General features: G+C 46.3%; 3 protein-coding genes across 4 annotated transcripts in view; 2 read left to right on the top strand and 1 right to left on the bottom strand.

The window, feature by feature from the left end:
• LOC121329537 (actin-related protein 10-like) overlaps positions 1–2,001 on the bottom strand; it is an 8,308-nt gene extending 6,307 nt beyond the window's left edge. Inside the window, exon 1 of the mRNA XM_041275148.1 lies at positions 1,794–2,001. Within this exon, the coding sequence (XP_041131082.1) occupies positions 1,794–1,870 (77 nt within the window). The 5' untranslated portion in view covers positions 1,871–2,001. The remainder of the gene's footprint in view (positions 1–1,793) is intronic.
• Positions 2,002–10,797: 8,796 nt separating this feature from the next.
• On the top strand, positions 10,798–25,121 carry LOC121329704 (armadillo-like helical domain-containing protein 4). The gene is made up of 7 exons (XM_041275402.1): positions 10,798–11,185; positions 11,332–11,640; positions 11,957–12,077; positions 12,119–12,171; positions 20,346–20,377; positions 21,667–21,801; positions 24,811–25,121. The coding sequence occupies exons 2-7, from the start codon at positions 11,391–11,393 to the stop codon at positions 24,877–24,879; spliced, it is 660 nt and encodes a 219-aa protein (XP_041131336.1). The 5' UTR covers positions 10,798–11,185; positions 11,332–11,390; the 3' UTR covers positions 24,880–25,121.
• Positions 25,122–43,569: 18,448 nt separating this feature from the next.
• slc35f4 (solute carrier family 35 member F4) lies at positions 43,570–68,676 on the top strand. 2 transcript variants are annotated; one of them, XM_041275432.1, is made up of 7 exons: positions 43,570–43,966; positions 65,489–65,789; positions 65,906–66,125; positions 66,594–66,719; positions 66,980–67,172; positions 67,589–67,678; positions 67,800–68,676. In XM_041275432.1, exons 1-7 carry the CDS (start codon positions 43,663–43,665, stop codon positions 68,039–68,041), a joined length of 1,476 nt encoding a protein of 491 aa, XP_041131366.1. In that variant the 5' UTR covers positions 43,570–43,662; the 3' UTR covers positions 68,042–68,676. The 2 variants fall into 2 exon arrangements, with proteins under 2 accessions (XP_041131366.1, XP_041131367.1); XM_041275433.1 differs by lacking the exon at positions 43,570–43,966 and adding an exon at positions 58,241–58,609 and having other exon boundaries at positions 67,800–68,670.
• Positions 68,677–72,089: the final 3,413 nt, after the last annotated feature.

Genomic DNA, 72,089 nt, shown 5'->3' with positions numbered 1-72,089 from the left:
GGGTCAGAGACACACGGACATGGTCAGAGAGACACAAAGACAGGGTCAGAGAGACACGGGCTGGATCAGAGACACACAGGGAAATCAACACCAGGGATTGAAATAAGACTCCCGTTGCATAGCAGTTCCTGGTTTCATGATCACTTCTTTAGTTCAGCATGACCCAAAATTGCGGTAAACAGTATCTATAAATACATAAATATATTGTGCTTGCCACATTGAAAATGCACACTTCAGATATGGGTGTGAGCACACAGTGTTTTTAACAGTTATTAGTGGGAACAGACAGAAGTCTGAGGGGGTGCGGAATGACTCGCTTCAGTTCACTCCGGACACCGGTTTGTTTTGTTTTGTTGTCCACGTTGTTGCTGTTTTCTGCATTAACAGAAACGCCAACAACGTGACAAAAACAAACACACACGGGCCGATGTTATAAGCACACCTCCTGGCACCGACTCCGCTGCTGCTTCTGTCTCCAGCACTGGTGTAAACACTCACAGCGGTATGTGTTCGGGTACTGGTCTGCGCAAACCCCAGGGTGCTCCCAGTACCAGGAGTTCTAGTGTACTGGTCTGCGCAAACCCCAGGGTGCTCCCAGTACCAGGAGTTCTAGTGTACTGGTCTGCGCAAACCCCAGGGTGCTCCCAGTACCAGGAGTTCTAGTGTACTGGTCTGCGCAAACCCCAGGGTGCTCCCAGTACCAGGAGTTCTAGTGTACTGGTCTGCGCAAACCCCAGGGTGCTCCCAGTACCAGGAGTTCTACTGTACTGGTCTGCGCAAACCCCAGGGTGCTCCCAGTTCCAGGAGTTCTACTGTACTGGTCTGCGCAAACCCCAGGGTGCTCCCAGTACCAGGAGTTCTACTGTACTGGTCTGCGCAAACCCCAGGGTGCTCCCAGTACCAGGAGTTCTACTGTACTGGTCTGCGCAAACCCCAGGGTGCTCCCAGTACCAGCAGTTCTACTGTACTGGTCTGCGCAAACCCCAGGGTGCTCCCAGTACCAGCAGTTCTACTGTACTGGTCTGCGCAAACCCCAGGGTGCTCCCAGTACCAGCAGTTCTACTGTACTGGTCTGCGCAAACCCCAGGGTGCTCCCAGTACCAGCAGTTCTACTGTACTGGTCTGCGCAAACCCCAGGGTGCTCCCAGTACCAGCAGTTCTACTGTACTGGTCTGCGCAAACCCCAGGGTGCTCCCAGTACCAGCAGTTCTACTGTACTGGTCTGCGCAAACCCCAGGGTGCTCCCAGTACCAGCAGTTCTACTGTACTGGTCTGCGCAAACCCCAGGGTGCTCCCAGTACCAGCAGTTCTACTGTACTGGTCTGCGCAAACCCCAGGGTGCTCCCAGTACCAGCAGTTCTACTGTACTGGTCTGCGCAAACCCCAGGGTGCTCCCAGTACCAGCAGTTCTACTGTACTGGTCTGCGCAAACCCCAGGGTGCTCCCAGTACCAGCAGTTCTACTGTACTGGTCTGCGCAAACCCCAGGGTGCTCCCAGTACCAGCAGTTCTACTGTACTGGTCTGCGCAAACCCCAGGGTGCTCCCAGTACCAGCAGTTCTACTGTACTGGTCTGCGCAAACCCCAGGGTGCTCCCAGTACCAGCAGTTCTACTGTACTGGTCTGCGCAAACCCCAGGGTGCTCCCAATACCAGCAGTTCTACTGTACTGGTCTGCGCAAACCCCAGGGTGCTCCCAATACCAGCAGTTCTACTGTACTGGTCTGCTCACTGCAATACCGCTGCTGAGAGATACCTTACAAACATTACTGACAACAACAACGCCCACACGCACTTTGTGTAGGCTGTTCCCAAGTCGATAACGACAGCTGTCTTCTCCCCACCGGTTCCTAGTCCCTCGAAGAAGGGCATCGTTAATTACAGGTTTTATTCCCGGCTGAAAATGTTGAGAATTAAAAAGTAATGCTGTACAAAATTCAGCATTAGGACAGAAATCTGAAGAGAGTCAGGGCGGGGGCCTTCCACATTCACTAACAGACAGATACGGGGCGACCGTTTAGACCGCCTGATTTAAAAAAAAAACAACAAAAAAAAAAAAAAAAAAAAACAGACTACTTTTTCAAAACGGAGCAAAATAAATGAATAAAATAATAGTCTAGAATTTTTTAAAAAATGCAGACAGTGATTATTTTTCATTAGTGTACAAAGATTTTTCAGCTTTCAAATTATACAGGCACTGAAATGAACAATGAATACAAGCGCAACAGAAAAATATTCAAACTGCTTGAACCAGTCCGATATCAAAGCGAGTTCATCAGTACGAGATACTCTGCTTGAACCAGTCCGATATCAAAGCGAGTTCACCAGATACTCTGCTTGGACCAGTCCGATATCAAAGTGAGTTCATCAGATACTCTGCTTGGACCAGTCCGATATCAAAGTGAGTTCATCAGATACTCTGCTTGGACCAGTCCGATATCAAAGCGAGTTCATCAGTACCAGATACTCTGCTTGGACCAGTCCGATATCAAAGCGAGTTCATCAGTACGAGATACTCTGCTTGAACCAGTCCGATATCAAAGCGAGTTCATCAGTACGAGATACTCTGCTTGGACCAGTCCGATATCAAAGCGAGTTCATCAGTACGAGATACTCTGCTTGGACCAGTCCGATATCAAAGCGAGTTCATCAGTACGAGATACTCTGCTTGGACCAGTCCGATATCAAAGCGAGTTCATCAGTACGAGATACTCTGCTTGGACCAGTCCGATATCAAAGCGAGTTCATCAGATACTCTGCTTGGACCAGTCCGATATCAAAGCGAGTTCATCAGATACTCTGCTTGGACCAGTCCGATATCAAAGCGAGTTCATCAGTACGAGATACTCTGCTTGGACCAGTCCGATATCAAAGCGAGTTCATCAGTACGAGATACTCTGCTTGGACCAGTCCGATATCAAAGCGAGTTCATCAGTACGAGATACTCTGCTTGGACCAGTCCGATATCAAAGCGAGTTCATCAGTACGAGATACTCTGCTTGGACCAGTCCGATATCAAAGCGAGTTCATCAGATGCTCTGCTTGGACCAGTCCGATATCAAAGCGAGTTCATCAGTACGAGATACTCTGCTTGGACCAGTCCGATATCAAAGCGAGTTCATCAGTACGAGATACTCTGCTTGGACCAGTCCGATATCAAAGCGAGTTCATCAGATACTCTGCTTGGACCAGTCCGATATCAAAGCGAGTTCATCAGTACGAGATACTCTGCTTGGACCAGTCCGATATCAAAGCGAGTTCATCAGTACCAGATACTCTGCTTGGACCAGTCCGATATCAAAGCGAGTTCATCAGATACTCTGCTTGGACCAGTCCGATATCAAAGCGAGTTCATCAGTACGAGATACTCTGCTTGGACCAGTCCGATATCAAAGCGAGTTCATCAGTACCAGATACTCTGCTTGGACCAGTACGATATCAAAGCGAGTTCATCAGTATGAGCTACTCTGCTTGGACCAGTCCGATATCAAAGTGAGTTCATCAGATACTCTGCTTGGACCAGTCCGATATCAAAGCGAGTTCATCAGTACCAGATACTCTGCTGGGACCAGCCCAATATCAAAGAGAGTTCATCAGTACCAGATACTCTGCTTGGACCAGTCCGATATCAAAGTGAGTTCATCAGATACTCTGCTTGGACCAGTCCAATATCAAAGCGAGTTCATCAGATACTCTGCTTGGACCAGTCCGATATCAAAGCGAGTTCATCAGATACTCTGCTTGGACCAGTCCGATATCAAAGCGAGTTCATCAGTACCAGATACTCTGCTTGGACCAGTCTGATATCAAAGTGAGTTCATCAGATACTCTGCTTGGACCAGTCCGATATCAAAGTGAGTTCATCAGATACTCTGCTTGGACCAGTCCGATATCAAAGCGAGTTCATCAGTACGAGATACTCTGCTTGGACCAGTCCGATATCAAAGTGAGTTCATCAGATACTCTGCTAGGACCAGTCCAATATCAAAGTGAGTTCATCAGATACTCTGCTTGGACCAGTCCGATATCAAAGCGAGTTCATCAGTACCAGATACTCTGCTTGGACCAGTCCGATATCAAAGCGAGTTCATCAGATACTCTGCTTGGACCAGTCCGATATCAAAGCGAGTTCATCAGTACCAGATACTCTGCTTGGACCAGTCCGATATCAAAGTGAGTTCATCAGTACCAGATACTCTGCTTGGACCAGTCCGATATCAAAGTGAGTTCATCAGATACTCTGCTTGGACCAGTTCGATATCAAAGCGAGTTCACCAGATACTCTGCTTGGACCAGTCTGATATCAAAGCGAGTTCATCAGTACCAGATACTCTGCTTGGACCAGTCCGATATCAAAGCAAGTTAACCAGATACTCTGCTTGGACCAGTCCAATATCAAAGCAAGTTCATCAGTACCAGATACTCTGCTTGGACCAGCTTGATATCAAAGCGAGTTCACCAGATACTCTGCTTGGACCAGTTTGATATTAAAGCGATATCACCAGATACTCTGCTTGGACCAGTTTGATATCAAAGCGAGTTCAGCAGATACTCTGCTTGGACCAGTTTGATATGAAAGCGAGTTCACCAGATACTCTACTTGGACCAGTTTGATATCAAAGCAAGTTCATTTGTGTGCCAACGATACTCCTCATTCGATTAGATTTTATCATTTGTTTATGATTCTGCTGAATCAATGAAATTTATTTTGTGATCCCATATCTTACACCTCCCTGTATTGTGGTTCTGGTCTGTTTGACCCGACACTGGTTTCTATTGACCTTAATGTTACCCCAATAATATTTTACGACTGTTCCTACGTTGGGGTCACGAAAAGAACAGAACAATTATGAGTTGAGTTTTTATTTTTTGTCGGTAGCTCTGTATGCATGAAGAAAATAAAATGCTATAACCTGGTCTTTTATTATTATTATTATTATTATTATTATTATTATTATTATTATTATTATTATTATTATTATTATTAGATGTTGTCTGGAAATGTCTGGAGAGATGTTTATAAACAAGGTTTCTACAAATCCCTCCAAGGCAGAGGTTACTAGAGGCTCGTTTTGTCAGCATTTCTCTGATAAAGAGGTTCAGAAATGAGCCGCTTCGAGTGACTCTCAGAAATGTTTTTGTCACAAGTATCCAAAAAATGTTCATGAAGGTGGATTTGTTTTTTACATGCTTGGAATTCTGCACTTTGCTCAAGCTGCATTCATTCCCTTCTCCAAATTTGAAGGTGCAGAGCTGGCTTCTTTGAAGTACAATTATCATATGCCATTACATGAGACTTGGAGTCTATTATAATGAGAGTTTACATTCATTTCTAATATTTAACATACAAGCGTCAAATCTATGCCCAGGGCTGTTTCAATGTGTTTGAGGTTACTAGAGGCTGTATCTGACACAGACACACTTTAATGATACATTTTCATTCTGTGATGGATAACAATAATAACAAATACAGCCAGAGTGTGTATTTGTAGGGACTAAGGGTTAACAGACATGCAGAGGGAACAGTACAGGCAGCACTGAGACATGTGCATTTCTTATGAGGGAGAGAGATAATTGGTACGACACACACACACACACGAGCGCGCACACACACGCACACACACACACACACACACACACACACACCACACATGGCACACACACACACACACACACACACACACACACACACACACACACACACACACACACTGGCACACACACACACACACACACACACACACACACACTGTCACACTACACTGCACACACACACGCAACGTAGTGTAAGTGCAATGTGAGACAGTGTAATTATCACACACACACACCACACACACCACACACACACACGCACACACACACACACACACACACACACACACACACACACTGGCACACACACACACACACCCCACTGGCACACACACACACACACACACTGGCCATACACACACACACACAACACCACACACACACACACACACACACACACACACACCACACACCACTGGCACACACACACACGACACACGTGTGTGTGCGCCACATACACACCGATGCGCGCTCGCGCAAACATGTGGTGACCGGAGCACACACACACACACGAGCGCACACACACACACACACACCACACTGGCACACACACAGACACAGCACACATACACACACACAACACACACCACACACACACACACTGGCACACACACACACACACACACACAAACACACTAACACACACACAAACACACCACACACACCACACACACACACACACACACACACACACACACACCACTGGCACACACACACACACACACTGGCACACACACACACACATACACACACATACCCACACACACACACACACGCATACACACACCACACACACAAACACACACACACCAGACCCCACACATACACACAGCTCGCTGCGGGATCGATAGCGGCTTTTGTTTCTATTATCAAATCAAGACCGAGACACGACCGCTCCTCGACGACCGAACTACAAACCGAACCTGCTCCACATCCAGACACAACACACACAACACACACACACACAACACTGAACTGATCTGAACAGAACCACGCGATCGTGTGCGGGTAAGGGGAGAGGCGGGTTGCGTATGGCGCGATGGAGGCTGGTATTGTATCCCGTGTTCTTGTCAGACGGAGAGACGCAGGCATGCTGTGAGTGTTAGTGCATGCAAGTGTGTGCGGTTAGTCATGCGTCTACATGCATGCACATGTGTACAGGTCCGTGTTGAGAACAGAAAGCAGAAACCGTGTAGGCTATGTAAAGTATACATGGTATATACTCTACAGGGAGGGGAGGGCTGGAGTCGCATATTACACAGCAAACAATAGGCAGCTGACATTATTGAAACAAAGATTATTATTCGTATATATTATTATTTTGTAATAATGATGGAATAGCAAGTTTATTATTATTATTATTATTATTATTATTATTATTATTATTATTATTATTATTATTATTATGTTTTTGACACCCAGATAGCTCGAGTGAAGCCAGAAGAGAAATCCCTTTTCTGAAGAGATCTCGTTGATCTCTGTCTCGATGTTATGCTGCACTGTTGTCTGTCTTTGTAACTGTACAGTACAATATGTGGTGCCTCGTCAACCCACCCCCATGTAAACGAGATCAATCCATGCATCCCATAAGGGTGTATTCTATATCAATCCATGCATCCCATAAGGGTGTATTCTATATCAAGCCATGCATCCCATAAGGGTGTATTCTATATCAATCCATGCACCCCGTAAGGGTGTATTCGATTCCTGTTCAGATATAGCCTGCAGTGCATTGTCGCGCTGTGGTAATGGACTTGTCTTTGTGTCTGCAGCGCCTCCTTGGTCGTCTGCTCCCCCTGCCAGTTACTATCTATCTGTCTGTCTGTCTAGCTATAGGTGTACAGATCTATCTGTCAGTCTGACTGTCTATCAGTATAATTGTCTGTAGGTCTACCTGTACATCTGTCTGTCCTCTCCGCCCTTGACAGCTCTCCACTGCCAAAATCCATCTGCTACAACTGACTGGAGCTGCAGGGGCTTGTTTATTAACATTGGCCCATCTGTCTCTCTCTCTCTCTCTCTCTCTCTGTCTCTCTCGCTCCCTCTCTCTTTCACACACTCTCTCTCAATCTGGCTTTCTCTCTCTTTTCTCATCTTTTTTCTCTCTCTTTTTCTGATGTCCCCCATGACTCTCATACAGATTAACAAAATGCAGAAAGACTAATTCTTTGTTTTTTCTTTTTCCATTTTTTCATTCCTTTCCGCGGGCTCGTCCCGATTCCTGTTATGTGTGATCGCTAGTACTCCCCGATGTCTATGGTGCCACCCCCGCTCTGAGACATGGTCTCCCCTGCAGCTCTGTGTGTCTGCCTGCTTGCCTGGGGCCTGGGGCTGGGCTCTACCACTCCAGTCCCGGAGAGGGGAGCAGCTCCAGGTTCCCTCACATCCTTCCAGAGAGAGACGACAGGACTTGAACTGGCTTCTCCTGCAGACAGAGGGAACGAAACAGGAGAAAGGAGGGAGGGGAAAAAATGCCTCAGGAGCGCTGCCGCCTCGCCCCCTGCTCCCATGCTGGGAACAGGATTTGGGGTTCTGTCATTGCACCCCCAGAAGCCAGCCCTTGTTGTCAGCGCCCCAGAGGAGTCTGAGCAGCCCGGGACAGTGCAGCTCTGCTCTGGGAACCCAAACCTAAGTGCTGTAGAACTGACAGCGTTGCGTGGAGACGTTGCTAGGATACCGTCCTCCCCTAGCCCTGTTGCCATGGGCACCATAAACCGCACCTCATTGGTGAATCAGACTCCAGAAAGACAGGGGGCGGCACTGGAGCGCCTTACTGGAAACAAAAATGCAAAGAGATGGGCGTATGGAGAGAAGGGAGAGAGGGGAAAGGGGGATGGAGTCACAGAGAAGCTGCCAGCCCCAGGAAGGGGCGCAATAATGGAGCCTGCAAGAGGGAGAGACTGGAGGATGACAGAAAGCAGACTTTTGTCTCCAGGGCAGCGTCTCAATATAGGGGCTGGAGGGGACCCTAGTGAGGCTGTTGGAGGCAACCAGGCTTGGGGGGTGAATCCTACAGGGTTAGGCACAACCTCGATACCTTCTAGTATCACCGAAGCAGCAACCACAGGGGCAGTGAAACCCAGTGTGGTGACTGCATCACAGCACCCACCAATGAGAGGGCCAGTGGAGCCCAACTGGGGCACAGCAAGACAGGCTGGAGCAGTCCAGCAGGGGGCAGAGTCCACACAGCGAGGGGATGAGATGGAAGATGGAATCCGAGCAAGTCCAGAATATCCCGGGAAGTCAGAAGAGGAGGAGGAGGAGGAGGAGGATGAGGGACCAGGAGATCGGGAATTGCTTCTGAAAACCAGGAAGACTGGGAAGAGTGAAAGGCTAAGGGGAGGAACAGCAGAACGGCAGAAGGAGAGAGCAGGGTCAGCAGATGAATTCCCAGGTGCGAGAGATACCAAAACCTATGGTGTGCAGTGGAGCTGGAAATCAGTAGAGAGCGAGGCTGGACTGAGGAACTCTACGCTGCTGAAGATACAGCCTACACCAGACGAGACCAAGTCATCTCAGACAGGCAGCGCAGTGCGACCCCCGTACCGGGGCATATCGGGTGTGAAGGACACCTTGGATTCTCAAGGGTTCCTCGGGGAGTCTGGGATCAGCCTGACACTCAGTCCTGAGGGGGGGCTCATATCCAGCTCTGCTGCCTCCCCCAACCCCACAGTGTCACATCCCGGGACAGGGGACCCCACACTGCAGGAGGCAGGTGAGCGTGGGGGGGCGGGCTATCAGCTGTTTAGTTTAGGGATCTGTTCTATGTGGTTGATGTGATACAGCAATCTGGAATGTCCTTGTGTCAGATAGCTTGTATCAGATGGAAATGACATCACAGTATTATCTATACTGTTTAATTATTCTTATTTAACATATTGTATAGGGTGGCATGTAAGATGTAAACAAATCTTCACTCACTGCCCTCCCATGGAGTGGATGCCAGCTTGTATCGTGCATCACTATATATTCTTTATATAGTAATTGAGTATATTATAACAGTTCAAACGTGTTACTTATAGAACATCCATAACTCCAGAACACTCTCTCAGAATTCTAAGCTAAACTCACTGAAAACGACAAAATAAACGTTTTTTGCTCCATCGCCAGATTCCTCTGCTCCGAACGGCGTGACAGAGGCTCACAAGATCACTGCAGCAGGACTCCTCTCCAGTTCCACACAGGCCCCCCTGACTACAGTGGAGACAGCCACCCACTTCTCAAGAGAACCGACTCTAGCAGAAAATCAGGGGACGGCTGTCTCACTACCCTCCGAAGGGGCCCCGCTGCCATCAGAACCCTTAGTCTCAGTACCCCGTGAAGGGACCCCACTTGTATCAGAGTCACCATCTGTACCCCCTGAAGAGATCTTATCTGTACCCCCTGAAGAGATCTTATCACAGTCACCTGACTCTGTACCCCCTGAAGAGATCTTATCACCGTCACCTGACTCTGTACCCCCTGAAGAGATCTCATCACCGTCACCTGACTCTGTACCCCCTGAAGAGATCTCATCACTGTCACCTGACTCTGTACCCCCTGAAGAGATCTTATCACCGTCACCTGACTCTGTACCCCCTGAAGAGATCTTATCACAGTCACCTGACTCTGTACCCCCTGAAGAGATCTCATCACAGTCACCTGACTCTGTACCCCCTGAAGAGATCTCATCACAGTCACCTGACTCTGTACCCCCTGAGGAGATCTCATCACAGTCACCTGACTCTGTACCCCCTGAAGAGATCTCATCACAGTCACCTGACTCTGTACCCCCTGAAGAGATCTCATCACAGTCACCTGACTCTGTACCCCCTGAAGAGATCTCATCACAGTCACCTGACTCTGTACCCCCTGAAGAGATCTTATCACCGTCACCTGACTCTGTACCCCCTGAAGAGATCTCATCACAGTCACCTGACTCTGTACCCCCTGAAGAGATCTCATCACAGTCACCTGACTCTGTACCCCCTGAAGAGATCTCATCACAGTCACCTGACTCTGTACCCCCTGAAGAGATCTTATCACCGTCACCTGACTCTGTACCCCCTGAAGAGATCTCATCACAGTCACCTGACTCTGTACCCCCTGAAGAGATCTCATCACAGTCACCTGACTCTGTACCCCCTGAAGAGATCTCATCACAGTCACCTGACTCTGTACCCCCTGAAGAGATCTTATCACAGTCACCTGACTCTGTACCCCCTGAAGAGATCTCATCACAGTCACCTGACTCTGTACCCCCTGAAGAGATCTTATCACAGTCACCTGACTCTGTACCCCCTGAAGAGATCTTATCACAGTCACCTGCCTCTGTACCCCCTGAAGAGATCTCATCACAGTCACCTGACTCTGTACCCCCTGAAGAGATCTCATCACCGTCACCTGACTCTGTACCCCCTGAAGAGATCTCATCACCGTCACCTGACTCTGTACCCCCTGAGGAGATCTCATCACAGTCAGCTGCCTCTGTACCCCCTGAGGAGATCTTATCACAGTCAGCTGCCTCTGTACCCCCTGAAGAGATCTCATCACAGTCAGCTGCCTCTGTACCCCCTGAGGGAGCTCCACTGGGTCCAGGCTGGCCAGACTCTGCAGGTAACTTTTACTCTTCAGGCAGCATGCCAGTAAAATGATTCAACAAGGCATACATGAAAATATACTCTAGATAATTAAAATATCGTTCAATTCAAAGTAATCTTTCTAAAATAAACTACATTTTTTATTGTCTTACAACTCTGCAGACGATCTAGACGAAGTCCCTCCCCTTCTCTCCGAAACCCCGCCTCCCGGAATCTTTAATATGTCAGAAACCCCGCCCCCCGGAACCTTTAAAAGTTCAGAAAAGGTGCCTCATGGAATGTTCAGAAATCCCAAAACCACAGAATCTGGAACATTTGGAAATCCCAAAACCCCGCCCTCCAGAATCTACACATCAGCAACCCCGCCCCTGACAACCGGACTGCCCCCGACTTCTGTCACTATGGCAACCAGCCTGATGTGGCCACCCGCCGAGGCTGGGCTGGATGATCTGGAAAAACTGGAGTCTGAAGGTAAGGCGGGGCAGTGGAGAGCCCCATGGGGATAGCTACCCTTTATACCCACACAGTTCAAAATAACACAGATGAAGTGAAGGGTGCAGTGCACCTGTGGAGAGCTCCTTGGGTAATACCTTACCCAGTAAGAGATACAGTGAATCCTGGGTTTGGACACAGTGGAGGTCATCGCATGTACATTGTTATGTATGTCTAGAGAAACTCCCATACAATTGGAATGGGCGTCACTTAGGGGTTCAAACCATGACCTAGCTTATGATTCATAGTTATCAAGGTTTTCTCCCTCCCCTCTCTCTCTGCCTGTCTCTCTCAGAGGAGCACGAAGATAATATCGATGAGGATGAAGATGAGGAGGAGGAAGAGGAGGAGAAGGAGGAGTCCCCGGACTCTGATGAAGCTGAGAGCGTCCCTCCTCTCGCTCGGGAGCCACAGAGGTGCCGGTGGGGGAACGTGCAGGCGGTGTGGGGGAAGGTAGAGACGGTCGCCAAGAGGCTCACCCGTGTTTGGCACCACGAAACCAGGGGCTGGGTGAGCAAGAGTGGAGGGGAGAGGGGAGAGGGGCTGGGTGAGAGAGTGGAGGGGAGAGGGGAGAGGGGCTGGGTGAGAGAGGTGAGAGGGGCTGGGGAGTGTGGAGAGGGGTGGGTCAATGAGGGGGAGATAAATAAATACAAAAAGGAAAGCAAAAACTGTTAGCTCAGTTTAACTATAAATCCGTGCTGTGCTCACAGCTCAACACCAGGTGGGATCAAAGATCGTAAGATTAGAATAATCCAGTGTTTTGCAGTACCTTCTCTGTAGCCTAGAGGGCACCAGTCCTCCATGATAAAATGCCAGTGGAAACAATAACTAAAAGCATAGGAGTCTGAGACTGGCCTGATTCATGAAGTGTAAACTTACTGCAGCACATAAAGCTTTGCCTGCGTGAACATTTTCAAGAGCGCTCTTAAAAGAGCCAGTTTCGAAGTGTTTTGTGAATAACAAACTTGAATGACGTTTCTGTTTTCAAAGCTGCAAATCAATACAATGCTTACATTTTTAATTGAACCGGATCACACAGTGGAATCTATCTTGCATTCATTCAAAACCAAAGACAGAATGGCAGGAGCGAATCCCGGTGCTCTGAATCACGCAGGCTTGTGAAGCATGTGCAGAGCTTGATCTAAGCAAAGCAAATTTCCAAAGTCAGCTGCTTAATTTCTTTCTTTCTGGCCCATAGCGGTTGCCCTGCAAACAGCACGGTGCTTGAGCGCTGGTGGAGTGCTGTGTTTATTGCACCCAATGGGACGCAGGCAATTGTTTCGCTGCATCAGCTTTTGAGAAGGCTGCCTGAAAGATTAATCAGCAATGAATAAAGTAACATGGAAGCTGATTTCTAATTGAATGAAACACGGATAGAAGTCTCTCTGGAATTGACTGTAAGACGGCTGCTGCTGTGGCCCATCAGGTCTAGTGTAGGGAGATTGTTAATGACAGCTTGTGGATGTTCAGGGACTGTGGCAGTGCAGCCCAGCCACTCCCAGGCTCTGCAGTCAGCACAGCTCAGGGACCGTCCGTCTCTAAACATAGCAGACGTGCTGCACTGCCCTGCTCCACGTTAAAGGAGCAATCTCTGCCTCTTTCATTGGAATTCCAGAGCCTGCTATCCTGCCATTATAACAGGTACAGCTTTGGATAAGCGAACATCACAGCAGACCCCACTAGCAACACGGCACACCCTGTCTCTGAATGACTGATTCATATAACTAGGAACTAAAGTACAGGACACTGTAAAAATGGCATCCCTCATTCATATCTGGTGAAGGACATTTGTCAATGAATTTATGATGTTTCTTTGAATTTTTCTAAATTTGGCTCTGTTGAGTGATTAATAGTTATAGATGACAGAGACAGAATCCTGGTTATTTCCAGAATATTCCTGAGCCCCGTGAAGCTGGGATCTCTGCAGAGCAGGTTTCTGATTGCTCTTCCGAGAGTATTTCCAAAGTCTCTGCAAGGAATTTATCTGTCAGCGACATTTGCCCTGCTCCAGGGAGTAGAGTCAGTGAGGCGTTAGTGATCTCTCTGAATACCCCTCTCTCTCTCCCTCGGCTGGCTGACTCACACTCACCCACTCACTCACCTAGGGCTATATGCTGGAATGAAGACTGGCTCCAGGACCTCAACCACAGGGATGTGCCACTTGTGTATTAAACATGCACACAGTGACCCACAGACATCTTCAGGGGTTATTCAATCACAGGTCTCCTGGGGAACAGTGTACTGCAAAATGTACCTGTCTAGGCTTTAGTTAATTATCTGGCTGTCAGATCCCCAGTACAGCACTGAGTTCTCTACACTAGACTGTATTGATTTAGCTGGCTCTCAGATCCCCAGTACAACACTGAGTTCTCTATACTAGACTGTATTGAATTAGCTGCTCTCAGATCCCCAGTACAGCACTGAGTTCTCTACACTAGACTGTATTGAATTAGCTGGCTCTCAGATCCCCAGTACAGCACTGAGTTCTCTATACTAGACTGTATTGATTTAGCTGCTCTCAGATCCCCAGTACAGCGCTGAGTTCTCTACACTAGACTGTATTGATTTAGCTGCTCTCAGATCCCCAGTACAGCGCTGAGTTCTCTACACTAGACTGTATTGAATTAGCTGCTCTCAGATCCCCAGTACAGCACTGAGTTCTCTATACTAGACTGTATTGAATTAGCTGCTCTCAGATCCCCAGTACAGCACTGAGTTCTCTACACTAGACTGTATTGAATTAGCTGCTCTCAGATCCCCAGTACAGCACTGAGTTCTCTACACTAGACTGTATTGATTTAGCTGCTCTCAGATCCCCAGTACAGCGCTGAGTTCTCTACACTAGACTGTATTGAATTAGCTGCTCTCAGATCCCCAGTACAGCACTGAGTTCTCTACACTAGACTGTATTGAATTAGCTGCTCTCAGATCCCCAGTACAGCACTGAGTTCTCTACACTAGACTGTATTGATTTAGCTGGCTGTCAGATCCCCAGTACAGCACTGAGTTCTCTATACTAGACTGTATTGATTTAGCTGCTCTCAGATCCCCAGTACAGCGCTGAGTTCTCTATACTAGACTGTATTGATTTAGCTGCTCTCAGATCCCCAGTACAGCACTGAGTTCTCTACACTAGACTGTATTGAATTAGCTGCTCTCAGATCCCCAGTACAGCACTGAGTTCTCTACACTAGACTGTATTGATTTAGCTGCTCTCAGATCCCCAGTACAGCGCTGAGTTCTCTACACTAGACTGTATTGATTTAGCTGCTCTCAGATCCCCAGTACAGCACTGAGTTCTCTACACTAGACTGTATTGAATTAGCTGCTCTCAGATCCCCAGTACAGCACTGAGTTCTCTACACTAGACTGTATTGAATTAGCTGCTCTCAGATCCCCAGTACAGCACTGAGTTCTCTACACTAGACTGTATTGAATTAGCTGCTCTCAGATCCCCAGTACAGCACTGAGTTCTCTACACTAGACTGTATTGAATTAGCTGCTCTCAGATCCCCAGTACAGCACTGAGTTCTCTACACTAGACTGTATTGAATTAGCTGCTCTCAGATCCCCAGTACAGCACTGAGTTCTCTATACTAGACTGTATTGAATTAGCTGCTCTCAGATCCCCAGTACAGCACTGAGTTCTCTACACTAGACTGTATTGAATTAGCTGCTCTCAGATCCCCAGTACAGCACTGAGTTCTCTACACTAGACTGTATTGAATTAGCTGCTCTCAGATCCCCAGTACAGCACTGAGTTCTCTACACTAGACTGTATTGAATTAGCTGCTCTCAGATCCCCAGTACAGCACTGAGTTCTCTACACTAGACTGTATTGAATTAGCTGCTCTCAGATCCCCAGTACAGCACTGAGTTCTCTACACTAGACTGTATTGAATTAACTGCTCTCAGCTGCTCTCAGATCCCCAGTACAGCACTGAGTTCTCTACACTAGACTGTATTGAATTAGCTGCTCTCAGATCCCCAGTACAGCACTGAGTTCTCTACACTAGACTGTATTGAATTAGCTGCTCTCAGATCCCCAGTACAGCACTGAGTTCTCTATACTAGACTGTATTGAATTAGCTGCTCTCAGATCCCCAGTACAGCACTGAGTTCTCTATACTAGACTGTATTGAATTAGCTGCTCTCAGATCCCCAGTACAGCACTGAGTTCTCTACACTAGACTGTATTGAATTAGCTGCTCTCAGATCCCCAGCACAGCACTGAGTTCTCTATACTAGACTGTATTGAATTAGCTGCTCTCAGATCCCCAGTACAGCACTGAGTTCTCTACACTAGACTGTATTGAATTAGCTGGCTGTCAGATCCCCAGCACAGCACTGAGTTCTCTATACTAGACTGTATTGAATTAGCTGCTCTCAGATCCCCAGCACAGCACTGAGTTCTCTACACTAGACTGTATTGATTTAGCTGCTCTCAGATCCCCAGTACAGCGCTGAGTTCTCTACACTAGACTGTATTGATTTAGCTGGCTCTCAGATCCCCAGTACAGCGCTGAGTTCTCTATACTAGACTGTATTGAATTAGCTGCTCTCAGATCCCCAGTACAGCGCTGAGTTCTCTATACTAGACTGTATTGAATTAGCTGGCTCTCAGATCCCCAGCACAGCACTGAGTTCTCTACACTAGACTGTATTGAATTGAATTGGGATGAGCTGTTTTGTAGAGCGGTTAAGATTCTCCCTGGCGGTGAGATGAGATGAGCTGTGTGTCGTTTTTGCATGCACTAAACGAAACAGTAAAAAAAGAAAATGCTGACAAATGTTTGAGTGACAAATCGAGAAAGAGATTTTTGGTTTTATTGGAATTACTGCACATTCTTAATAAAGACGGAATTCAATCAAAATACACAGAGGCTGCTGTATGACCCGCTGTGTGCTCTGACACTGTGCTCTGACACTGTGTGCTGTGACACTGTGTGCTCTGACACTGTGTGCTCTGACACTGTGTGCTCTGACACTGTGTGCTGTGACACTGTGTGCTCTGACACTGTGTGCTCTGACACTGTGTGCTCTGATACTGTGTGCTCTGACACTGTGTGCTCTGACACTGTGTGCTCTGACACTGTGTGCTCTGACACTGTGTGCTCTGACACTGTCTGCTCTGACACTGTGTGCTCTGATACTGTGTGCTCTGACACTGTGTGCTCTGACACTGTGTGCTCTGACACTGTGTGCTCTGACACTGTGTGCTCTGACACTGTGTGCTCTGACACTGTCTGCTCTGACACTGTCTGCTCTGACACTGTCTGCTCTGACACTGTCTGCTCTGACACTGTCTGCTCTGACACTGTGTGCTCTGACACTGTCTGCTCTGACACTGTCTGCTCTGACACTGTGTGCTCTGACACTGTCTGCTCTGACACTGTGTGCTCTGACACTGTGTGCTCTGACACTGTGTGCTCTGACACTGTGTGCTCTGACACTGTGTGCTCTGACACTGTCTGCTCTGACACTGTGTGCTCTGACACTGTGTGCTCTGACACTGTGTGCTCTGACACTGTCTGCTCTGACACTGTGTGCTCTGACACTGTCTGCTCTGACACTGTCTGCTCTGACACTGTGTGCTCTGACACTGTGTGCTCTGACACTGTGTGCTCTGACACTGTGTGCTCTGACACTGTCTGCTCTGACACTGTCTGCTCTGACACTGTGTGCTCTGACACTGTCTGCTCTGATACTGTGTGCTCTGATGTCTGCTGACACTGTGTGCTGACACTGTGTGCTCTGACACTGTGTGCTCTGAGACTGTGTGCTCTGATACTGTGTGCTCTGATACTGTGTGCTCTGACACTGTGTGCTCTGATACTGTGTGCTCTGACACTGTGTGCTCTGACACTGTGTGCTCTGACACTGTGTGCTCTGATACTGTGTGCTCTGACACTGTGTGCTCTGATACTGTGTGCTCTGATACTGTGTGCTCTGACACTGTGTGCTCTGACACTGTGTGCTCTGATACTGTGTGCTCTGACACTGTGTGCTCTGACACTGTGTGCTCTGACACTGTCTGCTCTGACACTGTCTGCTCTGACACTGTGTGCTCTGACACTGTGTGCTCTGATACTGTCTGCTCTGACACTGTGCTCTGACACTGTGTGCTCTGACACTGTCTGCTCTGACACTGTGTGCTCTGACACTGTGTGCTCTGACACTGTGTGCTCTGATACTGTGTGCTCTGACACTGTGTGCTCTGATACTGAATGCACTAGAATACTGTGTGCTGTGATACTGTGTGCTCTGACACTGTGTGCTCTGACACTGTGTGCTCTGATACTGTGTGCAGTAGAATACTGTGTGCTCTGACACTGTGTGCTCTGATACTGAATGCACTAGAATACTGTGTGCTCTGATACTGTGTGCTCTGACATTGTGTGCTCTGATACTGTGTGCTCTGACATTGTGTGCTCTGACACTGTATGCTATGACATTGTGTGCTCTGATATTGTGTGCTCTGAGATACTGTATGCTCTGATACTGTGTGCTCTGAGATACTGTGTGCTCTGATACTGTGTGCTCTGACACTGTGTGCTCTGAGATACTGTGTGCTCTGACACTGTGTGCTCTGGTACTGTGTGCTCTGAGATACTGTGTGCTCTGACACTGTGTGCTCTGGTACTGTGTGCTCTGTGATGCTGTGTGTTTATTACAGTGCTTTGCCTGTGAGTCTCAGTGGCCCATGATAATTGCTGCAATCTCTCATCGTGGAGCTCCCTGCTGCAATCTCTCATCACGGAGCTCCCTGCTGCAATCTCTCATCACAGCGCTCCCTGCTGCAATCTGTCATCACAGCGCTCCCTGCTGCAATCTCTCATCACGGAGCTCCCTGCTGCAATCTCTCATCACGGAGCTCCCTGCTGCAATCTCTCATCACGGAGCTCCCTGCTGCAATCTCTCATCACGGAGCTCCCTGCTGCAATCTCTCATCACGGAGCTCCCTGCTGCAATCTCTCATCACGGAGCTCCCTGCTGCAATCTCTCATCACGGAGCTCCCTGCTGCAATCTCTCATCACGGAGCTCCCTGCTGCAATCTCTCATCACAGCGCTCCCTGCTGCAATCTCTCATCACAGCGCTCCCTGCTGCAATCTCTCATCACGGAGCTCCCTGCTGCAATCTCTCATCACAGCGCTCCCTGCTGCAATCTCTCATCACGGAGCTCCCTGCTGCAATCTGTCATTACAGAGCTCCCTGCTGCAATCTCTCATCACGGAGCTCCCTGCTGCAATCTCTCATCACAGAGCTCCCTGCTGCAATCTCTCATCACGGAGCTCCCTGCTGCAATCTCTCATCACAGAGCTCCCTGCTGCAATCTCTCATCACGGAGCTCCCTGCTGCAATCTCTCATCACGGAGCTCCCTGCTGCAATCTCTCATCACGGAGCTCCCTGCTGCAATCTCTCATCACAGAGCTCCCTGCTGCAATCTCTCATCACGGAGCTCCCTGCTGCAATCTCTCATCACAGAGCTCCCTGCTGCAATCTCTCATCACGGAGCTCCCTGCTGCAATCTGTCATCACGGAGCTCCCTGCTGCAATCTGTCATCACAGAGCTCCCTGCTGCAATCTCTCATCACGGAGCTCCCTGCTGCAATCTCTCATCACGGAGCTCCCTGCTGCAATCTCTCATCACAGCGCTCCCTGCTGCAATCTCTCATCACAGCGCTCCCTGCTGCAATCTCTCATCACAGAGCTCCCTGCTGCAATCTCTCATCACAGAGCTCCCTGCTGCAATCTCTCATCACAGAGCTCCCTGCTGCAATCTCTCATCACGGAGCTCCCTGCTGCAATCTCTCATCACAGAGCTCCCAGCTGCAATCTGTCATCACGGAGCTCCCTGCTGCAGTCTGTCATCACGGAGCTCCCTGCTGCAATCTGTCATCACAGAGCTCCCTGGCTGCTGCAAGCTGGGCTCTGTGCCGGGGAGGTGCTTTAGGGGGGGCTGATGGACGACCGGGCTGTTTATAAAAAACTGCAGAAGTGCAAAAATCATCTGTAGATTTTTTTTTTATTATTATTATGTGTAATGTAATTTTAAAAGGGGGAAGCTTGTCTTTTAAAATTTTAAAACTGGTGCTTCTACGGGACGTTTCCCTTTTAAGTGTGGAAGTGCTTGGTCATCAGCCGCTGAATTGAAGGCCCATCCATTACCGTGCTGAGTGGCAGAGGGGAGGCTGCTCGGCCGGCTGGACGGGGAGTTGGGCATCCTTGACGGGGAGGAGGGCGATAGTAACTGTTTTATAACTCTTTGTTGTTTTTGCTGTGAATATTTCAAATGTTCTGAAATGTCATATTTATGTTAGTGCAACCGCACCTGCACTTCTGCCCCGTAGAACCCACACACGTCACAATCACGTCACAATCACGTCACAATCACGTGACATGTGATTTGTCGATGACCAGTTTCTGTGGTCGAATGTCACTTGCCTGTTTGACGAGTTGTTATAGATTTGTAGATGTAGATTGTAGATTTGTAGATGTAGTTGTAGATTTGTAGATGTAGATTGTAGATTTGTAGATGTAGATTGTAGATTTGTAGATGTAGATTGTAGATTTTCTTTCTATTTCGATTGCTAGCCCAGCTCATCCCAGCTCTGCTCCACTCTCCCAAGTTCTGTAATTCTTTCCTGTTTTGAAATCTGTCCTTTTTGTCTTTCTTTCAGTGAGAAGCTGGGTGGAGACAGTTCGAGATAAGGTAGGCATCATTTTTATTATTAATCTAAATACTTTTTTTTAAGCAAGAAAGAAAGCTGGTGCATATATTACACCCCCCCCCCCCCCCCCCCCCCCCCCCCCCCCCCCGGAAGCTGCGATGCATTCCCAGCTCTCCCCCTCTGAAACTACCCCCTCACCTCTCTCTCCATTCCGAGCTCTCTCCCTCTGAAACTACCCCCTCACCTCTCTCTCCATTCCCAGCTCTCTCTCCCTCTGAAACTACCCCCTCACCTCTCTCTCCATTCCCCGCTCTCTCCCTCTGAAACTACCCCCTCACCTCTCTCTCCATTCCCAGCTCTCTCCCTCTGAAACTACCCCCTCATCTCTCTCTCCATTCCCAGCTCTCTCCCTCTGAAACTACTCCCTCACCTCTCTCTCCATTCCCAGCTCTCTCCCTCTGAAACTACCCCCTCACCTCTCTCTCCATTCCCCGCTCTCTCCCTCTGAAACTACCCCCTCACCTCTCTCTCCATTCCCCGCTCTCTCCCTCTGAAACTACCCCCTCACCTCTCTCTCCATTCCCCGCTCTCTCCCTCTGAAACTACCCCCTCACCTCTCTCTCCATTCCCAGCTCTCTCCCTCTGAAACTACCCCCTCACACCTCTCTCCATTCCCAGCTCTCTCCCTCTGAAACTACCCCCTCACCTCTCTCTCCATTCCCAGCTCTCTCCCTCTGAAACTACCCCCTCACCTCTCTCTCCATTCCCAGCTCTCTCCCTCTGAAACTACCCCCTCACCTCTCTCTCCATTCCCAGCTCTCTCCCTCTGAAACTACCCCCTCACCTCTCTCTCCATTCCCCGCTCTCTCCCTCTGAAACTACCCCCTCACCTCTCTCTCCATTCCCCGCTCTCTCCCTCTGAAACTACCCCCTCACACCTCTCTCCATTCCCAGCTCTCTCCCTCTGAAACTACCCCCTCACCTCTCTCTCCATTCCCCGCTCTCTCTCTCTGAAACTACCCCCTCACCTCTCTCTCCATTCCCAGCTCTCTCCCTCTGAAACTACCCCCTCACCTCTCTCTCCATTCCCTGTTCTCTCCCTCTGAAACTACCCCCTCACCTCTCTCCAGCCCAGGGAAGGCTCTGACTGGGATACTAGCTCTAGTTCTGTCTCTCCCCCTCTCCAGGCTGGCTCCAGTCCCAGCTCTCTCCCCCCCCCCCCCTCTCCAGGCTGGCTCCAGTCCCAGCTCTTCCCCTCTCGCATCCCTCTAACCCCCTCTCCAGGCTGGCTCCAGTCTCAGCTGTCTCACCCCTCTCCCCCTCTGCCCAGGCTGGCTATGTCTTGGGGATGCTGGCTCCAGTGGGGATCGGTATCGTTGGAGCTCTGTTCATCCTCGGCGCTCTCTACAGCATCAAGATTATGCACCGCAAGAGGAGGAGTGGCTTCAAGAGGCAGCGACGGAAGGTGAGGGGGTGGATAGGAGTCTCTGTGTATATTGAGTGGAAGGTGAGGGGGTGGATAGGAGTCTCTGTGTATATTGAGTGGAAGGTGAGCGGGGTGGATAGGAGTCTCTGTGTATATTGAGTGGAAGGTGAGGGGGTGGATAGGAGTCTCTGTGTATATTGAGTGGAAGGTGAGGGGGTGGATAGGAGTCTCTGTGTATATTGAGTGGAAGGTGAGGGGGTGGATAGGAGTCTCTGTGTATATTGAGTGGAAGGTGAGGGGGTGGATAGGAGTCTCTGTGTATATTGAGTGGAAGGTGAGGGGGTGGATAGGAGTCTCTGTGTATATTGAGTGGAAGGTGAGGGGGGTGGATAGGAGTCTCTGTGTATATTGAGTGGAAGGTGAGCAGGGTGGATAGGGGTCTCTGTGTATATTGAGTGGAAGGTGAGCGGGGTGGATAGGAGTCTCTGTGTATATTGAGTGGAAGGTGAGGGGGTGGATAGGAGTCTCTGTGTATATTGAGTGGAAGGTGAGGGGGTGGATAGGAGTCTCTGTGTATATTGAGTGGAAGGTGAGGGGGTGGATAGGAGTCTCTGTGTATATTGAGTGGAAGGTGAGGGGGTGGATAGGAGTCTCTGTGTATATTGAGTGGAAGGTGAGCGGGGTGGATAGGAGTCTCTGTGTATATTGAGTGGAAGGTGAGGGGGTGGATAGGAGTCTCTGTGTATATTGAGTGGAAGGTGAGCGGGGTGGATAGGAGTCTCTGTGTATATTAAGTGGAAGGTGAGGGGGTGGATAGGAGTCTCTGTGTATATTGAGTGGAGGGTGAGCGGGGTGGATAGGAGTCTCTGTGTATATTGAGTGGAAGGTGAGGGGGTGGATAGGAGTCTCTGTGTATATTGAGTGGAAGGTGAGGGGGTGGATAGGAGTCTCTGTGTATATTGAGTGGAAGGTGAGGGGGTGGATAGGAGTCTCTCTGTCTATTGAGTAGAAGGTGAGCGGGGTGGATAGGAGTCTCTGTGTATATTAAGTGGAAGGTGAGCGGGGTGGATAGGAGTCTCTGTGTCTATTGAGTGGAAGGTGAGCAGGGTGGATAGAAGTCTCTGTGTCTATTGAGTGGAACGTGAGCAGGGTGGATAGGAGTCTGTGTAAGAACATAAGAACATAAGAAAGTTTACAAACGAGAGGAGGCCATTCGGCCCATCTTGCTCGTTTGGTTGTTAGTAGCTTATTGATCCCAGAATCTCATCAAGCAGCTTCTTGAAGGATCCCAGGGTGTCAGCTTCAACAACATTACTGGGGAGTTGATTCCAGACCCTCACAATTCTCTGTGTAAAAAATTGCGTCGTATTTCCTGTTCTGAATGCCCCTTTGTCTAATCTCCATTTGTGACCACTTGTCTTGGTTTCTTTTTTCACGCTGAAAAAGTCCCTTGGGTCGACACTGTCAATATCTTTTAGAATTTTGAAAGCTTGAAATAGGTCTCCACGTAGTCTTCTTTGGTCAATACTGAACAGATTCAATTCGTTTAGCCTTTCTGCATATGACATGCCTTTTAAGCCCGGGATAATTCTGATCGCTCTTCTTTGCACTCTTTCTAGAGCAGTAGAATATTGAGCGGAAGGTGAGGGGGTGGATAGGAGTCTCTGTGTATATTGAGTGGAAGGTGAGGGGGTGGATAGGAGTCTCTGTGTATATTGAGTGGAAGGTGAGCGGGGTGGATAGGAGTCTCTGTGTATATTAAGTGGAAGGTGAGCGGGGTGGATAGGAGTCTCTGTGTATATTGAGTGGAAGGTGAGGGGGTGGATAGGAGTCTCTGTGTATATTGAGTGGAAGGTGAGCGGGGTGGATAGGAGTCTCTGTGTATATTGAGTGGAAGGTGAGGGGGTGGATAGGAGTCTCTGTGTATATTGAGTGGAAGGTGAGGGGGTGGATAGGAGTCTCTGTGTATATTGAGTGGTGGGTGAGCGGGGTGGATAGGAGTCTCTGTGTATATTGAGTGGAAGGTGAGCGGGGTGGATAGGAGTCTCTGTGTCTATTGAGTGGAAGGTGAGCGGGGTGGATAGGAGTCTCTGTGTATATTGAGTGGAAGGTGAGGGGGTGGGTAGGAGTCTCTGTGTATATTGAGTGGTGGGTGAGCGGGGTGGATAGGAGTCTCTGTGTATATTAAGTGGAAGGTGAGCAGGGTGGATAGGAGTCTCTGTGTATATTGAGTGGAAGGTGAGGGGGTGGATAGGAGTCTCTGTGTATATTGAGTGGAAGGTGAGCAGGGTGGATAGGGGTCTGTGTATATTGAGTGGAAGGTGAGCAGGTGGGGTGGATAGGAGTCTCTGTGTATATTGAGTGGAAGGTGAGCAGGGTGGATAGGAGTCTCTGTGTATATTGAGTGGAAGGTGAGCAGGGTGGATAGGGGTCTCTGTGTATATTGAGTGGAAGGTGAGCAGGGTGGATAGGAGTCTCTGTGTATATTGAGTGGAAGGTGAGCGGGGTGGATAGGAGTCTCTGTGTATATTGAGTGGAAGGTGAGCGGGGTGGATAGGAGTCTCTGTGTATATTGAGTGGAAGGTGAGCGGGGTGGATAGGAGTCTCTGTGTATATTGAGTGGAAGGTGAGCAGGGTGGATAGGAGTCTCTGTGTATATTGAGTGGAAGGTGAGGGGGTGGATAGGAGTCTCTGTGTATATTGAGTTAATAGAGTGAACAAACGCTCGCCCTTGACACACAAAATTAAAATCTAAAGATAGTCTTCTAAAAAATGACAATACAGATGCCAGACGTTCTCATTACTAGCTGTGTCTCAGATTCAGTAGAGGGAATTAGTAATTTTTCTTATTATATATATATATATATTATATATATATATATATATAAAATATATTGTATCACAATTTAGGCTTTTACATGGATGTGGATTATGTTCCTTGCCCGCCTGTGTATTGATTCATGTTGAGTTCTGATCTAATGATTTGAATCCAGTTCAATATCGTTCGTTTCTAACAGTGTAACTCCTTCTTGTCGTTTGTGTCATCAGCACGGGGAGATGAGCAACAGGCAGGACCGCGTGATGCTATTGGCCGACAGCTCAGAGGACGAGTTCTAATCCCTCCCACAACCCCGCCCCCTCCAGCAATAAGCACCTCCCCATGTCTTGTCAGTGCCCCACCCCCTCGGAGGCAGCTCTCGTCTTCATGACATCATCGAGAGAGCGCTGTGTTCATCTTCACAAGATACTGCAATCCCTCCTTCCTCTCAAACTGGGGTCAGAGAGAGGGAGGAAGGAGACAAAGAGAGGAGTGAGACTGAACTAGGGATGAGAGGTGGGAGTGAGACAGAGAATGAGGGGTAGAGAGGGAGAGAATGAAAGAAGGTAGAGAGGGGAGAGGTGAGAAGAGGTGGAGAGGAGAGGAGAGGAGAGGGAGAAAAATAAGGGTAGGTTAAAGGACAGGAGGATGAGAGTAAAATAAGGGAGAATCAGTTGAAGGGGTGAGAGAGAGGGAAGAGGTGGTATACCTTTTCATAGAAGTGGGAAGGGTGATATAGAAAGAGGTGAGAGAGGAAGAGTGAGGAGAGGTGAGAGAGGGAAGAGGGGTGGTATACATTTTCACAGTAGAAGTGAGAACGGTGATATAGAGGGGGGAGGAGAGAAAGATGAGAGGTGAGAGGAAGAGTGAGGAGAGGTGAGAGAGGGAAGAGGGGTGGTATACATTTTCACAGTAGAAGTGAGAAGGGTGATATAGAGGGGGGAGGAGAGAAAGATGAGAGGTGAGAGAGGAAGAGTGAGGAGAGGGTGAGCTAGAGAAGGACCAATGGAAAGAGGGAGGGGCAGGGGAGGAGAAGATTTGAAGACAGACAGGTCCACAAGTAGATAGTAGATAGAGGGAAGGGTTCCTAGTTAGAAAGATGGATGAGTATTTTACCAGCCATGGCACACAAACACACAGCCACGGGCCCCATTGCTCCTACATACAAGCTGTATCACTGGAGAACAGATAGGCTGAGGCACCATGGCAAAGGAGGGTGTGCGTTTGAACTGTTACACAATCGGAGATGGATCGGCCAATCACAGTGTAAGACAGTGCAGCCAATCGCATGAAACCATCGCCTGCTGCAATTGAATTGATGATAATTGTAAGTATTACTATTGCTGGTAGTGTTAGAGGTCACGTCCCTGTTAGGACGTCCTAGCAGGCACAGCTCTTCAGCCTGGTAAGAGTGTCTGCCAAGTCTTGTGCACCAAACATGTAAATAGAATTCAGAGTATCTGATTCTTACCCATAATGTAGACAAATGGCAACGGGCATGGAGACAGGCAGTTTGGAACTGGAAAGCAAGTGAGAGATCTATACTGTGCAAGCTGCTGACAACAGCCTTCGAAACAGACCACGAGGCAAGCCGCTGGAGAAGGAAGAGAATAGCCAGCAAATCCAGTGCCATGCCTTTGCTTGGGCTGTTTACGGTTTAGCTGCAGCATGACCCCTGATGTCTTGAAAAGGTGTGTCAGGGGCTGGCTCTTACTGTTCTAGGAGTTCTGTCTGTCTGTCTCACAAAGAAGCCCCCCCACGCCTGCCTGTACTGTAGAGAGACGCATCACCGCATATCGTGTTGTATATGCCTCTGATATCATTTGAAATGTACAGCAGGAACGGAAGGAAAGGAAAGCACTTTGTAAACTAGTCCCATTCCTCCTCTGCTTAGTTATTATGACTGTTCTGTTCTTCTTCTTCTTCTTATTGCTGTGACTCTTGCTATCATTGTGACTGAGCTGCTCGTCTGATTCGTTGTGTTTAAGGTGACCTTGCAAAGGCAGTCCCGTTTTTTCAACGATGCCGTCTTCCCTTTGCTCTCTCAGAGCAGATCCAGGTTTGGTCGGGTCTCTTTTTAATCATAAAAACACAGATGGTACTGCTGAACTGCTGTTAAACATGTAGATGTCTTTAGCATTGTGATCTGTGCATGAGAGGATATCGATACACTGGATGTACACGCCCAGGTCCTGTCTGCTCTGTTACTGCACCTATTCAAACAGATGCAATTAGCCCATATTACATTTATTTTACTTTTCCTTAAATAAACGATGACATGTGGAATCCAGCAGTGTGACTCGTTCTTCATAATCAAGGTACAGACCGTCAGGACAGATCCCTGTCTCCGAGGATGTGCTATGACAGAGCAGTCCGGCCCGCCACGCCACTGCAACTGCAGTGCAATGCCATGAGGCTGCCATTGCTGTGCTGTCGCAGTCATGATGTCTTCTATAAATAACACTGGTATGACAGCTCTTTATGACTGTGTGAGAGTAATAGAGCAGAGCGAGGCTTCACTGCGAGCCTGAGGGGGACGGGCTGAGGAGAGAGGGGGTGAGGAAAAACAAGGAGCTAGACAAACGAGAAGGGGAGGGGGTAGGAGGAGAGGGAATAGAGAGGGGGAGGAGGAATAGAGAGGGAGGAGAGAATAGAGATGGAGGAAGGGAATAGAGGGAGGGGAATAGAGAGGGGGAGGAGGAATAGAGGGAGGAGAGAATAGAGATGGAGGAAGGGAATAGAGGGAGGGGAATAGAGAGGGGGAGGAGGAATAGAGAGGAGGAGGGAATAGAGATGGAGGAGGGGGAATAGAGGGAGGAGGGAATAGAGGTGAATAGAGGGAAAAGAGAGGGGGAATAGAGGGGGAATAGAGAAGGAATAGAGAGGGAATAGTGCAGCCTGGGGGGGGGGGGGGGGGGTAGCAGCAATCTCTATACAGTGTATTGCAGCTTGGAGGGGTTGCAGCAATCTCTATACAGTGTATTGCAGCTTGGAGGGGTTGCAGCAATCTCTATACAGTGTATTGCAGCTTGGAGGGGTTGCAGCAATCTCTATACAGTGTATTGCAGCTTGGAGGGGTTGCAGCAATCTCTATACAGTGTATTGCAGCCTGAAGCTGCATTAGATGTGCAGAGTAGACATTTTCGTACATCTGCTCCCTCCTTATTGATATTCATGTTATGTTTGCCGCTGCACTAACTTTCAATTTTTTTCACACCAATAAAGACTGAGAGAGAGAGAGAGAGAGAGAGAAGGGTAGGAGAGGGGGAAAGGGAGAGGGAGAGACATTAATGAAGACTAGTTGATAAATTAAACCATTTAACATATATCCATAAATCCAGCTTCGCTAATGCACACATTTATATCCAGCCAATCTAATTAAGACACAATGTTTCAAAGCCTGTGCTCGTATCTCCAGGAGCCCTAGCTTCCCATCATTAACAACAGAGACAATTCAGCTGGGTGCCTGTAACTTAATGACTGTGACATCATTAGGTGCTGGTAATGACCGCGCTGCAGAGCTGAGAGTGCAGTGTGGACACTAGTGCTCATTATTATTAATGTGCTGGTAATGACAGCGCTGCAGAGCTGAGAGTGCAGTGTGTACACTAGTGCTCATTATTATTAATGTGCTGGTAATGACAGCGCTGCAGAGCTGAGAGTGCAGTGTGTACACTAGTGCTCATTATTATTAATGTGCTGGTAATGACAGCGCTGCAGAGCTGAGAGTGCAGTGTGTACACTAGTGCTCATTATTATTAATGTGCTGGTAATGACAGCGCTGCAGAGCTGAGAGTGCAGTGTGTACACTAGTGCTCATTATTATTAATGTGCTGGTAATGACAGCGCTGCAGAGCTGAGAGTGCAGTGTGGACACTAGTGCTCATTATTATTAATGTGCTGGTAATGACAGCGCTGCAGAGCTGAGAGTGCAGTGTGTACACTAGTGCTCATTATTATTAATGTGCTGGTAATGACAGCGCTGCAGAGCTGAGAGTGCAGTGTGTACACTAGTGCTCATTATTATTAATGTGCTGGTAATGACAGCGCTGCAGAGCTGAGAGTGCAGTGTGTACACTAGTGCTCATTATTATTAATGTGCTGGTAATGACAGCGCTGCAGAGCTGAGAGTGCAGTGTGTACACTAGTGCTCATTATTATTAATGTGCTGGTAATGACAGCGCTGCAGAGCTGAGAGTGCAGTGTGTACACTAGTGCTCATTATTATTAATGTGCTGGTAATGACAGCGCTGCAGAGCTGAGAGTGCAGTGTGTACACTAGTGCTCATTATTATTAATGTGCTGGTAATGACAGCGCTGCAGAGCTGAGAGTGCAGTGTGTACACTAGTGCTCATTATTATTAATGTGCTGGTAATGACAGCGCTGCAGAGCTGAGAGTGCAGTGTGGACACTAGTGCTCATTATTATTAATGTGCTGGTAATGACAGCGCTGCAGAGCTGAGAGTGCAGTGTGTACACTAGTGCTCATTATTATTAATGTGCTGGTAATGACAGCGCTGCAGAGCTGAGAGTGCAGTGTGTACACTAGTGCTCATTATTATTAATGTGCTGGTAATGACAGCGCTGCAGAGCTGAGAGTGCAGTGTGTACACTAGTGCTCATTATTATTAATGTGCTGGTAATGACAGCGCTGCAGAGCTGAGAGTGCAGTGTGTACACTAGTGCTCATTATTATTAATGTGCTGGTAATGACAGCGCTGCAGAGCTGAGAGTGCAGTGTGTACACTAGTGCTCATTATTATTAATGTGCTGGTAATGACAGCGCTGCAGAGCTGAGAGTGCAGTGTGTACACTAGTGCTCATTATTATTAATGTGCTGGTAATGACAGCGCTGCAGAGCTGAGAGTGCAGTGTGTACACTAGTGCTCATTATTATTAATGTGCTGGTAATGACAGCGCTGCAGAGCTGAGAGTGCAGTGTGTACACTAGTGCTCATTATTATTAATGTGCTGGTAATGACAGCGCTGCAGAGCTGAGAGTGCAGTGTGTACACTAGTGCTCATTATTATTAATGTGCTGGTAATGACAGCGCTGCAGAGCTGAGAGTGCAGTGTGTACACTAGTGCTCATTATTATTAATGTGCTGGTAATGACAGCGCTGCAGAGCTGAGAGTGCAGTGTGTACACTAGTGCTCATTATTATTAATGTGCTGGTAATGACAGCGCTGCAGAGCTGAGAGTGCAGTGTGTACACTAGTGCTCATTATTATTAATGTGCTGGTAATGACAGCGCTGCAGAGCTGAGAGTGCAGTGTGTACACTAGTGCTCATTATTATTAATGTGCTGGTAATGACAGCGCTGCAGAGCTGAGAGTGCAGTGTGTACACTAGTGCTCATTATTATTAATGTGCTGGTAATGACAGCGCTGCAGAGCTGAGAGTGCAGTGTGTACACTAGTGCTCATTATTATTAATGTGCTGGTAATGACAGCGCTGCAGAGCTGAGAGTGCAGTGTGTACACTAGTGCTCATTATTATTAATGTGCTGGTAATGACAGCGCTGCAGAGCTGAGAGTGCAGTGTGTACACTAGTGCTCATTATTATTAATGTGCTGGTAATGACAGCGCTGCAGAGCTGAGAGTGCAGTGTGTACACTAGTGCTCATTATTATTAATGTGCTGGTAATGACAGCGCTGCAGAGCTGAGAGTGCAGTGTGTACACTAGTGCTCATTATTATTAATGTGCTGGTAATGACAGCGCTGCAGAGCTGAGAGTGCAGTGTGTACACTAGTGCTCATTATTATTAATGTGCTGGTAATGACAGCGCTGCAGAGCTGAGAGTGCAGTGTGTACACTAGTGCTCATTATTATTAATGTGCTGGTAATGACAGCGCTGCAGAGCTGAGAGTGCAGTGTGTACACTAGTGCTCATTATTATTAATGTGCTGGTAATGACAGCGCTGCAGAGCTGAGAGTGCAGTGTGTACACTAGTGCTCATTATTATTAATGTGCTGGTAATGACAGCGCTGCAGAGCTGAGAGTGCAGTGTGTACACTAGTGCTCATTATTATTAATGTGCTGGTAATGACAGCGCTGCAGAGCTGAGAGTGCAGTGTGTACACTAGTGCTCATTATTATTAATGTGCTGGTAATGACAGCGCTGCAGAGCTGAGAGTGCAGTGTGTACACTAGTGCTCATTATTATTAATGTGCTGGTAATGACAGCGCTGCAGAGCTGAGAGTGCAGTGTGTACACTAGTGCTCATTATTATTAATGTGCTGGTAATGACAGCGCTGCAGAGCTGAGAGTGCAGTGTGTACACTAGTGCTCATTATTATTAATGTGCTGGTAATGACAGCGCTGCAGAGCTGAGAGTGCAGTGTGTACACTAGTGCTCATTATTATTAATGTGCTGGTAATGACAGCGCTGCAGAGCTGAGAGTGCAGTGTGTACACTAGTGCTCATTATTATTAATGTGCTGGTAATGACAGCGCTGCAGAGCTGAGAGTGCAGTGTGTACACTAGTGCTCATTATTATTAATGTGCTGGTAATGACAGCGCTGCAGAGCTGAGAGTGCAGTGTGTACACTAGTGCTCATTATTATTAATGTGCTGGTAATGACAGCGCTGCAGAGCTGAGAGTGCAGTGTGTACACTAGTGCTCATTATTATTAATGTGCTGGTAATGACAGCGCTGCAGAGCTGAGAGTGCAGTGTGTACACTAGTGCTCATTATTATTAATGTGCTGGTAATGACAGCGCTGCAGAGCTGAGAGTGCAGTGTGTACACTAGTGCTCATTATTATTAATGTGCTGGTAATGACAGCGCTGCAGAGCTGAGAGTGCAGTGTGTACACTAGTGCTCATTATTATTAATGTGCTGGTAATGACAGCGCTGCAGAGCTGAGAGTGCAGTGTGTACACTAGTGCTCATTATTATTAATGTGCTGGTAATGACAGCGCTGCAGAGCTGAGAGTGCAGTGTGTACACTAGTGCTCATTATTATTAATGTGCTGGTAATGACAGCGCTGCGGCGAGTAATAATAATTACCGACCATTACCGTGCGCCGAACCGTCAGAGCTGAGAGTGCAGTGTGTACACTAGTGCTCATTATTATTAATGTGCTGGTAATGACAGCGCTGCAGAGCTGAGAGTGCAGTGTGTACACTAGTGCTCATTATTATTAATGTGCTGGTAATGACAGCGCTGCAGAGCTGAGAGTGCAGTGTGTACACTAGTGCTCATTATTATTAATGTGCTGGTAATGACAGCGCTGCAGAGCTGAGAGTGCAGTGTGTACACTAGTGCTCATTATTATTAATGTGCTGGTAATGACAGCGCTGCAGAGCTGAGAGTGCAGTGTGTACACTAGTGCTCATTATTATTAATGTGCTGGTAATGACAGCGCTGCAGAGCTGAGAGTGCAGTGTGTACACTAGTGCTCATTATTATTAATGTGCTGGTAATGACAGCGCTGCAGAGCTGAGAGTGCAGTGTGTACACTAGTGCTCATTATTATTAATGTGCTGGTAATGACAGCGCTGCAGAGCTGAGAGTGCAGTGTGTACACTAGTGCTCATTATTATTAATGTGCTGGTAATGACAGCGCTGCAGAGCTGAGAGTGCAGTGTGTACACTAGTGCTCATTATTATTAATGTGCTGGTAATGACAGCGCTGCAGAGCTGAGAGTGCAGTGTGTACACTAGTGCTCATTATTATTAATGTGCTGGTAATGACAGCGCTGCAGAGCTGAGAGTGCAGTGTGTACACTAGTGCTCATTATTATTAATGTGCTGGTAATGACAGCGCTGCAGAGCTGAGAGTGCAGTGTGTACACTAGTGCTCATTATTATTAATGTGCTGGTAATGACAGCGCTGCAGAGCTGAGAGTGCAGTGTGTACACTAGTGCTCATTATTATTAATGTGCTGGTAATGACAGCGCTGCAGAGCTGAGAGTGCAGTGTGTACACTAGTGCTCATTATTATTAATGTGCTGGTAATGACAGCGCTGCAGAGCTGAGAGTGCAGTGTGTACACTAGTGCTCATTATTATTAATGTGCTGGTAATGACAGCGCTGCAGAGCTGAGAGTGCAGTGTGTACACTAGTGCTCATTATTATTAATGTGCTGGTAATGACAGCGCTGCAGAGCTGAGAGTGCAGTGTGTACACTAGTGCTCATTATTATTAATGTGCTGGTAATGACAGCGCTGCAGAGCTGAGAGTGCAGTGTGTACACTAGTGCTCATTATTATTAATGTGCTGGTAATGACAGCGCTGCAGAGCTGAGAGTGCAGTGTGTACACTAGTGCTCATTATTATTAATGTGCTGGTAATGACAGCGCTGCAGAGCTGAGAGTGCAGTGTGTACACTAGTGCTCATTATTATTAATGTGCTGGTAATGACAGCGCTGCAGAGCTGAGAGTGCAGTGTGTACACTAGTGCTCATTATTATTAATGTGCTGGTAATGACAGCGCTGCAGAGCTGAGAGTGCAGTGTGTACACTAGTGCTCATTATTATTAATGTGCTGGTAATGACAGCGCTGCAGAGCTGAGAGTGCAGTGTGTACACTAGTGCTCATTATTATTAATGTGCTGGTAATGACAGCGCTGCAGAGCTGAGAGTGCAGTGTGTACACTAGTGCTCATTATTATTAATGTGCTGGTAATGACAGCGCTGCAGAGCTGAGAGTGCAGTGTGTACACTAGTGCTCATTATTATTAATGTGCTGGTAATGACAGCGCTGCAGAGCTGAGAGTGCAGTGTGTACACTAGTGCTCATTATTATTAATGTGCTGGTAATGACAGCGCTGCAGAGCTGAGAGTGCAGTGTGTACACTAGTGCTCATTATTATTAATGTGCTGGTAATGACAGCGCTGCAGAGCTGAGAGTGCAGTGTGTACACTAGTGCTCATTATTATTAATGTGCTGGTAATGACAGCGCTGCAGAGCTGAGAGTGCAGTGTGTACACTAGTGCTCATTATTATTAATGTGCTGGTAATGACAGCGCTGCAGAGCTGAGAGTGCAGTGTGGACACTAGTGCTCATTATTATTAATGTGCTGGTAATGACAGCGCTGCAGCTGAGAGTGCAGTGTTTAGTGCTCATTATTATTAATGTGCACTACAGCGCTGCAGAGCTATTATTAACTAGTGCTGGTAATGACCGCGCTGCAGAGCTGAGAGTGGAGTGTGTAGACTAGTGCTCATTATTATTAAGGTTCAGGGCAAATCTTAGGGTTAATAACTTCCAGTCTGTTGATTTATTTCTTATCTCAGAGTATATCTGGAGAGAAATTTTAACAGGATCGATCCTGTCCTTAACTGTTTGAAAGTAAAACTCCAAAAGACAAGCGAAGAAGAGAAAAAACACAGAAAATGAATCTCTGCCATTCATCCGAGTCACCTTGGATATCAGAGCTCAGGCTCTCCAGCAAACAAACCGAGAATAGAAATGGAACCAGCAGGCTGGGAGCGAGACCACGGAATAAACACTGGGAATGTGATCTCGTGAAAAGCGCTATTTTCGCGCTTGCTTTGTGTTGTGATGTTTCCAGTGGTTGGGAGTTATTCTTGACTCTGTGTTGATGTTGCTTTGAGCTCAGGAGCAGCTCTTGTGTTGTACTTGCAGGTCTCTCTTCCAGACACATGTAACACGGGCGGTATCCGTGTCTGACCAGGTAGAAGAGCCATCTCTCTAGACTACGAGGGACTCAGTCATTAACCACTCCCCCACATTAACCACTCTCCTCCAGCAGAAACAATAATAACAAGGTCGAGATGAACGCACTAAAAGTGTTCATTTAGAGGTTTTCACTGCGGCTTCCCATCGTCTCTCGAAGGAGGTACTCGGAAGACTGTTTAGTATTTGATGTTTTTAATTAGAGGGCTCCTGTAGCGATGCCTGGGTTTCTATTGGGGGGGGGGGGGGGGGGGGTCCTCAGCGGCAGGGCTCCAGTCCCCGGGGGTCAGCACAGATAGACCCTGCTAATTGGATTATTAGTCAGTGCAGTCAGGGGTCACTCACCTGTGATGCCTTGAAGTTTAAAACAGCAAGTGTTAAAAAAACATTTCCTCTTCTCCCGGAAGCACTTGGTGTCCTGTGTGGGGAAGAGCTTGTAATTGGATTTTTGTACATTAAATATGCTTTAGCTATACTGTACACCGAATCCCCCGAATTCTGATCCCTCCTGTATACTTTGCGATATTATTTAATGCACATACTGTACTTAGCACAGAGCTGACCTGCATGACTGCAGCCATTGCTTTGTTTAATGTATCCATGATTTTAAACACAACACAATATAAAACTGCGTTGCTGCTTCCTGGCACCTAATCACTTCCCGTGTCACTCCAGCGCAGCAATCAGCAAAGGAAGTGGCCGGGCAGATGATCTTTTGAAGGCTGGGAAAGGTCTTGTTTAGTTGGAGAGCGTCAGAGCAGAAAGAAGGGCTGTGTTTGAAGGTCACGGTCGTGCCTCGAGGATATCGAAAGATTTCACTTCAGTCCAAATGCTAAAACATGCGGGGGCTTTTCTTTCGCTGCTTTTTTTTTCAATCCTAAATTTGCTTTGCCAAAGGGCCCAAACAGGGCAATCTGAAGCTGCTCATTTGTGTTCACTGGCACTGCCTGTCTGAGGATGGTTTGCATAAAAAAATAAAAAGTTGTCAAAGTTTCAGTCTTCCACTGCGTTAAACACTGCTGACATTTAAAGAGGATTTAGAGATCAGTGCTCTTCTCTCTCATTAGAGATTGAAAGGCAGACAGACAGTCTTCACATAGCCCCATAGTATGGTCTGTGCTTACTCCCACTTCAGAGCAGCCTGCATGCCCAGAGAGCGGTAATGAGGACAGCGAGACACAGTAAGAAGCAATGCTCGAGTGTTAGCACTCACTTATATATTTCATATTGGATATATTATTTTGAATGTGATAGAGCATTCCATAGAGACTGACGGATGGACAGAGGGACACCACCGTGTCCTCCAGATTCGGTGCTAATGAATGTCCTTACCAAGTTAGATCACAACTGGATAAGCAGTTCTCTAGCCCTATGCGAAACTCTAAAGTGTAAAATCACAGGTGATCTTCATGACCTGGGAATAACATTACATATCTATCTTGTGTATTTGAAAATGTATCAACAGACTGTACCTGTGTTCAATATGTAAGAGAGAAAGAAGATCCCGGATCTCCTGTGTTTTCCCCTCTCTTTGTTGTCGTTCGCTCAGCCCTGCCTGTGTCTAATCTTGCATCAGCCCTCGACTGCGTTACAGATTACAATGGGTCCAAACATTTTTGTTGTTGCTGCCGTTCTTTTAAAAGCAATTATTAAATGATCAGCCTGCTTGTTCCTTAATGGCTGATTGAATTCCCCCGCTGAGCGAAGGAGGCTCATCAGGAAGCACACAGAGAACCTGGAAGCAGCCCAAGTCCTTCCCTGCCACTCTGTAGTCTCTCCGAGAGGCGCTGTGTGATGTTAATCAACACTGCGGACAGGACATGCCAAGGCGTGTATTCTAGAGCTGCCTCTGACACCTGACGCTGAATCTCTGTGGGAACATGGTTCAGACAACTCTTCTGCATTGTGGTTCAGTCGCTTGCTTGCAGTGAATGGGTCGCCACAAGAGAATCATTCACAGAAAAAGCCACTGAGGAGCAGGTCAGGATCACCCAGCCAGCTTCATTCCGATATACAGCAGAAGCACCCTTTGAGCACGGTTTAACATTCCCTGCAGAATTCATTCACTCTGAAACTATGCTGAAATAAGAGATGAGTTACAACAGAGTAAATACCTCCACCCCCAGACCGCCTGACTCAGTCATTGCTGGTATGATATATACTGGAACCCCCTGCGCCTCCAGACCGCCTGACTCAGTCATTGCTGGTATGATATATACTGGAACCCCCTGCGCCTCCAGACAGCCTGACTCAGTCATTGCTGGTATGATATATACTGGAACCCCCTGCGCCCCCAGACAGCCTGACTCAGTCATTGCTGGTATGATATATACTGGAACCCCCTGCACCCCCAGACCCCCAGACTGGTATGATATATACTGCCTGACTCAGTCATTGCTGGTATGATATATACTGGAACCCCCTGCGCCCCCAGACCGCCTGACTCAGTCATTGCTGGTATGATATATACTGGAACCCCCTGCGCCCCCAGACCGCCTGACTCAGTCATTGCTGGTATGATATATACTGGAACCCCCTGCGCCTCCAGACAGCCTGACTCAGTCATTGCTGGTATGATATATACTGGAACCCCCTGCGCCCCCAGACCACCTGACTCAGTCATTGCTGGTATGATATATACTGGAACCCCCTGCGTCCCCAGACCGCCTGGCTCGGTTTCATTAGCATGCTTGATGAATGGATGTTTCAAACAGGACTCCAGCATGCATTAGTGTGCACAGGGATCCACTAAATTAACAGAGACAGAAAATATGAATAAATTGAATAAAATATGTAAACGTCTGCATAATTAAAATATATAAATCATGGACAGTGCACATAAATGTCAGTCAATACAACGCTTACATAAAATATTAAAAAGAATAAAAGGAATTAGCTCAATATTCTTTCTTGCTTGGAACTGAAACATTACAAGCTATTCAAACCTTCTGCCTTCCACACTACAGCCTAGCGTTTTCCTTGCCTGTGGACATGCTGTGATGCTAGGGAAAGGGGCGATCCACCACACTTTGCAAACCAATTTCACACAAACTGCCGCGCTCGGCGGCAGTGTGGAAGGTAGTGGGTTTGAGGAGCTCAGTGGTTAGATAAAGAAAGCGCTGGGCTGCAGTGTGGAAGGCAGTGGGTTTGAGGAGCTCAGTGGTTAGATAAAGAAAGTGCTGGGCTGCAGTGTGGAAGGCAGTGGGTTTGAGGAGCTCAGCGGTTAGATAAAGAAAGCACCGGGCTGCAGTGTGGAAGGCAGTGGGTTTGAGGAGCTCAGTGGTTAGATAAAGAAAGTGCTGGGCTGCAGTGTGGAAGGCAGTGGGTTTGAGTAGCTCAGCGGTTAGATAAAGAAAGCGCTCGGCTGCAGTGTGGAAGGCAATGGGTTTGAGTAGCTCAGTGGTTAGATAAAGAAAGCGCTGGGCTGCAGTGTGGAAAGTTAAAATGAAACATCCAAATGAAAAACCTGAACCGACCGTAGCAGACAATAATAGGAAAAATATCATTTTTAATGGCTTCGATCCCTGTCATACACTAACTCCCTTCCCCTCTCTATCTGTCTCTCTTCATCCCTCAGTACCAGATGACACAGCAGCCCCTGAACAATGAGCAGATGGAGGCAGAGGGAAGAGTGCCCAGTGTCCTGACGAGGCTCTCAATTCAACACGGCACTGCAGGCTTCTTTGTGTACATTGTCTGGGAAACACACGCAGAGCATGCATTTATGAAGATGCATGAAGCAAAGCTATCAGGATGAGAAACAGTTGCACTGTGGACCGAACAGAAAGGCTTTCTTTATCTGCAAATGATGGCCTGTTTGGGTCGAGTGTTTTTTTAGTTCAACGCATCATTCTATGTAAATACAACAAATAAAAATATCAAATCAAAAAAGTTTCTAATGTTAAAGTTGAACTCCCCTCCCTTACAAAAGATGATTTATCCATCGCCAGATTTCACCACAAATACATCCCTGTGAAGGGTATGCTGGCGCGCGCCTGTTAGTGGCCACGACACGTGTTTAAAATCTGTATTCCTGTATATTAGGGATGCATTGAACCCAATTATAAAGGTAAGACAGGTGGGCTGATTCGGGTGGCTTTGATCGGGCAAAGCAACGCGCTTGCTGTTATACAAGTGAGTTAACCATTTCATGCATGACATACTGAACATATCTGAAATAAAGTAGTTATGGACATATAATAATGTTCTTTCTTTTTTATTCTTATTATTTTATATTGAAAAAAAATCCCTCTCCATTCACTGTGGTCCCACAACGCTGCACACTGCCTCACTGTCCACCACTTTCCTCACTTCAGCACCACGTTTGCAGCAGACAGCTCCCCGTAAACAAGACAGCCTCTGTATTGATCTCCTCGCCCAGCCTGCTAGAGCTGCGGCACGACAGGCTCCTCACGTCCCCAGACCACACCGGTGCTTTCCGCGTCTCCAGACCACACTGATACACACCGATACACACCGATACACACTGATACACACTGATACACTCTGATACACACTGATCCACACTGATCCACACTGATACACTCTGATACACACTGATACACACTGATCTCTGCGTCTCCAGACACACTGTTACATACAGATACACACAGATACACATTGATCACACTGATACACACTGATACACATACACACTGATACACACTGATACACACTGATACACTCTGATACACACTGATACACACTGATACACACTGATACACACTGATACACACTGATACACACTGATACACACTGATACACACTGATACACACTGATACACTCTGATACACACTGATCTGATACACACTGATACACACTGATACACACTGATACACACTGATACACACTGATACACTGATACACACTGATACACTGATACACTCTGATACACACTGATACACACTGATACACACTGATACACTCTGATACACACTGATACACTCTGATACACATACACTCTGATACACACTGATACACACATACACACTGATACACACTGATACACACTGATACACTCTGATACACACTGATACACACTGATACACACTGATACACTCTGATACACACTGATACACACTGATCCACACTGATACACTCTGATACACACTGATACACACTGATACACACTGATACACTGATACACACTGATACACACTGACACACACACTGATACACATACACACTGATACACACTGATACACACTGATCACATGCGTCTCCAGACACCACTGATACACACAGATACACACTGATACCACTATGAGTCTCCACGTCTCCAGTGACACGCGATACACACTGATACACACGTCCAGATCGACACACTGATACACATCGATACACATATGTACACAGCGTACTGATACACACTGATACACACTGATACACACTGATCCACACTGATACACACGATCCACACTGATACGACGTCGGTGACTATCGTGTGTCTGCGTTGTCGTGACACATGATGACTATGCGTGCTTGTAGACCGCAGAGACTGATACACACTGATACACTCTGATACACACTGATACACACTGATCTCTGCGTCTCCAGACACACACACAGATCCACACTGATGATACACACTGATGATACACACACACTGATACACACTGACACACTGACTGACACAGGTGTGGCTCAGTGTGCCTTGGGACTATGTGTGGCTATGTGTGACATAGTGGCTAGGTGTGACTATGTGAGACTTATGTGTGCTATGTGTGACTCGAGACACCGTCTGATACACACTGATACACTCTGATACACACTGATACACACTGATACACACTGATACACGTCTGATACACACTGATACACACTGATACACACTGATACACGCTGAGTGTGACACTAATCTGCGGTCTCCAGACACACTGAAGACACCACTGATACACAACTGATCTCACTGGTCTAAGGTACCACCCTGATACACACAGATACACACTGACCACACGTGATACAAACACTGATCCACACATGATACACACTGATCCACACTTGATAACACTTACTCTGCGTACCGGAGGTGCATAGGCTGATCCACCATGATCACATGGTGATACATGTGTGCACTCCATGTGTGACTATTACACACTGATAACACTACACATGATGTCTGCGACTCCAGACACATCTAAGTGTGCACCTATCACATGACTATGGAACACACTGACCCATCTGAACACACTGTACTCCACATATCCAGACACACCCTGACACACTGATACACACTGATCCACACTGATACACACACACTGATACACACTGATCCACACTGATACACACTGATACACACTGATACACACTGATACACACTGATACACACTGATACACACTGATACACACTGATCCACACTGATACACACACTGATACACACTGATACACACTGATACACACTGATCTCCACGTCTCCAGACACACAGATACACACTGATACACACTGATACACTCTGATACACACTGATACACACTGATCTCTGCGTCTCCAGACCACACTGATACACACTGATACACACTGATACACACTGATCCACACTGATACACACTGATACACACTGATACACACTGATACACACTGATACACACTGATACACACTGATACACACTGATACACACTGATACACACTGATCTCAGCGTCTCCAGACACACTGATACACACTGATCTCAGACACACTGATACACACTGATACACACTGATACACACTGATACACATACACACTGATACACACTGATACACACACACACTGATACGCGTCTCGATACACACTGATACACACTGATACACACTGATACACACTGATACACACTGATACACACTGATACACACACACTGATACACACTGATACACACTGATACACATACACACTGATACACACTGATACACACTGATACACACTGATACACACTGATACACACTGATCTCTGCGTCTCCAGACACACTGATACACACTGATACACACTGATACACACTGATACACACTGATACACACTGATACACACTGATACACACTGATACACACTGATACACACTGATCCACACACTGATACACACTGATACACATGATACACACTGATACACACTGATACACACTGATACACACTGATACACACTGATACACACTGATCACACTGATGATACACACTGATACACACTGATCTGATACACACTGATACACACTGATCTCCACGTATACTCCAGACCACACTGATACACACTGATACACACTGATACACACTGATCCACACTGATACACACTGATACACACTGATCCACACTGATACACATGATACACACTGATCTCTGCGTCTCCACACACTGATACACACTGATACACACTGATACACACTGATACACACTGATACACACTGATACACACTGATACACACTGATCTCACTGATACACAGACACACTGATACACACTGATCCACACTGATACACATTGATACACACTGATACACACTGATACACACTGATACACACACTGATACACACTGATACACACTGATCTCCACACACTGATACACACTGATCACACACTGATACACACTGATACACACTGATCATACACACTGATACACACTGATACACACTGATCTCTGCGTCTCCACACACTGATACACACGACTAGAGAGAGGTGCTGGTGAACTAGACACCACTACGCACACTGACTGATACACACTGATCACTGATCCACACTGATACACACTGATACACACTGATACACACTCACTGATACACACTGATACACACACACTGATCCACACTGATACACACTGATACACACAGATACACACTGATACACACTGATCTCCGCGTCTCCAGACACACTGATACACACTGATCCACACTGATACACACTGATACACACTGATACACACTGATACACACTGATACACACTGATACACACTGATACACACTGATCCACACTGATCCACACTGATACACTGATCTCCACGTCTCCAGACACACTGATACACACTGATCCACACTGATCCACACTGATACACACTGATCCACACTGATACGGTGATAAGGTGCAGAGACACTAGAGACTGAAACTATGGTGCTATGATAGAGACTCTGTGTGACTCTAGGGTGTGACTAGGTGTGACAGACTAGAGGATACACACTGATCCACACTGATACACACTGATCCACACTGATACACACTGATCCACACTGATACACACTGATCCACACTGATACACACTGATACACACTGATCTCACACTCCATCCACACTGATACACACTGATACACACTGATACACACTGATCCCCACGTCTCCAGACACACTGATACACACTGATACACACTGATCCACACTGATACACACTGATCTCCACATCTCCAGACACACTGATACACACTGATCTCCACGTCTCCAGACACACTGATACACACTGATCTCTGTGTCTCCAGACACACTGATACACACTGATCCACACTGATACACACTGATCTAACTGTGCAGACACACTGATACACACTGATCCACACAGATACACACTGATACACACTGATACACACTGATCTCTGCGTCTCCAGACACACTGATACACACTGATACACACTGATCCACACTGATACACACTGATACACACTGATACACACTGATCCACACTGATACAAACTGATCCACACTGATACACACATACACACTGATACACACTGATACACACTGATCCACACTGATACACATTGATACACACTGATACACACTGATACACACTGATACACATGATACACACTGATCACTCACACTGATACACACTGATACACACTGATACACACTGATACACACTGATCTCTGCGTCTCCACACACTGATACACACTGATACACTGATCCACACTCATACACACTGATCTCACACGCTCCAACCCTTTGGCGTAATTTCAAACAAAAAAAATACATTATAACAAATTAAAATATGCGTTTCTTTTATGTAAAAAATGTATGGAAAAGGCATGGAATTTATTATTATTATTATTATTATTATTACATTGTTTTGGCGTGCTGTGTAGTGAACACACCTGACACAATATAACCCTGATTAAGAATTCAACACAATCTTATGCGACAGTTTTAATGTAATGTTTGATAATAAAATTATAATTTGTGTAAGAGCAGTGGTGACACTCATAATCAACAGAACTGGCATCGTTAAAACGCTGCGCCACACTGAATTGCACAGGGGATACAAAACAGCAGCAGGCAACGCTAAACCGTATGCATTTGGATAAGAGGTGAAGCGAGGATGAGGGGCGCCCTCTGGCGGCGACATAGACACATTACCTCCCCACCGTCCCCTCTCCGGTCACTCTCTGTCTCCTGTCATTGCGGAGCGCTAGTGTGTAGGAATGGGTCTCTTCTTGCGCTCTTCTCCCGCGTTGATATCATTGACTGTGTCCGGATGGTGAGCGCGGAGCCCCCACATCCTGCCCTGTGCCTGGCCGGACCTGCGATGGTCAGCACGGCTACTACCGGCGGTAGTGGCCGGGACGGAGAGGTGGAGAGTTTCGGACTGCAGCCGCTAAAAACAGCTGCGCATCTCCCGGGCAAGGGGTCCCCTTCCCGGCCGGAGAGCGAGCCGGACGGCCGCCCTTGTCTTGCTGAAGTCGTCAGACCCCCGACCAATGGAGTGCTCACCATTGAAGACCGGATCCTGAGGATCACTGGGTACTACGGCTACTACCCGGGCTACTCCAGCCATAAGAGTAAGTGCCCTACTCGGCTTTATTAGAGTGGAGGTTAAAGCAGCAGGAGATGTCTATCTCTCTGTCTCTATTGATAGCTGTATATGTGGAACAGGGCACTCGAGTGGACGGTGTCGCTCATTCATCGTGTTGTGTGTTTGGCACCACAGTGACACGAGAAGCACGCGTGTGTTTGGCACCACAGTGACACGAGAAGCACGCGTGTGTTTGGCACCAGTGACACGAGAAGCACGCGTGTGTTTGGCACCACAGTGACACGAGAAGCACGCGTGTGTTTGGCACCACAGTGACACGAGAAGCACGCGTGTGTTTGGCACCAGTGACACGAGAAGCACGCGTGTGTTTGGCACCACAGTGACACGAGAAGCACGCGTGTGTTTGGCACCAGTGACACGAGAAGCACGCGTGTGTTTGGCACCAGTGACACGAGAAGCACGCGTGTGTTTGGCACCACAGTGACACGAGAAGCACGCGTGTGTTTGAGGAGGGCTCGCTTTCTCGATCTGCTGAATGTAGATCATATAAAAGCGCGATTAGGTAAGAGAGAGAGAGAGAGAGAGAGAGAGAGAGAGAGAGAGAGAGAGAGAGAGAGAGAGAGAGAGAGAGTTTGTAACGAGATCGATTGTCGGTACTTATTCAATCTCAGGTTACACGACTGAGTCTGTATATACACCCAAACAATAAGTGAACAGGTCAGCTAATCTTAGTGGGATGATCTTCAAAAACAATTAGAGTATCTAATCAATACGGCTATACAATATATAGCACACTGTCACGTTATTATCACAATTGTGCTGGAGACAGCATTTGGCAGTATGGTAGTGTCTAGAGCTGAGAGTAATCTCTTTCCCTCTCCCCTCTGAATAGTATCGAAGCTGGCAATGCAATATGGCCTGAAGACTGTGGAAGGTCTGTGCTGACGTTAGCTTCATGTGTTGTTGGCTCTTACTAGCAAGATGAAAAAATCCTCTACCTGATGTCAGAGGAGAGTGGAGTGAGTCAGAGGTCTGTCACTGTGTCCACGCACGCCCAGCTGATCTATAACTTTCTTACCTCATAATAACAATCCCAACATCTACCTCATAATAACAATCCCAACATCTACCTCATAATAACAATCCCAACATCTACCTCATAATAACAATCCCAACATCTACCTCATAATAACAATCCCAACATCTACCTCATAATAACAATCCCAACATCTACCTCATAATAACAATCCCAACATCTACCTCATAATAACAATCCCAACATCTACCTCATAATAACAATCCCCCCCCAATCAAGTCCCAAACTCCGGACATCACCTCATAATAAGCCCCCACTAACATCCTACCGTTACTAACGTTACACTCAGTAGTATACAATAACAATTCCCAACATCTACCTCATAATAACCATCCCAACATCTACCTCATAATAACAATCCCAACATCTACCTCATAATAACAATCCCAACATCTACCTCATAATAACAATCCCAACATCTACCTCATAATAACAATCCCAACATCTACCTCATAATAACAATCCCAACATCCACCTCATAATAACAATCCCAGCATCTACCTCATAATAACAATCCCAGCATCTACCTCATAATAACAATCCCAGCATCTACCTCATAATAACAATCCCAACATCTACCTCATAATAACAATCCCAACATCTACCTCATAATAACAATCCCAACATCTACCTCATAATAACAATCCCAGCATCTACCTCATAATAACAATCCCAGCATCTACCTCATAATAACAATCCCAGCATCTACCTCATAATAACAATCCCAACATCTACCTCATAATAACAATCCCAACATCTACCTCATAATAACAATCCCAACATCTACCTCATAATAACAATCCCAACATCTACCTCATAATAACAATCCCAGCATCTACCTCATAATAACAATCCCAACATCTACCTCATAATAACAATCCCAACATCTACCTCATAATAACAATCCCAACATCTACCTCATAATAACAATCCCAACATCTACCTCATAATAACAATCCCAACATCTACCTCATAATAACAATCCCAACATCCACCTCATAATAACAATCCCAATCTACATAATAACATCCCAACATCTACCTCATAATAACAATCCCAACATCTACCTCATAATAACAATCCCAACATCTACCTCATAATAACAATCCCAACATCTACCTCATAATAACAATCCCAACATCCCACCATACCTCATAATAACAATCCCAACATCTACCTCATAATAACAATCCCAACATCTACCTCATAATAACAATCCCAACATCTACCTCATAATAACAATCCCAACATCCACCTCATAATAACAATCCCAACATCCACCTCATAATAACAATCCCAACATCCTACCTCATAATAACAATCCCAACATCTACCTCATAATAACAATCCCAACATCCACCTCATAATAACAATCCCAACATCTACCTCATAATAACAATCCCAACATCTACCTCATAATAACAATCCCAACATCTACCTCATAATAACAATCCCAACATCTACCTCATAATAACAATCCCAACATCTACCTCATAATAACAATCCCAACATCTACCTCATAATAACAATCCCAACATCTACCTCATAATAACAATCCCAACATCTACCTCATAATAACAATCCCAACATCTACCTCATAATAACAATCCCAACATCTACCTCATAATAACAATCCCAACATCCACCTCATAATAACAATCCCAACATCCCAGCACCTCATAATAACAATCCCAACATCCCAGCACCTCATAATAACAATCCCAACATCTACCTCATAATAACAATCCCAACATCTACCTCATAATAACAATCCCAACATCTACCTCATAATAACAATCCCAACATCTACCTCATAATAACAATCCCAACATCTACCTCATAATAACAATCCCAACATCTACCTCATAATAACAATCCCAACATCATACCTCATAATAACAATCCCAACATCTACCTCATAATAACAATCCCAACATCTACCTCATAATAACAATCCCAACATCTACCTCATAATAACAATCCCAACATCTACCTCATAATAACAATCCATCCTGCCGCATCTTACCTCCTGAGTAAACAATGTTCAACATCGTAGCATAAAGTATCGACTATGTTTAACATTGTACCGTCATTAATAGTATTATAGTTAGGGTTGTAGGTGGAGTATACAATCCCAACATTCCGTACGATGGAATAGCATCCCAACCTCGTGATAGGAGGAGTGTTGTAGGTGTGTTCCAGGGTGAAGGCCTGCTATTGTGAGGGCTCCCAACATCCACCTCATAATAACAATCCCAACATCTACCTCATAATAACAATCCCAACATCTACCTCATAATAACAATCCCAACATCCACCTCATAATAACAATCCCAACATCCACCTCATAATAACAATCCCAACATCCACCTCATAATAACAATCCCAACATCCACCTCATAATAACAATCCCAACATCCACCTCATAATAACAATCCCAACATCCACCTCATAATAACAATCCCAACATCCACCTCATAATAACAATCCCAACATCTACCTCATAATAACAATCCCAACATCTAACCTCATAATAACAATCCCAACATCTACCTCATAATAACACTCCCAGCATCTACCTCATAATAACAATCCCACCATCTACCTCATAATAACAATCCCAGCATCTACCTCATAATAACAATCCCAGCATCTACCTCATAATAACAATCCCAACATCTACCTCATAATAACAATCCCAACATCTACCTCTTAATAACAATCCCAACATCTACCTCATAATAACAATCCCAACATCTACCTCATAATAACAATCCCAGCATCTACCTCATAATAACAATCCCAACATCTACCTCATAATAACAATCCCAACATCTACCTCATAATAACAATCCCAACATCTACCTCATAATAACAATCCCAACATCTACCTCATAATAACAATCCCAACATCTACCTCATAATAACAATCCCAACATCTACCTCATAATAACAATCCCAACATCTACCTCATAATAACAATCCCAACATCTACCTCATAATAACAATCCCAACATCTACCTCATAATAACAATCCCAACATCTACCTCATAATAACAATCCCAACATCTACCTCATAATAACAATCCCAACATCTACCTCATAATAACAATCCCAACATCTACCTCATAATAACAATCCCAACATCTACCTCATAATAACAATCCCAACATCTACCTCATAATAACAATCCCAACATCTACCTCATAATAACAATCCCAGCATCTACCTCATAATAACAATCCCAGCATCTACCTCATAATAACAATCCCAGCATCTACCTCATAATAACAATCCCAACATCTACCTCATAATAACAATCCCAACATCTACCTCATAATAACAATCCCAACATCTACCTCATAATAACAATCCCAACATCTACCTCATAATAACAATCCCAACATCTACCTCATAATAACAATCCCAGCATCTACCTCATAATAACAATCCCAGCATCTACCTCATAATAACAATCCCAACATCTACCTCATAATAACAATCCCAACATCTACCTCATAATAACAATCCCAGCATCTACCTCATAATAACAATCCCAACATCTACCTCATAATAACAATCCCAACATCTACCTCATAATAACAATCCCAACATCTACCTCTTAATAGCAATCCCAACATCTACCTTTTAATAACAATCCCAACATCTACCTCATAATAACAATCCCAACATCCACCTCATAATAACAATCCCAACATCCACCTCTTCCCAGAATCTACTGGCATCTACCTCATAATAACAATCCCAACATCTACCTCTTAATAACAATCCCAACATCTACCTCATAATAACAATCCCAGGTAACAATCCCAACATCTACCTCATAATAACAATCCCAACATCTACCTCATAATAACAATCCCAACGACATTCATAATAACAATAACGTTCACGGTGAACTTTACAAAACGTAAGATGATTGTGAAGACCCCTGAGTTTCTAAGAGGCACAACACCAGCTATGATGAAAAGCTGTCTGTGTTGCACAATGGCGAGGCTCATTCTGTCCTGCCCACTGCTTACGAGGCAAAATACTTCATAAAAGGAGTGGCACAGAGTCATCGCTGTGTATTTCTGCAAACGTGAGCCAACCAGCCAGGCCTTTCACGGTTCATCCAGACACCGCACAGCCGTGAGTGACAGCCCATGCAAGGATACAAAAAACAGCACAACAAAATCTCTATGAAAAGACCTCAGCACACAATATGCAGTGTGGGGCTCTAAAATAAAAATAAAAACTGATCTGCACTGAACTGATCAGCCAAATTATAGCAGAGTGTGAAGACAGAATGTGAGGAAGAGAGAATTCCCCCTTCTCTCTCTCTCTCTCTCTCTCTCTCTCTCTCACTCTCTCTGTCTCTCTCTCTCTCTCTATCTCTCTCTCAACCTATTCACAACAATATGCTCTATTCCTAACAAACAGATTTACTCATGAATTAAAACAATAATAAAACATTTTAATACGTGGCTCCTCTGTTGCATGAATATCCGATAGTAATGCAATCCAGTGGTTTATAAGAATATTAAATGGCTTTGTAATTTAGCAACTTAGCAAATCATCAGACTTGAGGTTTCAGGGGGAAAAGGAGAGGGGAGGTTGTATTCCTTTTTACAGAGGGTCCCTGTTGTGTAAACAGAATAAATACATTTCCTCTTGCAGATTAGCAGTCTTATAGTGCCCTCGTGTGGGAGAATCGTAGAACTGCACCGTGAGGACAGGCCTGCAGCACAATGCCTTGGGCAACGTTCAGTGCTGCTGTTTGCATGTGATTTTGCGGTCATGTATTTAAATGAACAGAGTGAGAAAGAGAAATTCAATAAAAGCGATGATGAAGCCGCGTTTTTCAAAATGAGGGTACCTGAATTCATCTCAGGTGTGACGGTTGTTTTCAAACTAGGGGTTCTTGAATTCATCTCAGGGGTGACAGGTGTTTGGCAACGTGTAACGAACCTCACAGTGAATTGCTGTCACTCCTCTAAGTGTTAATGTATGCCTCTTGTTTGCTGTCACTCCTGTAAGTGTTAATGTATGCCTCTTGTTTGCTGTCACTCCTGTAAGTGTTAATGTATGCCTCTTGTTTGCTGTCACCCCTCTAAGTGTTAATGTATGCCTCTTGTTTGCTGTCACTCCTGTAAGTGTTAATGTATGCCTCTTGTTTGCTGTCACTCCTGTAAGTGTTAATGTATGCCTCTTGTTTGCTGTCACCTCTCTAAGTGTTAAAGTATGCCTCTTGTTTGCTGTCACCCGTTTAGGTGACCAGTAACCCTAGAGGTTAATGGGAGCTCCATAGCTGTCAGATAATGGGCCCAAGCCAGGAGAGTTCTGTACCTTTGTGTCTTGCAATAAAGCAATCAATTCCAGAACACTGGGGTAAAACGATCAATTACAGAACACTGGGGTAAAGTGATCAATTCCAGAACACTGGGGTAAAGCGATCAATTCCAGAACACTGGGGTAAAGCGATCAATTCCAGAACACTGGGGTAAAGCGATCAATTCCAGAACACTGGGGTAAAGAGACAGATAGACAAGTGCAGGTTCACCCCACTATACCCTTACAACAGATTCCACGCTGGAGCTTGAAAACATTATTATTATTATTATTATTATTATTTTATTATTATTATTATTATTATTATTATTATTATTATTATTATTATTATTATTTATTTTTTATTTATTTTTTATTTATTTATTATTTATTTATTATCAGACACCCTTATCCAGGGCAACTTACAGCTGTTACAAAATATCACAATACAAAGTATCACATTACACAATATCACTCACCCATACCTATTGCACAATATCACTAAATGTATCACAATGAACAACCTATCACATTTGCACACAATACCACTAAATATCAATAACAATATCCACATTGCAAAAGACTCACTAAAATCACCATTGAAACAATATCACATTGCACAATATCACTAAATATCAATTTTGCACACAATATCAAAATCACATTGCACAATATCACATGTCGCAATTGTCACATAGCACATATGGGTCAATTCACATGGCACAATACCACTAAAAATAAACATTAGCCACATTGCACAATATCACATACAATATCACATTGCACAATATCACTAAATATCACATTGCACAATATCACTAAATATCACATTGCACAATATCACTAAATATCACATTGCACAATATCACTAAATATCACATTGCACAATATCACTAAATATCACATTCACATCGCACAATATCACATTGCACAATATCACTAAATATCACATTGCACAATATCACTAAATATCACATTGCACAATATCACTAAATATCACATTGCACAATATCACTAAATATCACATTGCACAATATCACTAAATATCACATTGCACAATATCACTAAATATCACATTGCAAAATATCACTTAATATCACATTGCACAATATCACATTGCACAATATCACTAAATATCACATTGCACAATATCACTAAATATCACATTGCACAATATCACTAAATATCACATTGCAAAATATCACATAAATATCACACATTAAATATCACATTGTACAATATCACATTACAATATCACATCACATTACAGAACACGAGCGGTTATAAAGTACAGTACAAATATCACATTTGTCAAGTAAATCAATTACATCACAAAGTGAATTCAATTATCACTAAATATCACATTGCACAATACATTACTAAATATCACATTGCACAATACAACTAAATATCACATTGTCAGTTTCTGTTGTATCACTGGGGGGCAATATCACATTGCACAATATCACTAAATATCACATTGGCCCATATCAGGAGAGTTCACATACCTTTGTGTATCACAATAAAGCAATCAATTCCAGAACACTGGGGTAAAACGATCAATTACAGAACACTGGGGTAAATTGATCAATTCCAGAACACTGGGGTAAAGCGATCAATTCCAGAACACTGGGAATTCAGCAAAATCAGTAGAAAATAAGATCTGTATTCAAATAAGAGCAAAATAAAGAATCAAGTTTAAATAATTACATTTAAAGTGAATTCAATTAAACTGATAGTAAAGATATTAATATCAGTATAATTACATTATTAGAAGTAATCACAGGATCATTTTTCACAGCAACCACACAAGCTTGAAATTCAGTGTCAGTTTCTGTTGTAGTCACTGGGGGGCAGACTATGCATACTGAAGAATTAATGATCTTGTGAAAGGCGTTGTTCTTGTTACCTCTAGCTAATCAAAATTAATGACGAGAGGTGATTCAGAGTGGATCGTGTTTCACTGCTTATTGAACACTAGCTTTCGAGACCTGGCAGGTCCCTTGCTGTGTCCAGCCCGGTGTGTAAGGACCTGGCAATAAGGTGACCATATGGCACTTTGTTCAGCTGGACAGTTTGGTACAGTTCAGGCTTTTCAACTCACAACCCCAATGCATTTTGGTCTGTTAAACCTGTCTCAGGTACCATTCATTCCTTTGAGAGAAGCAGGACTACACTTACCAGAATGCACTGGGGTGTGAGTTGAAAAGCCTGAACTGCTCGCTGGACATGGAGCCACGTGATCACCTTCCTTATAAAAGCACAGCAAAGTGGAATTAGTATGGCTGCCATGTTTACATCAGAATTATTTTTGTAAATGTGTAAACCACTTCCAGTAAACAAAATGGGCGTGGCCATTACTACATTACTATACTAAAACTATATATTGGTATATTACATTAATATAAAAAGTACCTTTCAACTCTAATCTACAGTACATAATATACCTTTCTGCAAACCTTGCCCCTTGACGTTAGTTTTCGGGTACCGTCATGCGCGTTTTCAACCCGAGGCGAGCGTGACCCTGTAGCATTCATATTTCATTTTTCAACCCGAGGTGAGCGCTTCGTCCTGGGTTGAAAATTGTCAACCTACTTTCTGTCAAGGCTGAGTTCACCCCGGTAAAACAATTTCGTCTCGGATTGAACCTGTCAATGTGAAAGCGCTTGCTGTCTCTCCATCGGTTCCTGGTGGGGTCGGAGGTGTTTCTTAGCTAATCCACCCCTCCATTTCCCTTCATTTGTGCAGCGAGAGGAAGTGTGCGAGTTGTGATGGGGTCCTAATGGAGACAGGCAGGTGGCATTATTGAGGAGCGAGACTGGCATGCCAACACAGGGGGAGAGGAAGAGAGATGAGAGGGAGAAGGAAAAGAGAGAGAGGGAGGAAGGGAGAGAGGAGAGGGAGAGAGAGAGGGGAAGATTTTTGAGAGGGGTAGAGAGAGAGGGGAGAGGGGGAGAGAGAGGGGAGGGAGAGGGGAGGGAGGAGGGGGAGAGAGGGAGGAGAGAGAGAGAGAGAGAGGAGGGAGAGGGGAGAGAGAGAGAGGGAGAGAGAGAGAGAGAGGGGAGAGAGAGAGGAGAGAGAGGGGGAGGAGAGAGGGAGAGGGGAGAGAGAGAGGGGAGAGAGAATCCCCTCGGGGCTGGGGATCCCTCCCCCCTCTCCTCTTCATTTGGCAGCCGCTCCCGATCTCTCCCCCTTGCCCTATCCCTCTCTCCTCGATGAGGGGGGAGGGGAGGGAGAGGGAGAGGGAGGGAGAGAGGGAGAGAGAGAGAGAGGAGAGAGAGGAGAGGGGAGAGAGGGGGGGGGAGAGAGAGGGAGAGGGGAGGGAGAGGGGAGAGGGAGAGGGAGAGGGAGAGAGAGGGAGAGGGAGAGAGGGGAGAGGAGAGGAGAGAGGGGAGAGAGGGGAGAGAGAGAGAGAGAGAGAGAGAGAGAGGAGAGAGAGGGGAGGGGGGAGAGGGAGAGAGGGGGGAGGGGAGAGAGAGAGAGGAGGAGGGAGAGGAGAAGCTGAGGGGAGAGAGGGTGGAGAGACAAGGAGAGAGGGAAAGGGGGGTGGGAGGGGAGGAGGAGGGGGGACGGAGGATGGGAAAGGGAGAGGGGGGAGGGAGAGGGGGGGAGAGAGGGAGAGGGAGAGGAGAGAGGGGAGAGGGAGAGAGGGGTTTCTCTTCCCTCTCTCTCCCCTGTATCTGTTTAGGGGGGGAGAGGGGGAGGGGGGAGGGATAGAGGGAGGGAGAGGCAGAAGCGTACTAGAGCTCCTCCTCTTCTCCCTCCTCTCTCTCTCCCTCCTCTCAATCTGATCATGTTCCCTCCTCCTTGTTCTTCTCTTCCCTCTCTCTCCCCACGTGTATCTGTTTAAAATAACCATGATTCTCAGTGATAAGCAACAGCCAGGGAACTTGTAAACGAAGCGTACGAGCTCTAGAGCTCCTCTCTCTCTCTCTCCTCTCTCTCTCTCTCCCTCCTCTCCCCTCCTCCCTCCTCTCTTCCTCCCTCTCTCCTCCCCTCCTCCCTCCCTCTCTTCCCCTTGTCTGTGCAAACACCGTCAGTGATAAGCAGTCATGTCTGCAGCCTGGCAAAGGCAAAACCATGCAGCCCCCTCCCAATATAAACAGTGATTCTGACCACCACCTTATGAATATCAGTACAAATTCAATCTGCCCACTAGAACTTCAAAAGCGACTGATTAAGGGCAGTTTTGAGTAAATGTGCTGCTGAGCTGAGAGTGGAGTGTGGACACTAGTGCTCATTATTATTAATGTGCTGGTAATGACAGTGCTGCAGAGCTGAGAGTGCTGCGTGTACACTAGTGCTCATTATTATTAATGTGCTGGTAATGACAGCGCTGCAGAGCTGAGAGTGCAGTGTGGACACTAGTGCTCATTATTATTAATGTGCTGGTAATGACAGCGCTGCAGAGCTGAGAGTGCAGTGTGTACACTAGTGCTCATTATTATTAATGTGCTGGTAATGACAGCGCTGCAGAGCTGAGAGTGCAGTGTGTACACTAGTGCTCATTATTATTAATGTGCTGGTAATGACAGCGCTGCAGAGCTGAGAGTGCAGTGTGTACACTAGTGCTCATTATTATTAATGTGCTGGTAATGACAGCGCTGCAGAGCTGAGAGTGCAGTGTGTACACTAGTGCTCATTATTATTAATGTGCTGGTAATGACAGCGCTGCAGAGCTGAGAGTGCAGTGTGTACACTAGTGCTCATTATTATTAATGTGCTGGTAATGACAGCGCTGCAGAGCTGAGAGTGCAGTGTGTACACTAGTGCTCATTATTATTAATGTAGTGCTCATTATTATTAAGGTGCTGGTAATGACAGCGCTGCAGAGCTGAGAGTGCAGTGTGTACACTAGTGCTCATTATTATTAATGTGCTGGTAATGACAGCGCTGCAGAGCTGAGAGTGCAGTGTGGACACTAGTGCTCATTATTATTAATGTGCTGGTAATGACAGCTGCAGTGTGTACACTAGTGCTCATTATTATTAATGTGCTGGTAATGACAGCGCTGCAGAGCTGAGAGTGCAGTGTGTACACTAGTGCTCATTATTATTAATGTGCTGGTAATGACAGCGCTGCAGAGCTGAGAGTGCAGTGTGTACACTAGTGCTCATTATTATTAATGTGCTGGTAATGACAGCGCTGCAGAGCTGAGAAAACCCAAAACAAACTGCTAAGGTTCATAGGCAGCGTGCAGAGTGCAGTGTGGACACTAGTGCTCATTATTATTAATGTGCTGGTAATGCAGCGCTGCAGAGCTGAGAGTGCAGTGTGTACACTAGTGCTCATTATTATTAATGTGCTGGTAATGACAGCGCTGCAGAGCTGAGAGTGCAGTGTGTACACTAGTGCTCATTATTATTAATGTGCTGGTAATGACAGCGCTGCAGAGCTGAGAGTGCAGTGTGGACACTAGTGCTCATTATTATTAATGTGCTGGTAATGACCGCGCTGCAGAGCTGAGAGTGCAGTGTGTACACTAGTGCTCATTATTATTAATGTGCTGGTAATGACAGCGCTGCAGAGCTGAGAGTGCAGTGTGTACACTAGTGCTCATTATTATTAATGTGCTGGTAATGGCAGCGCTGCAGAGCTGAGAGTGCAGTGTGGACACTAGTGCTCATTATTATTAATGTGCTGGTAATGCAGCGCTGCAGAGCTGAGAGTGCAGCGTGGACACTAGTGCTCATTATTACGCTGACGAACGCACAGTCACAGCAAACAACTCTTAATCCCTGGTTAGCCCTCATGTCACCATGCTTTCCTGTATCTCCCTATGAATCCTGCGCCTCACTGTGCTGCAGTCTCCACTCTTTCACAGTGAACTCTTTCTGGACTGAAGTCATCGAGGCTTCCCTGAACAGCTCTTTACTGGAGAGATGCTGCCGACTGCAGAATCGAGCGTGGACCCCAGCCAGGGTCTACAGTACGGCCCGTACAATATTACACAGGAGGCCGCCGCTAATTGCTTGCTGGTACAGTTTAGTCTTGCTTTTTTGCTTTCTTTGAAGCCTGGTAGTACTCATGTGACATTTTACATCCGGCAGCCTTAGTGCTAATGTTCCCAGGCAGCGCTTTCTTGTTGCAGAGCCAGCTTTGCTATTACTTCTTCCACTGTAGGGTTACACCGGGACTGACAGGCAGGAATTCAGGGTGTACCTCAGCAGTGCTACAGTGCGCCCCTCCTCGCTCGCTGGGACACCGTCCCAGAATCAGAAGGGAGGTTTAGGTTTGATTGTTAAACTTTGTCACTGGAATGTGTGTTCAGGTTTGTGGGGGTGGTCCAGGCCAGACAGGCAGCACTCAGGCTAGTGGCTGATATTGCAGAGTTCTGACCTGCTCCACACTCAGGGGCTGGATATAGAGGCTGCTGATTGACAGGCTACTCTCTGACCTGCAGCTCCATTGTCAGGTTACTCTCTGACCTGCAGCTCCGCAGCCTCGCTGCTCCACGCTCAGGGGCTGGATATAGAGGCTGCTGATTGACAGGTTACTCTCTGACCTGCAGCTCCGCAGCCTCGCTGCTCCACGCTCAGGGGCTGGATATAGAGGCTGCTGATTGACAGGTTACTCTCTGACCTGCAGCTCCGCAGCCTCGCTGCTCCACGCTCAGGGGCTGGATATAGAGGCTGCTGATTGACAGGTTACTCTCTGACCTGCAGCTCTGCAGCCTCGCTGCTCCACGCTCAGGGACTGGATATAGAGGCTGCTGATTGACAGGTTACTCTCTGACCTGCAGCTCCGCAGCCTCGCTGCTCCACGCTCAGGGGCTGGATATAGAGGCTGCTGATTGACAGGTTACTCTCTGACCTGCAGCTCCGTTGCTGCAGGACCTGTTCTGTCCATTACTGACTTCAGCAGGTATAATAACAATCACTGGCCCAGCGCATAGCGACTCCACTGCAGGGTTTGCACCATCTCTAAAGAGAGAACTTTGCAGATCTAGCAAGGTGCACATCCTGTACATACTGTAGACTCTCGAATGACCGTGCTTCACTGGTTTTTTTTTTAGGTTTTTACAATGTGGTACTTGTCTGTTATCCTGTTCAATAAACAAACAGAACGACTGTTTTCTGACTGTTACATAAAACACTCCCGCAGCAGCAGAGACAGTTTCTGCTGGATTCGTGTGTCTCATCGTACAGACCTCTGCGTTGTTAGCTTTTGCTTGTTCCAACAGCCCTGGATTTTGTAGCCTTGTCTCTAGTTGCAGAAACAACAATACTGCTATAAATATATTGCACTTTGTGTGCTGAAGCATAATTAGCAGGCTACCAGCTCTGAATTTCATTTGAAACAAAAACAGTAGAATGCTGAGTTGCTGGGAGCAGGAGAAGGAGAGGGAACCAGGGGAGGGGGGGCTAGGGAGAAAGAGAGGGAGTGAGAGAGTGAGAGACAGAGGAAGGGAGGCTATAGAGAGAGAGAGGGGGCGGGGCTGGATGTGTGACTATAGCAGCTAGCAAATGCCTCGGTAGCAGCAGAACTCCAATGCAGACTCAGCCTGCAATATCAGTCTCCCCGGGAGAGAGAACAGAGCTAGCGGGAGCATGCGAAACTGAGCACTGAGCACTGAACCTGGACGCAGAGCACAACGCAAGAGGGACCACCAAACAGCACAGCCCTCAGAAACAGAGAGGGAGCGAGGGCAAGGTGGAGATAAAAAAAAAAACAGAAGAGGAGAGAGATAAAAAACTTGAGCACGGGGAACAAAGACAGAAATATACAGCAAGGAGGAAAGAAAGGAGAGATACAGAGAGAAAGAGGGAGATACTGAGCAGGAGAGAGGCAGAGAGAGAGAGAGAGAGAGAGAGAGAGAGAGAGAGAGAGAGAGAGAGAGAGAGAGAGAGAGAGAGAGATAGAGAGGACAGTGAGAAGGCTTGTCAGAGAGTCCGAGTGCCAGGGATGTGTGAAGAGAGAGCTCAGGGCCACAGTGTGGTGGGTGTGTGAGGAGAGAGACCAGGGCCACAGTGTGGTGTGTGTGTGTGAGAAGAGCGATCAGGGCCACAGTGTGGTGGGTGTGTGAGAAGAGCGATCAGGGCCACAGTGTGGTGGGTGTGTGAGGAGAGAGCTCAGGGCCACAGTGTGGTGTGTGTGGATAGTCTCGACAGCCTGTTCGTATCGGAGAGATCGAGTCTGTGGAGAGCACGGAGTCCCAGGGGAGAATGAAGAAGCACTCTGCCCGCGTGGCACCCCTCAGATCCTACAGCGCCTCTGTGCTTTCCTGCACCGTCTCTGAAGGTAAACATCGAACGTTCAGTACACTGGACAGTCAGATAAGTCTCCCAGACATACCAGACAGTTTTTTTATGTTTTATGCATTTTGTTTTTTAGTTTTTAAACCTTGATACTAAGATGTGCTCAAATACTTTTCACGTAAAACATCTGATTGATTCTTTGAATTTAAAAAATACATAAATAAAGAAAAAAAAATAATGACCTGCAGAAGATGTTTTGGGGGCTGGATCAATGGTGATTAGGTTTGCTGTTTCAGTTTTGAAGCAGCCAGTGATGGCACAGGGTAAAATCATTCAACTAGGAGCCTCTCTGAGTCTGATAATAAACTAGAGGCCAGGGACAGGTGACAGTGTGCTTGACTTTGAGTTGTTTAACCCTGTAGGTACACTGGAGTGACAGTGTGTTTAATCCAGCCCTGTAGTCACGCTGGGGTGACAGTGTGTTTAATCCAGCCCTGTAGTCACGCTGGAGTGACAGTGTGTTTAATCCAGCCCTGTAGTCACGCTGGGGTGACAGTGTGTTTAATCCGGCCCTGTAGTCACGCTGGGGTGACAGTGTGTTTAATCCAGCCCTGTAGTCACGCTGGGGTGACAGTGTGTTTAATCCAGCCCTGTAGTCACGCTGGGGTGACAGTGTGTTTAATCCAGCCCTGTAGTCACGCTGGGGTGACAGTGTGTTTAATCCAGCCCTGTAGTCACGCTGGGGTGACAGTGTGTTTAATCCAGCCCTGTAGTCACGCTGGGGTGACAGTGTGTTTAATCCAGCCCTGTAGTCACGCTGGGGTGACAGTGTGTTTAATCCAGCCCTGTAGTCACGCTGGGGTGACAGTGTGTTTAATCCAGCCCTGTAGTCACGCTGGGGTGACAGTGTGTTTAATCCAGCCCTGTAGTCACGCTGGGGTGACAGTGTGTTTAATCCAGCCCTGTAGTCACGCTGGGGTGACAGTGTGTTTAATCCAGCCCTGTAGTCACGCTGGGGTGACAGTGTGTTTAATCCAGCCCTGTAGTCACGCTGGGGTGACAGTGTGTTTAATCCAGCCCTGTAGTCACGCTGGGGTGACAGTGTGTTTAATCCAACCCTGTAGTCACGCTGGGGTGACAGTGTGTTTAATCCAGCCCTGTAGTCACGCTGGGGTGACAGTGTGTTTAATCCAGCCCTGTAGTCACGCTGGGGTGACAGTGTGTTTAATCCAGCCCTGTAGACAGTGTGTTTCATTTTCAAAATGAACTATCCCATTGAAGGATGCTGGTGGGGTTGAAAAGTCTGGTGGGACTGGCAAAATATTTACTCCATTTTGTTTTGGTTTTGAAAACCTGTTCAGAAATGCTTTTGTTTTTTATTGTCTTTTAGTCGTCAGTGCGGTTATTTTAAACACAAGCGTGGGACAGCTGCATTAAAACAGCTGCATTAACACAGATACATTAAAACAGATACATTAAAACAGCTACATTAAAACAGCTGCATTAACACAGATACATTAAAACAGATACATTAAAACAGCTGCATTAACACAGATACATTAAAACAGATACATTAAAACAGCTACATTAAAACAGCTGCATTAACACAGATACATTAAAACAGATACATTAAAACAGCTGCATTAACACAGATACATTAAAACAGATACATTAAAACAGCTGCATTAACACAGATACATTAAAACAGATACATTAAAACAGCTACATTAAAACAGCTGCATTAACACAGATACATTAAAACAGATACATTAAAACAGCTGCATTAACACAGATACATTAAAACAGATACATTAAAACAGCTGCATTAAAACAGCTGCATTAAAACAGATACATTAACACAGATACATTAAAACAAATTCATTAAAACAGATTCATTAAAACAGCTGCATTAAAACAGATTCATTAAAACAGATATATTAAAACAGCTGCATTAAAACAGATACATTAACACAGATTAATTAAAACAGCTGCATTAAAACAGATGCATTAACACAGATACATTAAAGCAGCTGCATTAAGACAGATACATTAAAACAGATACGTTAAAACAGCTGCATTAACACAGATACATTAAAACAGATACATTAAAACAGCTGCATTAAAACAGCTGCATTAAAACAGATACATTAACACAGATACATTAAAACAAATTTATTAAAACAGATTCATTAAAACAGCTGCATTAAAACAGATTCATTAAAACAGATATATTAAAACAGCTGCATTAAAACAAATACATTAACACAGATTAATTAAAACAGCTGCATTAAAACAGATGCATTAACACAGATACATTAAAACAGCTACATTAAGACAGATACATTAAAACAGATACGTTAAAACAGCTGCATTAACACAGATACATTAAAACAGATACATTAAAACAGCTGCATTAAAACAGATACATTAACACAGATACATTAAAACAAATTCATTAAAACAGATTCATTAAAACAGCTGCATTAAAACAGATTTATTAAAACAGATATATTAAAACAGCTGCATTAAAACAGATACATTAACACAGATTAATTAAAACAGCTGCATTAAAACAGATGCATTAAAACAGCTGCATTAAAACAGATGCATTAACACAGATACATTAAAACAGCTGCATTAAGACAGATACATTAAAACAGATATGTTAAAACAGTTGCATTAAAACAGCTGCATTAAGACAGATTCATTAAAACAGATTCATTAAAAAAGCAGCTGTTTTCTTACGAAGGAGTCACTTTTAACTCTTAACTGGGACAGTCCAGTGTTGATTTCCGTGTGACCTGCTGTAAGTTGTCGAACCCGGAGCCGCGCTGACGATGCAGTTCATTGACCCCGGGGAGCCCAAGCAGTGACAGAAGTATCGGCGAGTTCTGAAACGGCACTATTTCATTTTTGAAGTCATGAATTTGTGTCGTTGTAACAACTTAATGAAAACGTGCACCAGGTAAAGTCAAGGACAGCTGCTGCAGCGCGGGTAGTAAAGGATGACTGTATCTCTGTGAGACAGCGCAGCAGAGAGAATCACAAGACCAGGCTGTAGTTTTAATAAACGGGATGCGCAAAGGGATCGTTCTGCCCGTGGCACTAATTACCCAACATGCCTGGTGTCACAGAGCGTTTATCTAGCATGTTGACACTAATGCTGCCGAGTCCATCTGAGTCTGTCACCTAATACTCCCCAGGATTTATTCCTAGTGAAGATATTTACACTGAACAAAAAAATAAACGCAACATGCAACAGTTTCAAAGATTTTACAGTTACAGTTCATACAAGGAAATCAGTCAATTGAAATAAATTCATTAGGCCCTAATCTATGGATTTCACATGACTGGGAATACAGATAAGCATCTTTTTGTCACAGATACCTTAAAAAAAAAGGTAGGAGCGTGGATCAGAAAACCAGTCAGTATCTGGTGTGACCACCATTTGCCTCATGCAGCGCGACACATCTCCTTCGCATAGAGTTGATCAGGCTGTTGATTGTGGCCTGTGGAATGTTGTCCCACTCCTCTTCAATGGCTGTGTGAAGTTGCTGGATATTGGTGGGAACTGGAACACACTGTCGTTCGTACACGTCGATCCAGAGCATCCCAAACATGTCTAGTGACATCTCTAGTGAGTATGCAGGCCATGGAAGAATTGGGATGTTTTCAGCTTCCAGGAATTGTGTGCAGATCCTTGCGACATGGGGCCGTGCATTATCATGCTGAAACATGAGGTGCTGGCGGTGGATGAATGGCACGACAATGAGCCTCAGGATCTCATCACGGTATCTCTGTGCATTCAAATTGCCATCGATAAAATGCAATTGTGTTCGTTGTCCGTAGCTTATGCCTGCCCATACCATAACCCTACTGCCACCATGGGGCTCTCTGTTCACAACGTTGACATCAGCAAACCGCTCGCCCACACGATGCCACACACGCTGTCTGCCATCTGCCCGGTGCAGTTGAAACCGGGATTCGTCCGTGAAGAGCACACTTCCTCCAGCGTGCCAGTGGCCATCGAAGGTGAGCATTTGCCCACTGAAGTCAGGTCAAGACCCTGGTGGGGATGATGAGCACGCAGATGAGCTTCCCTGAGACGGTTTCTGACAGTTTGTGCAGAAATTCTTCAGTTGTGCAAACCCACAGTTTCATCAGCTGTCCGGGTGGCTGGTCTCAGACGATCCCGCAGGTGAAGAAGCCGGATGTGGAGGTCCTGGGCTGGCGTGGTTACACGTGGTCTGCGGTTGTGAGGCCAGTTGGACGTACTGCCAAATTCTCTAAAACGACGTTGGAGGCGGCTTATGGTAGAGAAATGAACATACCAATCACACTGCCCCTCTCTCACTGCCACTATATCAATCACATTGCCCCTCTCTCACTGCCACTATACCAATCACACTGCCCCTCTCTCCCTGTCACTATACCAATCACACTGCCCCTCTCTCACTGCCACTATACCAATCACACTGCCCCTCTCTCCCTGTCACTATACCAATCACACTGCCCCTCTCTCACTGCCACTATATCAATCACACTGCCCCTCTCTCCCTGTCACTATACCAATCACACTGCCCCTCTCTCACTGCCACTATATCAATCACATTGCCCCTCTCTCACTGTCACTATACCACTGCCCCTCTCTCCCTGTCACTATACCAATCACACTGCCCCTCTCTCACTGCCACTATACCAATCACACTGCCCCTCTCTCCCTGTCACTATACCAATCACACTGCCCCTCTCTCACTGCCACTATACCAATCACACTGCCCCTCTCTCACTGTCACTATACCAATCACACTGCCCCTCTCTCACTGCCACTATACCAATCACACTGCCCCTCTCTCACTGCCACTATACGAATCACACTGCCCCTCTCTCCCTGTCACTATACCAATCACACTGCCCCTCTCTCACTGTCACTATACCAATCACACTGCCCCTCTCTCACTGCCACTATACCAATCACACTGCCCCTCTCTCACTGCCACTATACCAATCACACTGCCCCTCTCTCCCTGTCACTATATCAATCACACTGCCCCTCTCCCCTTACCCTTACCCTAATCACACTCTCCCTATCCCATCCTCCTGCCCTCTCCCAGTCGCACTGCTACTCTCCCCTTACTCCTACCCCAATCACACTGCCCCTTTCCCCTCTCCCTCTCTCCCCTCTCCGCTCTCCGTCTCCCCCTTACTGGCACAAAGTGCAGGCGACAGGAAACACCGTGGGGAGTGAATGAAAGTGCTGAGGTGGGTAAAAGAACCACACTTGATTCATCCTCCCAGCTCCTGTGTAAAGTGATCAGTGCTGGGAGCGCAGTGTAATGCATCACGCTCGCTGAGGGACCCGGGATCGCACTGCACTGGGACCCCAGCCAACCCCCTCTGCGCAGAGGGAAGGAGCCTCAGGATGTGGGACTTGTGCTTCATAAGCTGAAACAGAAAAAGATAAAGGATAGAAAAATCTTGATCCTTTGGGGGTAGTTGGGGTGTGCTTGTAGTGGCGTTACAATTTCAGAATTGAAGACATATTGGGACATATTTACAATCATATTTTCAAAGAGCTGACACAAGTCTTTATTTAACAAAAATGAAAACTAAGTAACACACAGCACTGCTTGTAGCATTTTTGTAGGATTTATTTTCTTTGTTAAAATAAATAAATAAAAGAATCTTGTGTCCATTTAACAGGAACGGCATATATAAACAAAGTGGGACATCAACAAGGATGCAGCTTTATCAGTAACAAAAGTATAAGAATATAAATATAAGAAACTTTCTTTCTTTCTTTCTTTCTTTCTTATAAAGCTAGGCTAAACTATTGATTGTAGAACACTGCAGATTTAACTAGGTACTGTTTCCCCCCCGCCCCCCTCCTGCCCCCCCACCTTGTGGTTTTCACATATAGCTTACTCAGCCTCTGTTTCAGTGCCTTGTAATAGAAAACGCCTGAACATACACAAAACAAAGTGCTTAACCCCCTCTGGACGGCAGCCTTGCGCAGCATGCGTGTGTTTTTGGCAGGGAGTGAAGTATCCGATTGAAAGAAAGGAAAGACGAGATCTTCAGAGAGGAACCGTCTTCATTGCAAAGCTGCTGACGCCAACAGCAGCACCATCACAACGTCATTTTGTGCAACCCTTAACATTTCCCTTTGGAAGTGAGCACTTAGAGGAAATGAACGATGTAGACAGCATCAAGGGTCTTACTAGAGTACTACACATAACAAGCCAGGGGAGCACAGTGACGCCACATGTTACATGCACCCCTATGTCATGCAATGCTGTGATCAATCGTGCCGTGATGCTGTGATGCTGGTAAAGATCATGTATGATAAGGTGAACCCGGTTGGATTGATCGGTTTAATTGAGCAAGTTGCCACGAAATATCCAAAAGCTTCTGCAAAAAAAAAAAAACAGGTTGAAAAAAAGCCACCCAGGCGAGGCCCTTCTGCTGAACTGAGGGAAGCGTTTGGCAGCCGGAGGCTGAAAGCTGGGCTTGTTTCGGGAAACGCTCGTGACAGACTCACTGCTTCAGCTCTTGATTGATTTCTTCAAGGCTACACTGCTGAAAGTCTGTCAGTCGCGTTCCATTGCCCAGATCAATAATCATGTGTCCTTTGGTTTGTCTCAGAATAAATACAAATATGAAACTGTCTCATGACTTTGATCCAATACAGAGACACTGGCTTTGTAAGCCTGCCTGGTATGATGTGTGAGTTGAGTGTAGGTGCTCAGGCAGAGCAAGATGTTCAGTTGCCCATGTCCTTGGATTTTTTTTCTCAGGTACCAGACAATCGCTGAAGTTCTCATGTTCTCCTATTCTCCTATTCTCGTGTTCTCATGTTCTGTGTTCTCGTGTTTCTCATGTTCTCATGTTCTCATGTTCTCATATTCTTGTGTTCCTGCAGGAGAAGATGGCTTGGACTCCCCTGCAGAGACAGCAGGCAGTCAAGCAGCTGGAGCTCCCTCACAGTGCCAGTCCTGTGCCTGCACTGCCCTCAGGGTGCTGGGCTCACTGCTGGTGGTGCTCTCCATCTCCTCCTCCTGGGTAGGCACGACGCAGGTGATGAAGCTGACCTTCCAGTCCTTCTCCTGCCCCTTCTTCATGACCTGGTTCAGCACCAACTGGAACATCCTCTTCTTCCCCATCTACTACTCTGGGCACCTGGTCACAGGCAGCCCCAAGCAGACCCCCATCCAGAAATTCCGGTGGGTTCCTCTCTCCTGGCGAGTATTTAACCCGAACCCGAACCTAATCCCTGCCCCCCTCCCCCCCCTAAACCGAACCCGAACCCTAATCTAATCCCTCCCCCCTATCCCCCCAGGGAGTGCAGTCGTATTTTTGGCGAGGACGGGCTGACGCTCAAGCTCTTTGTGAAGCGCACAGCCCCCTTCTCTATCCTGTGGACCCTCACCAATTACCTGTACCTGCTGGCTCTGCGCAAGCTGACCGCCACCGATGTGTCGGCGCTCTACTGCTGCCACAAGGCCTTCGTCTTCCTGCTGTCCTGGATCGTGCTGAAGGACCGCTTCATGGGCATCAGGGTGAGGGGTGAGGGAGGGAGCACCTAACCCAGCCACATCATTAGAGCGAGTGCTTAATCAATCTGTTTCCTAGACCTCATGAACTCTGACCCTGACCCTGCTCTCAAACAGCAAGCGTTTCGCTCCAGTCCAGAAAGATGTCCAAACAGTTCCGGACTTTACTGTCAGGCTCCCGGAGTAAAGAAACACTTTCAGTTTGCCCAGTTTTCTAAGCATGTCATTCCTCTTTAACACGCTATCAAGTGTGCTCCCTGTTCTTCTCTCTTGTGGTTTCTGCTTGTTTTAGGAAGCTTACTAACTATACCAGTAAAGTCCTTCTCTAGCAGTGCCTGCCAGTCCCTTCAGTGCGTTCTTCTGATTGCAATGATTCCAGTTGAGCGTCTTTATTAAGATCAATAAAACAGAGCTGGAGCTGACTGGAGGACTCTTGCTATCCCACAATACTCTGTCCTGTGCTTCTGCCCACAGATAGTGGCAGCCATCATGGCGATCACGGGCATTGTGATGATGGCATACGCAGACGGTTTCCATGGAGACTCCATCATAGGCGTGGCCCTGGCGGTAGGCTCCGCCTCCACATCAGCACTCTACAAGGTGAGAGTGTTAACCCTTACTGTGCCGGGAACAGACTTCGTCAACGTGATCACAATCAGTAACGCAAACAAAATGTCTGTGTCTAATTAGGGAAGTGTCCCCCTGTCCCCCTCTCTCCCCCTATCCCTCTCTCTCCCCCTCACCTCTCCCCTCACCCCCTCTATCCCAGGGTCCTCTCTCTCCCCTGCCTCCCTCTATAAGGGGACAGTCCCTCTCTCTCAGAGGCCCTGCCCCCCCTCTGTCCCTCTGTCCTCTGGCAGGTCCTGTTCAAGATGTTCCTGGGCAGTGCCAACCTGGGCGAGGCAGCGCACTTCTTCTCCACCCTGGGATTTTTCAACCTGATCTTCATCTCCTGCATCCCCCTCATCCTCTTCTTCACCAAGGTGGAGCACTGGGGCTCCTTCTCCGCCCTGCCCTGGGGGTACTTGTGTGGGGCGGCAGGGCTCTGGCTGGGTAAGTCCCCGCGCTGACCTGCAGCACCTGTGGGACGTAGCATTATAAATTCAACTTCCAATACTTTACTGTGTGGGGCGGCAGGGCTCTGGCTCCAATATGAAAATATTATAGAAGGCTGGTGTGGATATATATATAACTATATATATATATATATATATATATATATATATATATATATATTATGCATATCAGCCGGGGAGAGGAGGAGTCCTCACACTGTAGCTCTCCATCTGTCGCTAATGACACAGACTTTTCATAAAAATTGAGGCTTTGAACTCCGACATTTTATTTGTAATCTTATGGTACCGTCCACAAACATGTGAGACAGTGACACAGTGTGAGTGTGTCTCATGGGTGTGTGTGCGTGTGTGTCTCTGGGAGCGGTTGTCTAACCCCCCCCCCTCTCTTTGCAGTGTTCAACATCCTGGTGAATGTAGGGGTTGTCCTCACCTATCCCATCCTCATCTCTATCGGCACCCTGCTCAGTGTGCCAGGCAACGCAGGTACAAACACCCCCTCTCTCACTCCCTCTCACCGGTGGAAGCACAAGGTGATCTTCAGTGTGGTTCCTCCATCCCTCTCTCACACTGTCTCGGTGTCTCTCCCCCTCTCTCCCCCTCTCAGCGGTGGATGTCTTGAAGCATGAGGTGATCTTCAATGTGGTCCGCCTGGCCGCCTCCTTCATCATCTGCCTGGGATTCCTGCTGCTGCTGCTGCCGGAGGAGTGGGACTCGATGACGCTGCGCTTCCTGTCTACGTTCGCTGAGAAGAAGGGGGAGGAGCCCGGCGAGGAGCTGTCCGAGTCCAGCGTGCACACGCGCAGCCGCAGCCGCGCCAATGGAGCCGTGTCCATCCCGCTGGCCTGACCCCAACCCCTGACCCCTCACACTGGCCGGCGCACTCCCAACTCTCAAACGCACATTCCCACAGTAACAGCGCCAGGGTTAGAGACTCACACCAGCCCTGGGGTTCAGAGCTCAATCCTGGTGTTACTGAAACGGTCGGGAGCCAGGAGTTTGAGCAGTAAGGTATTAACGAGCTGCCTGAAGAGCTCCAGCTCAGTGTGATCTATCATTCACAGCAGATTCTGCAGCGTGTCTGACAGCTCATATTCCTGCCACCTGGTCCTTTCATCATTATCCCTAAAGAAGAGGAGTTCCCAATCCCTGGACTCAGAAGTGTCTAACCCTGAGCAGCTGTTGCAATATTCACAATGGTTTAGAAATACATTTTATGACAGAAAAAATGGGATGTGTGCAGAATAATTAGAGTTTTTTTTGTATCTGGGTTTGCAGGAGACACAGCCCTTACACTAGAAGTCCTGCAGTTTCATTGCAAAGCCCAGCGTGACAGGAATCATGCACCCCTCCATTTCTTTTTGAGACACTTTGTCTTGTTTTATTTTACCCCCCCCCCCACACACACCACGGACTGTATTCTGTGAAAATATATCTATTATTATTATTATTATTATTATTATTATTATTATTATTATTACTGTTCTTGGTACTAATATTATATACTGGTAAAATATAACCTGCTAAATAAAGATTTTAGTAAAAAGAAAACTATCTTGAATATTTGTGTGTGTGTGTATGTGTGTGTGTGTGTGGTTTTTGTTTTGTTTTGTTGAAGTACCAAATAAGATCAACATCTCTCTTCTTTCCAAGATATGTATATGATCTGAACTAACTGGGAGTGAATATTATTTCTCCAGTTCTTTGTTTTCTCGTTCTCTCTTTCTCTCATTCTAGATCTCTCTTTCCTACTTTCACCTGAAGAAGAGACCTCTGAGGTCTTGAAAGCTTGTGAATAATTATTATTTAGTTAGTCCAATAAAAGGTATCGCCTCTCCTTCTACCAATAAGATGATTAAATCTTTTGTGTGTAGAACAGTAAAATACAGTACCATTTTTCCAGTTTCCTGCACCATCTTCATTCTGAGCAGTGTGGTCCCTCCTGTCTATGTGTGTGTGTGTGAGTGTGTATGTATGAGTGTGTGTCTCTGCTTGTGTGTTTGAGCATCTGTGTGTGTGTGTGTGTGTGTCTGGCAGCGGCCTTCTGGGCTCAAATTGACATCACTGGTGAGTGTGTGATAATGACTGGTGCACGGAGGAATCTGTGTCCTAATGGAGCGTGTGCTGAAATGACAGAATTGGAGAAGCTTGAGTTTCTGTTTCATTAATTTCATGGAGGGGGAGGGAGTGGGGGAGTGGGGAGGGAGGTACTGTTGGAAAGGTTCAGTCCTTGATTTCTCATTTCACAGACACTACAAACTACCCTCCTGTTTAACAGATCTTAGTTTTTTGGTTTGTGACAAATACTATACAGGTTATAGCAGAGCCTTCATATGAAAATGTGCTACACAGTGTCCTGTTCAATGTTAGCGTGCTACACAGTGTCCTGTTCAATGTTAGAGTGCTACACAGTGTCCTGTTCAATGTTAGAGTGCTACACAGTGTCCTGTTCAATGTTAGAGTGCTACACAGTGTCCTGTTCAATGTAGGCGGTACTATGAATACAGCAGATGCACAGCCCTTGTGATCATTTCCAACCCCACCTCCCTTAGCTAATTAGCTTCGTTAGTAAACCTGCTAAATAATCATTCAAGCAAGAAACAGTGATGGAGAGGTGTACCGAGCAAGCATCAGAGGGCATTACACATGCTGAATGAAAAAGCATTTTACAGAGAATGCAGCTGGTGTGAAGGAGCTCTTTCAATGGTGTTCTCCAGTCACGCTGCTCACTGAGACCAGGGTCTGAGCTGGCAAACTAACTAAACTCAGACCCACACACTAACTTCCAGTCAATCTTTAACTGTGCAGTCACTGTCTAACCTGTACGGTGACCGTTTCCACGGAAACACAGCTCTATTGACCGTGAGAAAGAGTGAGAGAGAGAGAGTGAGTAAGAGAAAGAAAGAGGAAGAGAAAGAGAGAAAGAAAGAGGAAGAGAAAGAGAGATGCCATGTTAGAGAAAATTAAAGTTTTGAGGAAAAAACAAACAAAAACAAAAAAAACTCAGCAGGCCTCTTTGTGTTAGTTATAGCCAGACCGAGGCTAGGAACTGAGACTGTGGGACAGGATACAAGGCAGCTGGACCCTGCTCTGCTGGGGACAGCGTCGCTACAGGTCTCCCTGGTAAGTCAACAGGAACGAACGCCGCCTGGACTGACTGCTCTGTGAATTCCATTGGGGTGAAGCTCGCTGGGATCAGACAGCTAGATTTCCGAGGATCTGCAGAAAAGGGCGCTGGACTAATCTATTAACTTGGTTCAGGGATTGCAGGATTTATCGATTTATTTTATACTATTAGTCATACTCCCCCCCCCCCCCCCCAAACAGAAGGCTACTGGGATGTGTTTGCGTCCAAGGCATTTGGAGATTATTTTTATTTCCCTGTTGTCCGTTAACGCATACATTCAGACACCGTGGGGCACCTTGCAAGGTCTTTAAGGGCCACACTTGACGAGTATATCGAGTGAGAGGTGGATCTATCTCAGAACATCATTGCCTCTGCCAGAGACACGCTCTCCACACAGCGAAGAGGGAGACAGCGACGCCAGAGTCGAAGGAATGCAGGCTCTGTGACCAAACAAACACGCAGAGAAAGAAACCAAGAACACAGGAGTTGTTAAACACAGTTAGAGAACTGCTTACTCACAGAATGGACACAGTGCATAGTCTTTGTAGCAGTAATGTGTAGATTATTTTAAGAAATGATTTGTAACGTTTATTAATTACTTGAGTTGCTATTAGTAGCAACAAAGAGATAGGGCATATATATATATATAATATATATATATATATAATATATATATAATATATATATATATATATATATATATATATATATATATATATATATATATATATATGTTGTGGAGTGGAGTGGGGCTATGCTCTTCTATGGAAACTGGTTTGTACTCCTGCACCAGTAGCTCACTGGCTGGCTGGCTGGGATATGGGTTCCACTAACTCCAGACCCAAGCTGACTCGGGTAGCCCCCTTGCACAGTCCCCACAACAGAGGAGTGAACCTGCGAGATGGGAGGGGCATCTGGGCCAGACCCTACTGCAGCCCAGAACCACTACAGAGTGGAGCAGAGCAGCAGGAGGTTCTGGGAAGGAGGAGGACTGGGCGACTGCCCCCTCTGAGACAGGAAGTGCCCCCGAGCTTCACCGTGGCGACAGCAGAGCCCCTGGCCCTCCCCCCTCTCTACACAGGTGGGTCTCTGCTGGGTCACTGTGCATTATTAACTATCCTTACCCTGGTTAACCATGCTTTAGCACACGTATTAGGAATTCCTGCGCCTGAAGTCAGTGGCCAATCAGGAGAAAGAGGTCAGTCCTGTTGCCTCGCCCTCTCTGGGCTCAGATTGTTCAAAGTGTTAGATGTCAAATTATTCTACACTTATTTTCAATCTTTTTTGATCTCTGCAAAAATGTATCATAGTGTTCAAAGACGAGAGGTTAGGGTAGGTGTCAGGGTTAAGGGTTAGGGTAGGGGTTAGGGTTTTAAGGTTTTAGGGTAGGAGTTAGGGTTATGGTTAGGGTAGGGGTTAGGGTTAGGGTCTTCTCTATAGTTCTAGAGTTTAGTGAGTATGACTCTCCTGTATTTGGCAGTGTTCAGCACACTATGTTTTCTGTCAGTGAATTTTCTTTCTGTATTCTGTTGTCTGCAGGTCCCCTCCCTCTTGATTTCTGTTCAGGCAGTGCAGCAGACAGCATCATTCAAACACACCCGCCTCGTAGACCACAGGTAAGGGCCCAATGCACGCAGACGTCTTTTTTCTTTATGAAAGGTGAGGGCTGGTGGCACTGGCTGCAGGCAGACATCTGCTCCAAACGACTGAGCGTCAGCTATTTAGTGTCCAAGCTGCTCACCCATTTTTTAGCTGACTGTCCGACTGCTC

Source organism: Polyodon spathula, chromosome 17, assembly GCF_017654505.1.
Source record: "Polyodon spathula isolate WHYD16114869_AA chromosome 17, ASM1765450v1, whole genome shotgun sequence".
Classification (NCBI taxonomy): domain Eukaryota; kingdom Metazoa; phylum Chordata; class Actinopteri; order Acipenseriformes; family Polyodontidae; genus Polyodon; species Polyodon spathula.
Note: the sequence above shows the minus strand (reverse complement) of the source record. Positions and strands in the feature narration are given on the sequence as shown.

Excerpts from the sequence above, each read along its gene's own strand:
- LOC121329704 (XM_041275402.1), top strand. The coding sequence starts at position 11,391 with ATGTCAGAAACCCCGCCCCCCGGAACCTTTAAAAGTTCAGAAAAGGTG. Across the intron at positions 12,078-12,118 it reads CTCGCTCGGGAGCCACAGAG|AGACGGTCGCCAAGAGGCTC; the intron begins GTGCCGGTGGGG and ends GGGGGAAGGTAG. Across the intron at positions 20,378-21,666 it reads TGGAGACAGTTCGAGATAAG|GCTGGCTATGTCTTGGGGAT; the intron begins GTAGGCATCATT and ends CCCTCTGCCCAG.
- slc35f4 (XM_041275432.1), top strand. The coding sequence starts at position 43,663 with ATGGTGAGCGCGGAGCCCCCACATCCTGCCCTGTGCCTGGCCGGACCT. Across the intron at positions 65,790-65,905 it reads ACCCCCATCCAGAAATTCCG|GGAGTGCAGTCGTATTTTTG; the intron begins GTGGGTTCCTCT and ends CTATCCCCCCAG. Across the intron at positions 66,720-66,979 it reads CCACATCAGCACTCTACAAG|GTCCTGTTCAAGATGTTCCT; the intron begins GTGAGAGTGTTA and ends GTCCTCTGGCAG.